At 35.6% G+C, this 72089-nt stretch overlaps 3 protein-coding genes across 3 annotated transcripts; 1 reads left to right on the top strand and 2 right to left on the bottom strand.

The window, feature by feature from the left end:
* Nucleotides 1-42007: 42007 nt before the first annotated feature.
* On the bottom strand, nucleotides 42008-43032 carry LOC113361277 (nicotianamine synthase-like). Its single transcript, XM_026604569.1, has one exon. It carries the CDS (start codon nucleotides 42953-42955, stop codon nucleotides 42350-42352), a length of 606 nt encoding a protein of 201 aa, XP_026460354.1. The 5' UTR covers nucleotides 42956-43032; the 3' UTR covers nucleotides 42008-42349.
* Nucleotides 43033-43827: 795 nt separating this feature from the next.
* LOC113361276 (probable N-succinyldiaminopimelate aminotransferase DapC) lies at nucleotides 43828-45512 on the top strand. The gene is made up of 2 exons (XM_026604568.1): nucleotides 43828-43966; nucleotides 44141-45512. The coding sequence occupies exons 1-2, from the start codon at nucleotides 43898-43900 to the stop codon at nucleotides 45287-45289; spliced, it is 1218 nt and encodes a 405-aa protein (XP_026460353.1). The 5' UTR covers nucleotides 43828-43897; the 3' UTR covers nucleotides 45290-45512.
* Nucleotides 45513-69846: 24334 nt separating this feature from the next.
* On the bottom strand, nucleotides 69847-70829 carry LOC113359469 (nicotianamine synthase-like). Its single transcript, XM_026603094.1, has one exon. The coding sequence runs from the start codon at nucleotides 70750-70752 to the stop codon at nucleotides 69847-69849; it is 906 nt and encodes a 301-aa protein (XP_026458879.1). The 5' UTR covers nucleotides 70753-70829.
* Between the last annotated feature and the right edge of the window lie 1260 nt (nucleotides 70830-72089).

Below are 72089 nucleotides of genomic sequence, written 5' to 3'. Positions count from 1 at the left end.
TCAGATTACCCCTTAACACATTTTTTTAATGGCAAATATGCCATTTACGTATTAGTGTTAGTAATATTGATTAGTGATTAAATATTTTGTTTAGTGATTAAGATAATTTTCAGAATTATAAAGGTTGTTTAGATGATTTTTTGGATCATGGTTCGGCGAAACAGGTTGAGGTTCGGCTCACATCTATGAGCCGAATCTACCAATTGATGAACGGTTCGGCTCACTGAATCTGTTTACTGCGTGCGCCGAACCTATAATTTTCAATTCCAACCCTTTTGCTAGACACTAGTTCGGCTTATATGAAAGTTTCATAGTAAGCCGAACAACATCCTGATAGCTCGGAAAAAAATAATTACTGGTTCGACTTATATTTCGAAAATCGTATGAGCCGAACATCAATTTGTTATTTTTTGGGTTAAAATATTGTTATTGGTTCGGCACATATGAGAATATCGTAATAGCCGAACCTCGTAAATGTGCTAGGTTCAGCACATATTATGATTATCGAATACGCCGAACCCCTATGCATCTCTATCTGTGACTAGGTTCGGCTTGAAATTTCATGCCGAACTGTTCACATACACTTACAGGAAGCTTTTGTGAAGAACAGTTCGGCTAAAAACGCAACTCAATTTTGAGCCGAACCCAACACTGTAACCGTCATTTAATCGATGAAAAACAGCAAATGGGCGATTGGGTTTGTAAAACTTGCTTTCTTATCCTCATTTCCGGAGTTGGAGATGCAGTTGGTTCAATTTCTGGTTCAATTGGTGGTTGATTTTCAGTTTCTACACCTTCATCTTCAATTGATGGATTAGAAGACGATTTGGTTTTCCTAGTCCCTTCTTTTCTTTGTACGAGTCATTATGTGGTTGAGTTTAATCGACGATCAAATTTTTACGAATCGACAATTAATCACGATGATGAATTTTTTTTGCAAGAGGGGGAAGAGTTCGGCTAGAGGAGGAGGAAGAAGAAGAGATGGTAAGGGAAACTGATTTTGATTTTTTAGAAAACTGATTTTAGATTTTTGTATTAAGGGTATATAGGTAATTGAACTACCCATAGGGTACCCCTTATAAGGTCACCCAAGATGGGACTATTGTTTTGTATGCCTACAAAGATTTAGGTATGCCCAAAATTAGGGTTCATACATTAACCTTAATTCCATCCTTAAGTATTTCAGTGTTCTTCAATAATGGTATTATTTCCTCCAAAACAAATGGTTTTGGTAACATTAATCTTCCTTGGACATAATCAACATCACTCCTTTTCAATGACTTAGTAGTTGAAACAAAATATCTATTCTCTGCTTTGTTCGTGATTTCTCTCTTCATTACTTCAAAACGAGTATATGGAACATCTTGTTTTTCCTCTAATGGTATTGACGGTGGCACAACATTATATTTTCCCCAATTCTTGAAACAATTTGGATACGTGAAACTATAAAGAATTGTTGTTGTTGTTATTACATCTTGAGTTGGGTATGATTTGACATGGTTAACTTCATTCACTTCAATGCGCTCTTGTGATTTTCTCTTCATTTTTTTTAGATTTTGAAGAAAAATATAGAATTAAAGAAAAAAATGAAACCCTAAGATGCGTTTATTATTTTGAGTGAGAGGAAGAAAAAGGAAATATATGTTGGTCTAATGAGAAGCAAATTTATTTCGGTAAGATTATATGTAGAGAAGTTTTCATATTTCAGGACTTCCAAATTTATTTTCTTCGATTTTCCCGTTTCTTGATAACCAAGTTACTTTGTTCCGTTAAGGAGAGAAAATCACGAATTGTCATTTTACCCCTGGAATCTTAAACCGTTCAATTGAAATGAGGTTAGTCTAGTTTCACTAATTACAAGGCATTGTGATATGTAGCATACATGTACGATGCAAACAACAGGGTAAAAAGCAAGGTTGTGAAATCATAAATCGCCGAGCAAATCATTTTTCAATTTTAAGAATCGAAGATTCATGACATGTATGCCTATACTCTTAACTAAATAAAAGATTTTAAAATTTTTGATCTTTGATGTATAAGTAGTATACATCAAAGATAATACGTTTGAGTATAAACAACCAAGTAGCAGATGAAGTTGCTAAGACAGTTAGAACTTCTGAACTAGATGTTGAGCTTTATGAGAATTTTGGCGCCAACATTTATAGTCTTCTGGCAAAAGACTTCAATGCAATATCTCAATAATAATATTTTTCTCTTTTTATCAAAAAAAAAAGAGAGTATAAACAACCAAGTTGGTACGAGGGTAGACGACGCACTACTATAATCAGTGTCAAGTTTGAATATCTACAATATAACCCTTAAAATTTCTCATAACATCAATTTCATATTTTCAATAGAAGCTCCTTGGTATGACTTGGTCTAAAAGTCAAGAATCGCAAGTCAAAGTAAGATCTTCCGATTCATGAAGGATGTGTTTCGAATCGATGATTCAAATAGCGAATCGCATAGTTTCAATAATCATGGTGAAAAGGCATCTAGCAAAACTATATATAGTTCATCGGGGGGAAATTTGTGGAGCTAGTGTAGTTACCCCAAAATCAAAGAAGGGAATAAGAGTAAGAGATATTTTTAAAAGGGTCGTATGTTTTTCGCCTAATTAGGGTCTGGGTCGTAGAAGATGCAGTTGATGCGTTAGGGTCGTTGACTGACAGAAGACCGTTAAAAAAATGTTAGTTGACTTTTTATTTACCAAAACACCTTGACCACAAGTTTACTGACGTGGACTGTATAAATATCGTTATAAACTACCTATCTTTGATCCTTTTCCGTCATGTTCCCGCTGTTCATTTGCTTGTTTCTCTGATAACCTCTTCCAAACACAATTGAGATCAAAATCAAACTTTCTCCACTTCTATATTATAAGAAAGACCATCCAAAGCAGATTGAACCTCACTAGAAATAATACAAGAAATAACTCTCTAGATTTAGAAACAAAGAAAGCATTAGCAAAATTATCAGAAAGAGAGAACTCAATCTCAGAGCGTGAATCCATTGCCATTACATCTATCTAAGAACAAAAACAAAATTCATTTCAAAGAGTTATATGAAGGATTATTGATTCAAGTAACAACGGGTATTGAGGATTTTTTGGATACAACAAGGGTTAGTGAAAGTTGGGGTTTCTAATAAGAGATGGTCGTGGAAGTTTGATTCAAGGGATGTTTCCTGATTTGGATGGGAACATTAGTTTGAGAGTTGTTGCAACTACTGTGAAGGAAAGATAAGGTGTTGTCGCTGAAGTTTGGAAGGAGAACCAGCACATCTCTTCTTTTAAATTTATCTTCATAGTGGTGAACAAGCACATTTAGAAACCTCTTTATGTGTATGAACCAACCTACTATCATCATCTTCTTCCAGTTCAATAATCAGATTAAGATCTTTTCTAGCTTTGATACTAATATGAATGGAACTCTGGACTTATGTTTAAGTATTGGTCAAAATTCATATCGAAGTTGATGTCAAAATTGTTCTTCACTCAACTATCCCTTATGCACCGTATGTGTTTGAAAATATTTCCAAACCAACACAGTTAAGTTTTAAAACATGGTTAGGATATAATGTAATTTAACTACTTCATAAGGGTACTTGCATAATTTTATTAGACGGTCAAGCTAGTCGTTGGTCAGTCAACGACCCTAACGCATCAACTGCATCTTTTGCGACACAGACCCTAATTAGGCCAAAAACATACGACCCTTTTACAAATATCTCTAAGAGTAATTATACCCACGAAACTAGCCATTATTGCGCTGAAAGAACATAATGCGCTGAAATTATACGTCATGGTAAAGGATTTGGACCAGTCAATGAGGTTTGGTCAATGGGTCAAACTTCCTTGAGAAACAAGGGATGTTGTTTTTATAATTAGTCATATCTCAAAGACACATGTCAATCATAGTAGAGAGAAAAGATGTAATAAATAGAAGAATCCACTGTACAGAGAAGAGGATCTGAGGCTGGATGTTTTGTGTACTATTTTTTGGAACAGAGATGGTACCTTTTTGATTTATAGGGTTTTATACCTAGCAATAAATAAAGTGGTAGTAAAATTTATGTTTTGTTGGTAGTCGAAAATTTTGAATATTTGATTAGTATAGTTGAATTATTATTATTTTTGCATTGAATGTGGTTTTGAGGTTTGAAATCTTGAATGTGGTTCTAGGATTGAGACTATTGCAAAGAGTTTCTCAAAGTGCGGAATTATTTTCTTAGGAGCTTTGGCGTCAGATGGGATTTTTCTGACAGCGTTGAGGCTAATTTTTTTGAATTCTCCGAAAAGAAAAGCTATAAGATAATCAGTAAAGTTTGTGGTCGCTCACCTTTTATATTTTGGTGGAAAATTTGGACCGAATGAAACGTAAGACTTTATGGTGATTTAAACGGAAACTCGGTTAAACTTATCACAGTGGTCAAAGTATTGTTTATGATATTGATATTTTCACACCAAGATATTTGAGGGGTACTCTCTGAGTACATTGATATGTGATAAGTGTTTAATTATTTACATGATTTTAGTGTCAAATCAATACTAATATGTACTATAACTTTACATGTTATATTGTTATTGTTTTCTTTTATTTGTTTGTTTTTCTCCAATAGAAAAATAAGAAGAAAAAAACGTCACGTGGCAGATAATATGATATAATGACCAAGGTAATTTGGATCAAAATATTATTAGGTCATGGTTAAGTTTGGGTCTCGTGCCGAGTTTTGTCGAAGGATGTATTTATAAGTAAAATGACATAATCAGGGGTCAAGTTTAAAATGTGTGTCGTGTGACAAGTTTATATAATAATTTAGATTTTGGATCACTGGACATATTTTATGTCAGACATCTAGGAACATACAACGAATTTTAATCCAGGGCTTAGATTTTTGGGCATAAAGATGTGATAGAATTTGAGTCATTTTGATAGGTTATTGCACGGATTTGGATTACATGACCCACTATGGGTGGCTAAGAACATCTTGGTCACAAAACCCATTTAGTCACGAGACAATTCCTAGGCTCAAGGGCCATTACTGGTCACTAGGTAAATTTTAGGTCGCATGATAAATTTGAGTATCAGAGTATATTTTGAAATACTAGATAGATAACGGAATTCGTGGTCCATTTAGGCTAATTAGCAAATTTTAAATCATGGGAAAGATTCTAAGTCACGGTTTATTTATTTATTACAAATAAAATGTTGAGATGCGAGACCATTTTGGACGATGAGGAATGCTTTAAGTCTCAAAAAAAAAATGAAGTCACGCAAAATATTTAGGATTATGAGGCAGCTTTTGGGACACTACATTCCGTGGCTATTTTGAATCACAATGTAAATTTTAAGTCACATGATTTTATTTCAGATAAAATTACAGATTGTGGATCAATAGACAAATTTTATGTTACGATGTAGATTTATATCTACCTTATAAGTAAGTGTTAGTGTAATCATCTTATTATAACTTATATGTGTTCTCTTACTAGATAAGATAAAAAGTTGTATGAAATCGAAGTTTTTTCATATTTTATTATTATAGCTCTTTAGGCATCTTTCTGGTGCTTAAAAAATTTCTAAATAATTTTTAGGGAACTAAGAAAATATCGTAATTCTTTAGAAACTTTTCCTACCTTAAGACTCATCCAATTTATTATATCTCTTTTTATCGTCGTCCTCATGTATTTATTCTATTTCAATCAAATGTATATTAGAGGGTGGAAATGTTACGATCATAGTTTGTAGCACCCCATAAACTTAGGTTGGCTTAATTCTTGATATTACATGGTTCCATGTTACCAACTGAACCAATTTTATATATTGAGTTGTTATGTGGCATTTAATCTTTTTCTAAATTCTTCCTCAAGGATTTATGGTGTATCTGATTGTTTTATTATTCTCTAAGATTATCTATTATTGAGTTTATTGATAAGTGTTTAATTCTTTTATTTGTCAGTCATATCCGAGTTACTGAGATCTTTGCATTCCAAGATGTGGGTTGTAATGCATGTAACTAACACATCCTCCTAATCCTATACAAAACATTATCATGATTACCGGTTTTGCTTATACATAGAGTTATAAAGTTAAACATACTCTTCGTAGTTAGTAATTAGGGTTTTGTTGATCTAATTTAATTACTTAATAATAGATTTGTAGTTAATAGTTCTATCATTGTCATTGGTATATAGCCCTATTGTTGTTGTACGAATCACACTCCTCCTATTATTATGCATATAAGGTTATTTAACCTAATTACTTCTTTATTCTCTTCACAATCGTAATCGAGAGTTCATGGAGCTAAGCTGCTTTAACCTAACCGATAATTTTTATGTCTCAATATGGTTGCAAATGTTACTGCTCGCTATGAATTCAAGGTCCTGATCACTACACCTAAAAAGTTTGGGGAAACAACATTAATTAATTCTTTGGATCTCGAAGCGTTTGGATAAGTTAAATTTAGATCTAGTCTTCTTTGGTTAAGTTTTCACTTTCATTTTCATTATTCTATAATTCGTTTCTACTCATCATATGATGATACACTTTGTCTAGATTTTAACGACAACGGTTTTCAGAGCATTTTTGATTGTTGTGAAACCAAACACTTTGATGATGCTACAGATGTGCCTTATGATGCTCTGCATGGTGTAATGTCAGTCGTGGATGGATCTAAGTACAAAAAAAAACGTGCAAACATGGTACCATGAAGCTTCTTTGTTTCTAGAAAGAGCAACATAGAAGACAATTTTCGTAACATATAACAGAAGTGATTTACCACTAGCGACACTATCTCCGGACATATCAAAGCTCAATATTAATGTACCAGAATTTGAAGTATCTGCAACCGTTGACGAAAATACAATGAAACCTTACAAGCAATCGCTTGGAGGGTTACTGGGTACTTATTCCTATATGAATGTAAAAAAAATATGATTATTTTATTTCATTACCGTGGTTGAATATTAGTATAAGATTTCTTTTGCTATTAATACAACCTTCTCCTCATTTAAAACTACATCGACGGAAGAGGTCTTGTACTTTTCAAGTATTACACTTTCTCTCTTTAGAATGAAAAAAGATTTCCCAACTAGTATTAATTATCCATAAAAAACAAAAATAAAATAGGATTCTTATCGAAAATAAAAGTTCTGATGACGAGGTTATTAAATTGTACCGACTTTTCCCTCCAATAAAGCACTTTCCCAAGTTGCATATAATTCGGGTGTGTAACCTACCAAAAAAATCAAAATACTCTCTCCAGCTTTCTCGAACTTATGTCTTTTGAAAATGTTTTTATGTTCTTTTTTTTATTTATTTTTTATTTTATTGTTAGTGCTATAACAAAAATAATCTTAATGTGTTATAATAAAAAACAAAAGTACACGTAGAGGAACATTAATAATGCTTAATTCCAAGTAAAGGATGAAGTGAAAGCTTTGGATAATGTATTCGGACTAGGTTCGCGGACTGAGTTCGCGGACTAAACATGCAAACGAGTTTTTGGAAAATCCCAGCAGAAATTCTCGGCAAGAGAACTTCCGTCAGTTCGCGGACTGAGTTCGCGGACTTGGCAAAACCAATTCCTCCGGTTTCTCTCAATCAATAAAGTTCGAAAACTTCGGATTAAGGAATACATGGTTATGTAATCTAAACTCTCATTCCAATCATTGAGACATTCTCAGAGGACGTTATATAGCCGTTATTCACATACCGTTTCACGTCAGAGCAATTCTCAAAGTAATTGAAACTTTTCATGACATTCGTCACTAGGTGAAGATAAACTTGATCAAAGAGAAACGCTTTACCAACACACAATTTCGAGAAAAAGATAAGTAATGAATACTCAGCTCGAAATGTCAAATGTGTATGATCCAGTCTATATAGCATACGAATTTTTGTCTCATAAGAAGTAGGAGATTGAATAGATAAACTTTTGAGTGATAGATAAGTTCAAGTATCCACATACCTTTTTGTTGATGAAGTTCCATGGTTCCTTGAGTAGATCTTCGTCGTTGTATGATGAATCGCCATGAAGTCTTTGAGCTCAACTACACTTTTCTATCCTAGTCCGAGACTTAGCTATAATAGACTAGAAATCAAGACTCATAGTTTTGATCACTAACATTGACAAACATGCTTGATATAGCAACACATGCGAGGTCGAACGAGCTATGCTCTAACAATATCCCCCTTTGTCAATTTTAGTGACAAAGCTATTAATACATATGGAATACAAAAAAGATAAACTTTAGTGGCTCCTATTCCATAGTCTAATCTTCAACGTTCCTTGAAATCTTCGTCCTTCCAAGTACTCCGATGATCCCAAAGGTTGTAAGTTTAGCACCACCGTTGTTGAAGATCCGTAGCTATAACAATGATAGAAATCGAGATTCTCGATCATTATTATACAATGTCATAGTATCATTATGTAACATCAAAGTCCAATTGCATCATGACTTTAACAACAATAATATGGTGATATGTATCACTCCCCTTAGTCAATACTCCATCTCGATCATGGAAACCACTCCCCCTTACACAATGATCCGAAAACCATATGTATTTGTAGTTCGAACTACATTATTTCTCCCCCTTTCTGTCAATAAAATTGGTAAAGGTAAAAGAACGGGATCATAATGAAATTTCCACAAGAAACATTTCATAGACTAAAAGAAAAATACATACCAAGTTAATTTAAATGCAATCATAAAGCCGAAGCTAAATGCATTCATCAAGGAGTTTTAAGATACAAGATAACCCCTATAAAATTCCACATCCGCACACCCCGCAAGATATTACCATTAAGCACAAGTTCAAAAGAACTCTCCCCCATTTGATGTCATTCCCGAAAGAACAACAAGAGCGACCTTAATTTCGAAAGAAAAGAAGGATTTTTTAATTGGACACAAAAAAACCATGGAAATGATTTTTTATATCCAAAACTCAACCAAATTAATCACAAGTAAACCCATGATTAATTTAATCGGAATATGCAACTAAATCAAACCACAAAAGTGATCAATTTAATTGATTGTGCTCAACATAAGAAAACTCACGGAGCTACGACTAAGATAACCACACGGAGATGACTACCTGAATCATTCAAATACCCAACTTAAGGAAAACCTTACGGAATATACGACTACATCAACCAATAGAACATGATTAGTATAGCCGTTCATATACTCAACACAAGAACTTGTGGAATATATGAAAACCTCAACTAGATTAATTACAAGAGAACCTATAATTAATCTAATTGGAATACATAACCAAACTAATCACCGAAGCAATCAATTTAATTGACAAAAGATTTTTCTCGACAAAAGAAGACTTTCGGAGCAAATAACTAAATAACCAATCAAGATGATTAATTTAGTTCAAAAATGCTCAACATATAGCATCTCATGGAACAACCAACAAGGCCAATATTAATCGACACAGTTGTAAGGTGCTCAACATAAGATACACAATGGATCCTTCACGGTAAAACATAACAAAATGGATCAATGAAGATCAATACCGTGGATAACATACAAGGATCTATTCTATTTTCCATCACTATTTGCATAACAACATAATAGACTTTATCCTTGTCAAACAAAATATTTCATCCTATTTTCCATCAAATAAATGACTTCATAGGCGTAACTTTTGTAATTGTCAAAAGTCCATTCGTCCTTTCATCAATACGAATATCAATTTATGAACGACTTTACTTTTGACACAATATGGGACCTTCAAGTTCACGGACGCAAACAATACATATCCCATAAAAATATTGCAATACTTCAAAACAGATTAATACTGCTATAATATCATCCTCCAAATACTTTTAGAATTTAAAAACAATAAACCTAAAAAATAACATAAGAAGATGAAAACAAAAATAGCTATGTGTAGTCACAATCGTTGCTATTCAAAATGCTAGTTATTCTTCCAACTAATCCAAAAAGAAGACTTACTAGGTATATATAAAACAGAGGACAAACTAAAGGGAAACGGATTTCGGTGTATCCTCAACCGCGAACAGGAACACGGGAGGTTCAGGATCCGTACGAGACAAGAAGTCTTCAATCTTGTGATTGACAGCCTTCTCAGTATCAACGGAGAGATGATTCTCTTTTCGAAGATCCTTGATTTGAGATTTTATGAGACCAAGGTCAGACACAACCTTTTCCAACTCAGTTTTCACCATATCAAGACCTTTAAGAGTATCAACAAGTTGTTGTTTTGCTTCCCCAAAGTACTTGAGAAAGTCATGAACAACTTCAGCAGAAATCATATCATCCTTTTCAGCATCTTCATGAGTATAGGTAAATAAGCATGAGGCATTGGGATGATCTTCATCTACAAGTGTTCTCTTCCTCTTGGAGTCAACCTCAACATCTTTGTTAAGAAATCCTTTTGCAAAACCACCATAACAAGAAGAGGAGGAAGACATTCTTGAAAATCCGAAAAAAACCAGGAGTACACGTACGTGACTTGTAACCCTAAGAAGTTGGATATTTATTCTTGGGGACGACCATTTAGGGTTTTATCAAAAATGTTGACTCGGGTCAGAACAGAATCCGTTCGAGTACAACAATTACCCATTGAAAATAAAGTCCTTAAGGCATTTGAAAACATGACCTAACCACAAATTTTAAGACTCTATGCAACAAAATCTTTTGACTTAACCAATACATGTTCTTGGCGGATCTATCAACATAAGTTTTGCTATGGACGATAAGAAAATAACCTAACTTATCAGATGCAAGCAACAAGTATACCTGTTTTTAACACAAACTTACTCAACAGGGTTTTTTATAAGTAAGCTCTCGAACCTTGTGATTAATTAACACAAGTACGAGCCATAGGCTCATTAAGAGTTTTGTGTTTTTGGTTAAGTTTGTTTTTCCTCTTAGTCTTAGAGAGGGATCCTGTCTGACATGAGAAATTATCATAAGATTTACTGTCATCAAAATAAGAGACATAGTTATAATTCTTACCAGAAGTGTCTTGACATGAGGAAGAAGATAATCTGTTGACAAGATCTTTGTATCTTACAATTATCTCTTTAATGTCTTTTCTCATCTCATCGATTTTCCTTTCTTCTGGGATGACTTTCTCAACAGGAACAAGGTTGCTTTTAGAGACAAGGCGTTGAACCTCCTTAGGACGATGTTTATTAAGACGTATATTCTTCCCTTGAACATTGGAGGAACTCACTATACTGACTTTCCTGGTAGCATATAAAGGATATGTACGAAAGCCAATTGGCTCAATCATACGGATGTCAGTCATACCTTTGAGAATCAAATCTAGGGTGTGTTGCCGTTGAACTATGAGCCTTTATTCAACTTAGAGTTTCTCTTTTGTCTAACAGAACTCTTGGTCTCACAGACCAGACATACCTTTTGATCATAATAAAGATTTGAGGATGTTGTCTTAATATTATCATCAGAAGATTTGTCTCTTTTACAGAATGTCCCAAGGTTGGTGGTAACATTAGGAACACCTATTCTTACTTCCAATATTAAAGCATCAGAAGTTCTTGATATGTCAGATTGCTTTGAACACCCTTGAACAGAGAGTTTTTTCAAACGGCGTTCAATATCCAAAGTATCTTTTTCGAGGAAAGCCTCAAGAGTTAAGCATGAAAATTGATCTTCAACATCGCCATGGATTTTGCAATTTCTTACAATACCAAGGAGAACATTGACATGGTGTTTTAACTGATTCAATCTGACAGCTTGAATTCTAACAAGGTTTAGAATCAAATTACTCTCTTTAGCTGTATCCCATTCATTAGAAGAGAATGTCTCTTTCGAAGGGAGATCAAAAACACACATGCCAATGTTTATCTGTCTCGTCGAACCACAAGGTTTTTATATATTCGAGATTGAATAGATTTTCTCTTTAATAGAATTAGACGAGAGAAAATCTTTATTATTGGTGACGCATTTATCAGAGATAGTACTCTTGTCCATAGAGTCAGATCGCTACAAACAAATACTGATGAGGTCTTTAACGTGTTTGCCTGCTCTGATACCAATTGAAAAAGCGGGGGTCGAGCAACACCACCCAATAATTCGATTAGCAATTTGTATGGACAAACTCTGAAATACTTTGCTAGAGAATCAACTAGACAGTCAGACTCAATCTAGATTAAAGTATCTCAAGGAGTCAATATCTCTCACTTGTTTTGATTTACTCAAGCTAAAACAATAGCGAGTCTTTAATCAAACACAAGGAATAACTTGGACGGTACCAAAGACCAATATCCAAGGATCAATCAATATCAATCAACAACCAAAGGTTGGATTTCCAATTGATGATCTTTAACGCACAACCTGTATTATTTAAATTATACAAAATATAACGCGGAAAAGAAATAATACAGATACCAGAAGTTTTGTTAACGAGGAAACCGCAAATGCAGAAAAACCCCGGGTCCTAGTCCAGATTGAATACACACTGTATTGAGACGCTACAGACACTAGCCTACTCCAAGCTAACTTCGGACTAGACTATAGTTGAACCCCAATCAGTCTCCCACTAATTCAAGGTACAGTTGTACTCCTACGCCTCTGATCCCAGCAGGATACTGCACACTTGATTCCCTTAGCTGATCTCACCCACAACTAAGAGTTGCTGCAACCCAAAATGGCAGACTTGATAATAAACAAATCTGTCTCACACAGAAAAGTCTATCAAAGGATAAATGTGTCTCCCACAGAAAAACCCTAGGTTTTGTTCCGTCTTAAGATATAAAATCAAGGTGAACAAGAACCAATTGATAATCCGGTCTTATATTCCCGAAGAAGATCCTAGATTAATCAATCACCTCTCAACAATCCTTCTTGACTACACAAGCGGTTTGTCGAGGAATCACAAATAGTGAGGCGAAGATGTTTGTGACTTTTTTATCTTGCCTATCGGAGAACTCTCACGATCTCAAGAAAATCAAAGATTGTACTCGTACGATAGAAGATGTAAGATCAGATCACACAACTACGATAAAAGTAGTATCGGTCTGGATTCACAATTCCAATGAAGTCTTTAAGTCGTTAACCTGGTTTTAGAGAAGAAAACCAACGGTTAAAGGAGAATCGACTCTAGCGAGCGCACTAGTATCACACAGACGTGTGGGGATTAGTTTTGCACAATGCTAGATGTCTCCTTTATATAGCCTTCAAATAAGTGTTTTGCCTTAGTTACAAAGCAATCCATATTCACCGTTAGATGAAAACCTGATTTAGATTCAAGCTAATATTTCTCAACCGTTAGATCGAAAACTTAGCTTGTCACACACACTTGGGTAGACGTTTACTGGGTTTGTGAAAACCATGCCCAAACGTGTACGTGTATGTTGGTTCAACATAGTAACCCAAAAGGTTAACCATATGAGCAATTCATATTAACCTATTTCTTCTTCACCATAACTAGTTCAATTGACTCAAATGAACTAGTTAGAGAGTTGTTCAATTGCTATGAGATCTTATGTAACTACACAAGACACAATTGAAACAAAGATGATTCGATTCGATGAATCGTCTCATGAACTTTATAGCCACGGTTTTCATAAAGCATTCCTTAGTAATTTAAGTTTCATGTTCAGAGCACATCTTTAGATCATACACACTTAAGCTCACAAACAAGTTCGCGGACTTAAGGTAACCGGCAGAGTTTTCCAAACTCAGCAGAAAATCTCGGCAAAGAGACTTCCGCCAGTTCGCGGACTAGGTTCGCGGACTAAACACGCAAACGAGTTTTTGGAAAATCCCAGTAGAAATTCTCGGCAAGAGAACTTCCGTTAGTTCGCGGACTCGGCAAAGCCAATTCCTCCGGTTTCTCTCAATCAACAAAGTTCGAAAACTTCTGATTAAGGAATACATGGTTATGTAATCTAAACTCTCATTCCAATCATTGAGACATTCTCAGAGGACGTTATATAAACGTTATTCATAGACCGTTTCACGTCAGAGGAATTCTCAAAGTAATTGAAACTTTTCATGACATTCGTCACTAGGTGAAGATAAACTTGATCAAAGCGAAACGCTTTACCAACACACGATTTCGAGAAAAAGATAAGTAGTGAATACTCAGATCGAAATGTTAAATGTGTATGATCCAGTCTATATAGCATAAGACTTTTTGTCTCATAAGAAGTAGGAGATAGAATATATAGACTTTTGAGTGATAGATAAGTTCAAGTCTCCACATACCTTTTTGTTGATGAAGTTCCACGGTTCCTTGAGTAGATTTTCGTCGTTGTATGATGAATCGCCATGAAGTCGTTGAGCTCAACTACACTTTTCTATCATAGTCCGAGACTTAGCTATAATATACTAGAAATCAAGACTCATAGTTTTGATCACTAACATTGACAAACATGCTTGATATAGCAACGCATGCGAGGTCGACCGAGCTATGATCTAACAGAACCCCAATCAATCTCACACTGATCCAAGGTACAGTTCCGCTCCTTACGTCTCTGATCCTAGCAAGATACTATGCACTTGATTCCCTTAGATGATCTCACCCACAAGTAAGAGTTGCTACGAGCCAAAGTCGAAGACTTTAATAAACAAATCTGTATCACACAGAAAAGTCTCCAGGAATAGATAAATCTGTCTCCCACAGAAATACCTACGAGTTTTGTTTCGTCTTTTGATAAATCAAGGTGAACAAGAACCAATTGATATACCAGACTTATATTTCCGAAGAACATCCTAGAAATATCAATCACCTCATTATAATCTTAATCGACTAGCGAAACAAGATATTGTGGAATCACAAACGATGAGACGAAGATGTTTGTGACTACTTTTCTATCTTGCCTATCGGAGAAATTAATCTCAAGACAATCTCAATCACGATAGAAACAACAAGATCAGATCACGCAACTACAAAGAAAATAGTTGGGTCTGGCTTCACAATCCTAATGAAGTCTTCAAGTCGTTAACATACAGGGTCTCTATAGAAACCTAAGGTTAAAGGAGAATCGACTCCAGCTTATAAAACTAGTATCACACAGGAGGTGTGGGGATTAGGTTTCCCAGTTGCTAGAGTTCTCCTTTATATATTCTCCAAATCAGGGTTTGCAATCTAAGTTACCTTGGTAACAAAGCATTCAATATTCACCGTTATATGAATACCTGATTAGACTCAAGCTAATATCTTTCAACCGTTAGATCGAACTTAGATTGTTATACACAAATGAAATGCACGTTCATTTATGTTTGTGTAACCGTACCTAAACGTGTACACCTGGTTGGTTCAACAGTTTTTAACCAATGGTTAACCATATGAGCACTTTCATATCAACCTTATTCATCTTCATCATAACTAGTTAAAATGACTCAAAAGAACTAGTTAGAGAGTTGTTCAATTGCTTAGTTCTCATAGAAGTATATAAGACACAATCGAAGCAAAAACGATTTTCATTCACTCGAATCGATTCATGAACATTGTAGCCACGGTTTGAAAATTTGCATTCTTTAGTTTATATATGTCCTAGTTCACGAATAAACCGTTTTTAGAAAATAACCCACTCAAGTATGCATACCGGTACACATACTTAAGTATCCAGTTTGAGTTCGTTTTAAGTTCACAAACTCCAACAGAAATTCACGGGATGTGAACTTCCGACAGTACACGTATGGGTACGCGGACTTAGCTTCCGGACATCCTGAACCAGTAAAGTACGTATACTTTAGTTCAAGGATTTTGGACTTACACAAGTATGAGTTCACATACAATTTTTATTCACCTCACAAGGTTATATATTCTAAACTCTCATTTCAAACATTTGAACATTCTTAGAGGATGTTAAATAGAGGTTATTCACACACTATTTTTCATCAAAGTGATTTTCAAAATATTGAAATAATCAACATGACTTTCGTCACTTGTAAAGATGAACTTGGCCAAAATGAAAGCTTACCAACACATATTTTGAGAAATAGATAAACGAGATAAACTCGGCTCCAAATAACAAATGTGTATAATCGAAATCTATATAGTAATAAGACTTTTGTCTCAACACAGGATATAGAGTAGATAGACTTTTGAGTGATAGATAAGTTCAAGTCTCCACATACCTTTTAGTCGATGAAGTTCCACCAGTTCCTTGAGTAGTTCTTCGTATTTGCATGATGAACGTCGTGGAGTCTAGAGCTCAACTACACTTTCTATCGTAGTCCGAGACTTAGCTATAAGTAGACTAGAAATCAAGACTTATAGTTTTAGCCACTAAACTTGACAAACAAGCTTGAGATAGCATCGCTTGCGAGTTCGACCGAGGAGTTCTCTAACAAGTCTAATTAGTTATGCAACATCGTCACATATATAGAAAAATGAATATAACTTGAGATATAGGTGGTTCAATCTTCTCTTGCCTTTTGTTGAAGAAGTTTCCAAAAGATTTGGTTGATCTTCGCCTTCAAACGGTAGAACACAATGATTATTGCGGTGATGTCCGTTTCTCAAATACATCATCTATCCTAATCCGAGACTTAACTAATTGTAGACTAGAAATCAAGATATAGTTTTGTCAATTAAATTTGACAACAAGCATAAGGTAGAAACACTTGTGAGTTCGACCGAGCAATGCTCTAACAATCTCCCCCTTTGTCAATTGTAGTGATAAAACTACCAATACATATGGATAAATAATAAATCTGTAAAACTCCTTGAATCCATCATGCCTTGATTTCTTTGGTTTCTTTAACTCCTTGAACTCTTTGTTACTTCAAGTTGCAATGATTCTGAACGTGTCCAACACAACATCATTGTTGTTGAAGATCCGTATCCATAACGATAACAACTTTGAAAACAAATATTCTCAAATGTTGTTGTAAAGAAACATAGTATTATTATCTTCTCCAAGCTCAATTGTATCACAACTTTGAAGTAATACTGTGTTGATATGTTTCTCCCCCTTAATTAATACTTACATCTTTTGCATGATAGGTTTCACCTATAGATTATTGATTCACTCCCCTTTACATAATGACCCGTAAATCATATGTATGTAGTGCGAAACTACTAATTAATGCTCCCCCTTTTTGCCAATAAAAATTGGCAAAGGTACGAAAATCAAGGGATCGTAATGAACTCAACCAAAAGATACTTCAGGATTTCAAGGTGTTACATATCAATTTTATTTAAATGGTATCAAAAACTAATAAAATACTTAGCGCTCATCTAGAAGATTTAAGATACAAGCATCCCATATAAATTTCACATCCACACACCCCACAAAGATATAACAATTAAGCACAAATTCATCTAAGAACTCTCCCCCATTCGATGTCATTCCCAAGAGAACAACATGAGTGACCTTTCTTTGAAAAAAAAGGATTTTTAGGATATTTACAAATCACATGGATTTGTATCCTGAACATCGACTTAAACTAATCTCAATGCCAATTCCGAACAAAGAGATAATTTTAATCGGTATGACTCAACATAAGAAAATCTTACGAAGTGTATCATGAAGTAATAACACAAAAGTGTGATCACAAGTAGATCGATACTACGAGAAAATTCTCAAAGAGTTTGTTCTATTTCTAGTTTATTGGAAACATAATAGATTTAACTTCTGAGCATATATGAAATATCAGCTCGATTCAAGGAAAACGTAAAGGCATATATATATCATAAGACTTTTGCAATAGTTATACCAATAATGATTACATACTGCAAGTTCATCTTCCAAAAACTCTAAAAACATGCAAGATGAAAAATGTTGGAAATAACTTATGTAATCACAATTTTTTCTATACCAAACCCTAGTTATCTTTCTCAAAAGCAAGAATAAATTCTCAAAAGAAGTTTCCTAGTATTTAAAATATTTGAAAAATTCTTTATCATCTCCAAACTCCTTATCAACGATGCGCATAGGAACATGTGATTCATGAATGAACGAGTTAGTTCCTGCAAACCTGGTAGGTAGTTGATTGACAAGTGCTTCTTGTTGTTTAAGAGATTTCTGTAGAATCTTCTTCAATCCCTGCACCTCCTTCTTGGTTTTCCTAAGTTTCTTAAGAAGAGTTTCAAACCTTTTCTGATTAGAGAGATCCGCTCTAGGTTTCTTCATATTCTTCCTTTTTCTCTTAAGAGATGAGTCAAAAGGATAGGACATCTCTTATTCCTTTCAAGTTGGATGAATATCAACAGCCATTGGAGCATAGATTTTACGAAAAGATGTTGTGCTTGGAGCCTCCATGATTTGTAAGAATAAAATGGATTTGTGAAACACAAATATATTGCTCAACAAGCAAAAATTCTTGTGAAAGAATATGAGTCTTAAAGTTGAAGATTTTATACGATGTAGGGTTTCGTAACGTTAAAAGTTCACGTACTCGAAAAACTACATAAAACCTAAGAAGAATGAAATGTCACTTTTATCCTTCCTTAAGTTTCTACATAGATCAAATTTTTCAATACCATCACTTGAGACATAGATTAAGATGAACAAATAAAGTAGTAATATTAAAATTTCTTCCAAACCCTTATGTGCACAGTTCTTGTCTCTTTTAAGGGAACATAAGACGAGATGCACGTTTGAACACAATTAAATTGTGTTGAGGTGAGCATTAGATTGCTCACAACTATATTCCTGCACGGAATTTGTAACATCCTTCTTTACGAGACATCTAGTCCGGACTCTTCTATTTGTTTGAGATTTTACCTTAACCTTAGAATCAATCAATCTTTTAGAAGAAGAAGAGTTAACTTTGCGTACCTCAGGATTGGACTTTTGAACAATTTTAAGCACATTTGCCAAACGACTAGCCCTCTGTTGCAGTTTGTTGACATGCCTTAGTTTGTGTTTGTACTTGAAACATTATGTGAGTCCGTGACCCTCAATGGTACAATATAAACATATCAGTTTGGGGATTGATTCAGGAACAACATTAGCAGCTAAATACATGGTACCTGAAACATTAATAGAAATTTCATTAGTATATGAAAAATCCATAACATATTCCAATGATTTTGATGAAGATTCATCAATTAAATTATCAATATCGATATGAGTATTGCCACATTCATCAAAATTGATAATTTCTCCCAAGAGTGCTACACTTGATCCATCATCCTCTTCGGAATCATAATAATCAGATGTTTCATCAAGCATTGGAACAAGACTGTTGTTGCCAGTGTATTTCTTACGATTTGGACACTCATTAGCAAAGTGACCGAACCCTTTACACTTGAAGAAATGTGGCATATTCTCATTGTTAGTATCGCTAGAATCTGTATTTTTGACAGAAATACGATTATGTGGCCTAGATGACGTAGGAGGCTTTTCTCTAGTGAATCGTTCATTTTTCTTCCTAAGAAGTTCTCTAAACTGTCTTGTGATCAATGAAACTGAATTATCAAGATCTTCATCTGAGAAATCAGGATCAACAAGATTGTTCACAAAGTTATCAACACTTTCACTTTTAAGAGATTCAGTGTTTTTTAGTGTCTTGAACGCAATAACCTTTACGGATTTGGATTGCAGTTCATGATCAAAGATCTTTAACTTTCTAACTAAAGTATTTATGGAAAAAGTTTGAAGGTTATTTCCTTCTATGATGACATGTTTCTTATACTCGTATCTTTCTGGTAAAGATTGGAGAATTTTCATCACAATATCCTTTTGGGGGATGGTTTTCCTTAATGCAAAACAAACATTAGGATTCCAGGAACTTTTTGATTAAACTCATTGAAAGATTCTTCATCATCTATACGAAAATATTCTCAGTTAGAATTTAGGTTTTAAAGCTTAGCTTCTTTCTCTGAGGTGTCTCCTTCGAATACGGTTTATAAGATATCCTAAGCATCTTTAGACTTAGTGCACGAAGTCACATGGTGCTGAATATCTGGGATTATGGTGTGGATAATGGCATTTAACCCGTCAGAATTATGATTTGTAGCACTTATCTCGGTTTCACTATATTTTCCTAATGGCTTCACAACAGAGGTTCCGTCTCTAACAACTATCGGTGCATCGTATCCAATAATTACAAGTTTCCATATCTCAAAGTCACAGGCTTGTAAAAAGGAACGTATAGAAATTTTTAACCATAAGTAATTTGTGCCATCAAATATTGGCAGTACATTTATCGAGATTGCACTCTTGTCCATATAGTCAGATTGCTTCAAACACAGATCTTGTTAGGTCTTAAACGTGTTTGCCTGCTCTGGTACCAATTGAAAATGCGGGGGTACCAAAACATACCACCAACTTTTTCTTAGGAAACTTGTATGGACGAACTTAAATATAATTCCGAGAGTTCAACTTAATGAATCTCAATCAAGGAATAATATTCAGAGTTATATCTCTTTCTCTCACAATAAGAAAGTTTACAAATACAAGTCCGTGAACTTGATTTACGGGTGAGAGTACTTGGTAATTCCAAAGATAAATTTCCAAGTATCAATAAAGTCATATCCAACAAACAATGATGGATGTATCTACTTTGATTGATTAACGCACAACTTGTGATATTTCAATTATAAAGATAAACAATATAATGTGGAAAAAGAAATAACACAGACACCACAAGTTTTGTTAACGAGGTAACCGAAAATGCATAAAAACCTCGGGACCTAGTCCAGATTGAACACCAAACTGTATTAAGCCGCTACAGACAATAGCCTACTGCCAATTAACTTCGGAGTGGGATGTAGTTGAGATCGAATTAAAATCTCACAATAATTCAGTTACAGTCGTGCTCCCTACGCTATCCCTGCAGGACTTTGCGCAAATGATTCCCTTAGCTAACGTCCTTTACAGCCTAAGATTTGCTTCAACTCAATTGAAGACTTTAAACCAATCTTCCTCCCACAAATAAGCCTATATGTGTGATTTCCTTTTTTATCGTAGATCAAGGTGAGGCCGGAAATCCATAGCAATAGACAAAGTATAGCTAACCTCAAAATCCGGACTTATGCTACCCGAAGTGCAACCTAGATTATTATTCACCTCACAAGTGTTAAACTTGTGTAATCAACAAGGTCTGAGACGAAGATAACTTTGATGATTTCTATCTTGATTGATTTATGGAGAAAGCTCAACAATTAAATCAAGAACAAGATACTCGAGCTATCAAGTTAAACAATAACTGGACCTGGATTCACAAATCCCTATGAATTCTTTGTAGTTGCTAAACCCAAAAAGGGTTTTAGGAAGAGGACGACTCTAGTTTTACAACTAGGACACACCAATAAAGTAGTGTCGGGATTCAAAATCCCAGTTGCTTGAGGTTCCCCTTTTATAGACCTTCGAAGCATAGGTTGCCTTAGGTTTAAGCTAAGATATCTTTGGAAACAAGCAAACAATATCCAGCGTTAGATGAATATTTGAATCTGATTAGCATAACAAGATATATACTCTGGTTAGGATGAATGGTTAGCCGAAAATATCCAACTGAACTATAAACTTGAGCATTTTCATATAACGCTTAAGACTTAACTCGAGCCACAATTATGTGATCAAATATGTCTATGGTGTTTTTAAAGATTATTTAAATGTTAATTATCTCGGAGAAATAATTTATGTGCATATGAATTTGATCGACATGGTAAGTAGATGTACAAGGTACAAATAATTTACCTGTTCGTGAATAGTTATGTTAAAGTACGTGTACCGGTATGTATACTTTAATACATAACCGAGTTCCGGAGTTCACAAAACTTTTTCGGTATGCGTACTGGTATGGATACCATTAAAACATAACCGAGTTCCGGAGTCCAGAGAACTTTTATGGTATGCGTACTGGTATGGGTACCAAACCGGTTCCGGGACCAGCAGTTTAATTCTAGTACGCATACTGGTTTGCGTACCAATCCGGGTTCACGAGTTCATAGACTTTTTAAGGTGTACATACTGATATGCGTACCAAAAAGTTGTCGTCGACATACAACTACTCTGTTACATGTACTGAGTACATGTATTATGGCTTCAGGACTTAACAATTTTCCCATTTTGTAAGACTGATATGTATACTGTAAGAATTTACAGTAGTTCTATATTTTTCTCTAAATCAATTCGAAATATTCCCAAATAACATCAACGACACATATCATTTTTCCAGGTTATTTTTAAATGATAATCTTGAATCACGATTTAGATTATGAACAATAAATTGTTCTTAACCGAAATTGATCAAGTATGCACAAATGTTCATTAATCTTAGTCATATTTCGAGAATTTCCTTAACTTGGTAATTAGTTCTCGACTCGAAATTTTTTATATGCTTACGATGGTCTAATTAGTTGTGCGACATCGTCTCATAGATATAAAGATGAATATAACTTGAGATATAGGTGGTTCAGTCTTCACTAACCTTTTGTTGAAGAAGTTATCCAAAAGCTTCGGTTGATCTTCACCTTCAAATGGTAGAACGCAATGATGAATGTCGTGATGTCCGTTTCTCAACTACATCTTCCATCCTAATCCGAGACTTAACTAATTGTAGACTAGTAATCAAGATATATTTTTGACAACTAAATTTGACAACAAGCTTTAGATAGAAACACCCGTGAGTTCGACCGAGCAATGCCCTAACAATTTAATATTTGAATTTGAGCGAGTTTGACTTGGTCTTTGATCATTCTTCATTTTTACACTTCACTTCCTTAATACTTTCAAAGAATTTCCACTTCTTTTGGTTGATTCTTCCTAATAAAACCTATAAAATAAAAAACATAAATAGTGCAACGCAATTCATAAAGAAAACTATCAAATAAGCATATATATTTGACACTAGAATATGATAGATTATGCACTTATCAGATGGATTTTGGCGTTAAGGTGCTTGAGATTGATCTATTTGACGGATTTAAGTTCTGAAATGACTAGATGCGAATGTGGTGATTTTGGTGGTTGAATTTTTGAATAAAATGATAATTAAGATTTCTGAAATGACTAGAGTATGCACTTTATTATAATTTCCTACATACTCTATAACCGATCTATGCATACTTATCCTGGGTCTTTACATGCCTTTCTTCATCTCTCATTTGTATCCATGAGATCTTGAAACTCTGAGAAGCTTGATTTGTTGTATCATGCATCATCTCACTCTTTTATTTATTACCAACACTTCTAGCTCCATTTATATCCTCAATTGAACTAGTTTATATACATCTTCTTTGCTCATAGTTTCTGGAATCATGCCAGTTGACATCAACCTAAGCTCACCTACTGTTGAATTGGAAATTCTCTCAATCTCCACAATGTATTCAACCTACCATTTTTTGGAGCCCATCTGGTCTTCATCTTTTTTGGACAAGACTTTGAGGCATGCCCCAAAACCATACAAACTTCACACTTTAGAAGGTTTCCACTGATATTTCATTGGAAGTTCAAGACAAATTTTACCATTTATTACTAGAGATATACTAGCAGGGCAAATGAAATTTATATCAATTTCAATATAGACCCTGACATATGCTAATTTGTCTTGGTTTATAATACAATCATTAGCATATAAAGATTTTCTTAAATAGTTAGCGTTCAATCATAGGCCCTCATTATCTGTTTGAGCATTCACATGAATTTTGTCGGTTACAGTATAATCCCTATCAAATAATAGCGTCGGGACCGGTAAAATTTATCAATTTACTGTGATATTAAATAATCGCATAAATTAATAATTATTAAATTGTATATTAATTAGCTTATTAAAATATTGTTGAATTCTAAAAAAAAAAATAATCATCAAAATGAACCAATACACCTTATTCCATTGCAAATTGTTTTTGTCATTGTAAGATTTTTTCAATGGATGACACCGCATCAAAAAATCCAAGTGAAGCGTTAGATAATAAAAGAACTAGCGAATTGCAAAATTTAATCAATGGGTTGAATTATCACAGTGGAATGGATGTTGGATTTCTTTTAAACAGACTTCAAAAGGATACTATTTCAGATTTGTTAACTGACGAAAAAATAATTGAGAATGTCATGGGAAAATATGAAAGTGATGATGGGGAAGTCGAAGTGTGTACAGATCCATCTTCCCGTAAAGAATCTATCAAATCTACAAAGATATTGAATAGGTTTTTATTGCATCAGGAAATGACAACACCAAAAACTGTTCTAATGTTAAGAAAAATCCAAGATAAAATTTAACGTGACATCAAATTTAAGAAAAACCACGTCACAATTGAATCATTCTTTACCAAATTAGCATAAATGTAAAACTAAATAATTTATATAAATTGGAGAGTTATTAATTTATATATATAGAAAGTTAATAAAAAAATTATTATTTTCTAAATTTAGCAAATTATTAATTTAACACATAGGTCCCGACTCGGGACCATCAAAATTTATTAATTTTTGGTGATTATTAATTTATCGCGGGTTAAATTACAGGGGTTGTACTGTACTTCTAAATAAGGATTAAAATTCATACGAGTGATTGAAGAAACAACTCTAGGTTTGAGAAATAAACCTCTCTATTCTTGCTTGTTATTTCTTCCATTTGTTCCTTGAATAGAAGAAAAATGAAGCTTCCCAAAATCTTTATCATTTCCTTCAGTAATAGATAAACAGATCTCAGACTTCATGAAAATTCACAACTATCTTTCTCTCAGTTAGTTGAAAGTTGGATAAGAATTGGTGATAATGAATGCACTGCAGTTCTAAGGATGTCAATTCTTTGGGACATATGGAAAGCTCAGAACACCAAAGTCTTTGAGAACATTACAATGAATGTAGCAGGGACTCTTAAAATAGGGATGTTCTGGTTCAATCTATACTACAACTTTCAGATGGATGATCTGGTTGATAATGCAGATGCTAACTCCAACTGATTAAATAAGATGATCACAACAACTTGGTCTCCACCCACCAATGGCCATATAAAGATAAATTTTTATGCAGCTTGGAAAAATCGCTTGGATATGCTACTAAACTCGGCTTTTCTGATAGTTTTGTCTTCGCTGAGGCCGATGGATATTTCCTAACCACTGAACTTGCAACAGACATGACTCTCAACTCTGTTGTTTTTGAAGGGGATATTGAAATCGTGGTTAAATGTTTGAATGATACTGCCAAGAATATTCCCTAGAGAGTATGGAATCTCAAGGATGATATTAAGAGGCTCACTGGCAATTCCACTGACGTTGCATTTGTTTTCGTTCCACCCCACCCCCCAGCTAACATCACTACTCTCTGGAATGTAGTTAATAGTTAGCTTTCCTTTTCCCTTTTGTATACCAAAAAAAAAAAAAAAACGATTTGATCATAGATATTGAATTCTCCAAAAGTTGAGTCTAGGGTTTCGATATAAATAGTTTGCTTAAGATGTATACAAAACCAGTATCAAGCACAAGCCTTCTACTCTCATCATCATTGGAATCAAAAATGAAAATAGCATTGCTAAAAAAAATTAGTTAACTCTTTCTTAAAATTCCAGAGCTTGCTCGCTACAAGTTGCACTACTTTAAATGAAAGAGGTTTCCCCACATACAAAAAACCACCACCTTGTTTTCACCGTTTTCGTGCCTGCTGAGAGATTATCTGTTTGAGCATTCACATGAATTTTGCAGTTTACTTCTATATAAGGAGTAAAATTCATTGGAGTGATTGAAGAAACAACTCTAGGTTTGGGAAATAAACCTCTCTAGGTTCCCTGAATAGAAGAAATATGAAGCTTCCCCAAATCTTTATCATTTCCTTCAGTATCAGATAAAGAGATCTTAGAGTTGATGTGATTCTGTTGAGATGTATCAACATCTTCCATCTTAATTTCACTTATAGGGTTTGCTCGCTTTCCTTCTTTATCACCATACGATTCCTCGGGAGAGGGAAAATCAATTGAAGCTGGACTTGAAATCCTGTAAGTAGCAGAAGATTTCATCAATTTCTTCCCTAAATCATTAGAAGTATGGATCGAAATAGCCGCCATGGAGGAGAAAAAATTGAGTTTTTTTTTTTAATCTGAAATCACCCTAAAAACACCTACACGTCAGCGCTCATTCTCACTGGATTTATTTTCCGAGTCAATGTGTTGTATATATTCAAGATGTTTTGTTGCCTCATCTATCTTCTGGATGCTAATAAGCACTGCACCATTTCCAGGATTTTGTTACAGGCTGTACCTGTTATTGATAAGATTTGTAACGGTGAAAACACGTTGCAAAAGCACTGTGATTAATAATTGTGATATCCGTTTTGTAACGGTTGTATCTGTGACATTGGCCAGCTACAGTCACCTATAAAAACCGTTACCATAATTAATAACCACGATTGACCTAATTTTATGATTGCGACACGTGTTATATCTTAACGATTTCAATTGTTACTCTCTATTTACAACAATTCGTTGAATGGCACGTGTCACAAACCGACACACATACAACAACAATTATATGTGTTACTCCTCATTTTGTAACGACTCCCTAGAGGACACTTGTCAGCCTTATGCCAACCATTGAGATGATGACACGTGTTGTTTTAACTAACATTTTTTGATACTATTATTTCCGTGACAATTCTTTAAGTTACAATTAAAAGAAAATGGATAACCCAGATCCATTATCACGGACATGGACTTCCAGGTTTACAGGCCTGCGACACAATTTATACTGAAGCACATGCCTACAATACAATAAAATCTGAAACACAGGCCTGCAATACACATTTTAACCAACATTGCGGAAACACAAGTACAAAGGTCCATTCACTATACACGTTTTAACCAACATTGCGGAAACACAAGTACGAAGGTCTATTCATTATGATAACCAAAAACAAAAAATTATTCTAATCATTATGAAATTTAACCAAGCACAATTCAAAGCCAACATTTGTGAGCGGCGACACAATTTATCCTGAAGCACAGGCCTGCAATACATACATTACGGAAACACAAATACAAAGGTCTATTCATTATGATACTTAACCAAAAACAAAAAAAATGCTCTAATTCATTATAAAATTTAACCAAGCATAATTCAAAGCCAACACTTTGTGAGTTGCGACCAAATAAAAACAAGCTTAACTTAATAAACAATGAGGTAAGAAGTTACAAGAGAATAAAAATATACAAATGAATCAATAAGAATTATTATCATACCATTTAACGCGAGCATAGACAAAGTTATCATTTCAAGTAATTCCAGCATTGGCATCAAAAATTCCAGCATCGACATCAAATACGGAAGACCTGTCCAATAATAAAAATTGAACATGTTAATGACAAGTGTTGGAGTTTCATCGATCTCTCTTCACAAACTCCAAATTACAACTTAGATATATAAAGCAAAACATAGAATAAGTGGCGTTCCACTTCACACGACTACCACTTCCTAAGGTGTAGGTAAACAGACTCAACATTAACACCTACAGTTCATCACGTCCTGTAAACAAGAAAGACTAAACCTAATTCAACACTTCAGTTCTATAAATGTATTTATAGCATTACTAACTTGCCAGATTTTTGTACTCACACGAACTACCTCTGTTATATGACTTCATCTCATAACAACTGAAAGTTGGATACTTAATTCAAAAGTTAAACACCATGGATTTGATTAAAAATTCAAGGAAGTAAAATTCAGAAAATGGAGAACATTACAAGAAAAGGAAGGTAAAAGGTCATTAGACATACCTAAAGAGCACAATCAAGATCAAGAACTGATCCACCTAGTTTTTTCTTTGACTGCACCGAAAGAGAGAAAGTAAGGAATCGAAACACCGTATATTTGATTAAAAATTCAAGGAATGATTGAATTTAGAAAAATAGAGAACATTGCAAGAAAGTGAAAGGAAAAGGTTAGTAGACATACTTAAAGAGCACAACCAAGATCAAGAATAAATGCGCCTAGTTTTTTCTTTGGCTGCACCAAAACAGAGCAAGTGAGAAGTTATTTACTTTACTTACATTTTCACAGTCTCCATAATATTTAGTGCACTAATTTCCATTAAAGAGTAATATGGTCATTTTAACTGTCTGTAATATTTCCTTTACTTATTTCCGATAAGGGTAGCCTGGTCATTTTCACAGACTCCATAACATTTATTGCACTTTTTCCAGTAATGGTAAAATGGTCATTTTCACAGTTTGTAATATTTACTTTACTTATTTTCGATAAGGGTAGTCTGATCATTTTCACAGTCTCCATGATATTTGTTACACTAATTTCCATTAAGGGTAATATGGTCATTTTAATTTTTGTAATATTTACTTTACTTATTTTCGATAAGGGTAGTCTGGTCATTTTCACAGTCTGCATAATATTTTGTTGCACTTTTTCCAGTAAGGGTAATATGGTCATTTTAACAGTCTGTAATATTTACTTTACTTATTTCCGATAAGGGTAGTCTGGTCATTTTCACAGTCTCCAGAAGCTTTATTGCACTTGTTTCCAGTAAGGGTAATGTGGTCATTTTCATAGTTTGTAATTACTTATTTCCGAAGAGTAGTCTGGTCATTTTCACAGTCTCCATAATCTTTATTGCACTTATTTCCTGTAAGGGTAATATGGTCATTTTCACAGTCTGTAATATTTACGTACTTATTTTCGATAAGGGTAGTCTGGTCAATTTCACAATCTCCATAATAGTTATTGCACTTATTTTTAGTAAGGGTAATATGGTCATTTTCACCATCTGTAATATTTACTTTACTTATTTCCGATAACGGTAGTCTGACCATTTTCACAGTCTCCAGAATATTCATTGCACTTATTTCCGATAAGGGTATAATCTGTCATTTTTACAATCTTCGGAATTTTTATTATACTTATTCCGATAAGGGTAGTATGGTAATTTCAACGTTTTCGGAGGAAGCAGATATTTCTGTTATGGTTTTGTCGACAAAATCGAGAGAAAAGGTTGGTTTTTGTCAAAGTCAGATTCCCTACAAAGTCATGAATTGTTGACTTGGTCTTGATCCTATTTTCTAAGAAAATTAAAAAGAAAAAGAAAAATGTATTTTGATTTATTGAAATGAAATATAATTGTTAGTTTGTACAAATGTGGGAAAGTAGTGACAAGTAAAATTCAAAGAGTTGTAATTTTGGGGTTATTTTAGATGTGGTGAAATATTTGGGTGGAATCATCATTTTAAATTATAATTGTGATTGTCTGTAAAATTGTTAACAAATATTATTGTTACTAATAAAAAAATTTAATATTCTTAATTATTATCACGAATACGAAATTTATTAACGGTTATAATTGTTGCAGGATTTATTACGTGTATCAGTGACTAAAAAATAAACTCTGACAGATTATACTGTGATAAAATCCTGATTTTGGTATAGTGAAGAAGATAGATGAGGCAACAAAACCACCAGAGGGAGCTACTTGAGTAGCTCAGTTTCAGTGTCATCTGTAATGCAGAATATAGTGAAAGGACTTAAACATAACTCTTTCCTAATGATCAGTAATTTTCCATTCTAATCTAAAAGCCGATTCTCAATAGACAGTTGTACGGTGACAATGTAGAAAATATAAATGTAGTTCAAAACAAGAGCAAGTTTCCTACGAGTGAAACTTCTATTAAGGTGAGTATCAATAAGACCTTAAGCATGTTGAGTAATGAGACTCCCCTTACACTTCAAGCTAAAGAAAGAATTATTATTGAAGATTGTGAGGAGGATAGTGAAGGGTTATTATATGTGACCTGTTAAAGGGGCGTGTGGTTCCATTGGAGGGGCGAAAAACTTAATAAGACAAAAAGGGCATTAGGTGGTAATTCAAGTGTCCCTTATCAAAAAAAATATGGAAATGATCAATTAACCCTTATTATTAATAATCCAGATTAGTGATGATAATCAAGATTAGTGTTGTTAATTAATTTTCACTTATAATAACTCTAAAATCAGATTTTTAGAGTTATAAAAAAAAATTTAGAGGAGAAGAAAAAGAAAACTTATGTGATATTTGTGAAACCCTAAATTTTGATTCCCTCAACCAAAATGAGTGATTCTAGTGGCAAGTTTGAGATGGGTGAATCTCTATACGATAGAGAAAACAAATACTACATACCCCTTGATGGAGATCCTGATATGGAGTATTTCTTAGATGGTAGAGATGTTTTAACCCATAGTGAAGGTCAATCTCAACCAATTGAAGAAATTAGCCAACAAAGTGAAGAACCAGCAACTGAAAATGACCAGGTATACTTCTAAACTAGTTCTCATTAGCTTTTTGTTGCTTAAAATTCTCTAAAGTACGTAAAAAAATCAAATTTTAAAAAAATTCAGAAGAACTTACGGTTGGTAATTAGCTAGTTATCAACCGTAATTGAATGTTACGGTTCGTAAAGTTTCCAATTCCAACAGTAACTGGTTCAATTTGGGGAAAAACTCAATCGTAATACCAGTTACGGTTAGTATAAAATTTTCGAGTCGAACCGTAATTTCAGTACGGTTGGTTACGTGGTAGGTTGGGAAACCTACAATAAAATACTGCAAGTGCACAGCGTCTAACTAGTAGACAATGGCAAGTACAGGTCGTTCCCACGAGGAGTGTGAAATACTCTACCAACTAATACCAAGAATAACTAATTAACAAGATGATGTTTTAAAGAGTTTTCGGAAATTTGGAACAAAATGAAATAATAACAAATCTAACAATGAATAAAATGAAAATGGGTTGTTAGGATTTTCGGTTTCCACCAATTAATTATGCAAGCTCTACTAATCTTTAAAAATATATTTCATGCTTTTTCAAATACTGTTTCTCCGCTGTAATCTTCTTCGCTTCATGGGTAGTGATTCTAAAACATTACCTATCAATCCTAAAGCATATCACGTCAAGGGATTTAACCAAAGTACGAAATATCAATTGAAAAGCATAAATAATCAACAAAATCACATAAACAATTAGATACCAAGCTTTTGTGAAGATAAATTACTAGTCATTCAAATCATTATTTAAGCATATAAATATAGAGTTTTCATAATAAAATTGGGTTCTACCTAAACCCTAACATGGTTCTAGCTAGCCATGGCTTTCTCAAAAGCCATAAAAAGATTAACAAAAGAGGAAGGATTAAACCGATATCGACTTTGTCGCCTCTGGTTCTTGTACTCTAAAAACTTCCAAAGCGGCCGCACTTCTCCCTCTCGTCTGTCACTAACAGAGAAGTACTCTCCTCCGCGCCCTCTGGCCGTTTTTCTTCTTCTCTGTATCGGCCTTTTCACCGCAGCCTCTTCCTCCCCCCTTATTTTGTTTCTTCTCATTCCTTTATAATTAGTGCTGCAAACAAGTCCGACTAAGACCTAGTATAATTACCTAAGCCCAGTCCATCATGGTCCATATAGCCTCAGGTCCAACATCTCCACAGTAACACTCGAAAGTCAGAGACCCCAAATTCCACACGCTGGCGCTGCAATCAATCTTCACCATCATTTAATACCAGCACTGCCATTATTTTCCCAGCAGATTCGATCCACCACCAATAAGATTTGAAGCTCGATTCCATCCCCATACTCCTCTGCAAATCCACTACTGTCATTCATGCCCGAAACACTGCCTATTCAGCCACTGTTCTTCGTTTTAAATCTTCTACAGAACTTCCAATCTGTCGTTTACAGTCATGAGTCAATGACAACAACACCAGTTCGACTGCTCCATTCATGCAAACACGATCCCTTCATCTGTTGCCGTAAACACCACTGCTTCTCTACTTCGCAGGCATCTCGTCGTCACCAGCAGAGACTCAACCAATGAATCCCATGCAAACCCATCTTCTCAGCGTACGTATATACCTTCTATGTACGTTCACTAACTGCTGCAAATGAAACACCACTTCCTGTTCCGAAACAGCATCTTCTCGAACCAACCAAACTGAGCCAGCCATCGACCAACGCCAATCATCACCTTGTTTTGCTGCTGCTAAGTCTGACCCAACACAATCATCTCTTCATTCACATATAGCCTCCATCTGCCAAATCCGGGCACAGTATACCCTTCCAGACCCGACTCCATTCAGATCCAAGATCTCATTGATGTTGTTGTATGCACAGAAAACCAATCTGTTCGGCAGCTGCTTGCTTGAGAAATGCAAATTTCTTCTTCTGTTTCGACCAAAAAGAGATGTGGTAGAAAATACCACAGAATAAGCCACGTCCCCCTTTTCATCTTAGCCATTAGTGGGCCGTGTTTGTGTTAAACAAGTGAAGGCTGCTCTCGTCCCCACTACTCTGGACTGTACATGAACTAAGTGAGTGCAGCAACTTGATAGTTCGCAGGGATGCCAATACCAGTGTAGTCACAAACTCCATTTTAGCTCCAACTTTATCAGTTTATTCTTCGGATGGTCTAATTTTCCTGTACTTTCTACAAAAGCACTAAAATAGTATTATTAGTCAAATATCGAGTCCTATCTAATATAAATATGGGTATAAAATGTATTATTTACGTACTTATCAACACCCCCAAACTTATTATTTGCTAGTCCTCGAGCAAATCAAAACTACAAAATAAAATCCTAACTCACTATCGCAGGCATCGTCGATTGCATTTAGCGTATGCAATAAGCCTTTAAACCCCTAGGTGTCCCTAGTGGCCGAGTTATAGTCTCAGGAGGGCTTACTAGAGATATACCCACAAAACCTTTACTCCAGACTTTAGCTATCTACGCAGAACCTTGGAAGGCACTAAAGAATCTCCTTGGTTGGCATACTTATTGACTACAGGAAGAAGTACCCTGATGCGAAATTCCAATTGTTGTACACGAGTTTGCACTCAAGCATACTAAAATTCATATAAAGTGACAGAGCTCTACTCAGATAGTCGCACTATGGACATCAATATCCGGAGTCAAAACTAATCACATGGATAGATCAAGAAGATGGATATAGAAAAACATAGATGGTTTTGATGTTTACTAAGTGAACGGCGTTTCCCATATCTGTCTGAAGGCCTCCGCCAAAATGAACCTATCCTAATGGATTGAGATACTAGTCTGACTAATATCAACACACTGGCATATACAAGGGAACCAGTGGTCGATAACCTAACTCTAGGTCAACACAACTGGCATATACAAGGGTACCAGTGGTCGACTTTATTGAATTTATTCCTTTTGGTCAAATGGTCTGATCTCAATTTTTTTTTTTTTTTTCTTTTCAACTCTTTGGTAACTACCATTTTTTATCTTTTTTTTTTCTTTTTCTTTTTCAACTTTTTTTTTTCATGGTATCTCAACCACTCTAATTCACCCTAGCATTGGTAACAACTTGAATCGTGGGCCCCACCTATCACTTAGAGAAACATGGTTTAAAAACAAAATAAAATAAAAATAGAAGTGAAAAGGACTCAACGAGATATGGTGAAACTATCATGTTATTTCTAACACCTGAGCTCTGTGCTTTTATGAATAGACTCTTTAGATGTTTCCATCTAATCAGATTGGTTCCTCAACTCCTACAACCAAAATGCTTCCATCCACTTAGATTAGTTAGTGCAATCCTCAATAGGCATAAATTTCTAAGCTCTGGAGTTTATTTATAATGCAACTAAAAAGTTTCTCCCATACCCCCAAACTTAAATCTAACATTGTCCTCAATGTTCTAAAGATAAAATTAAAAGCATGAACAAGGAGAAACTGTTACCATTCGAAGCAAAAGAGTTAAGGAAAGATATTACCGTGTTGCATGAGCATGTGATACCTCCCAAGAAGTAAAATGTATTTTTTCTTGCTGTCAGTAGAATGTCCTCAAACAAGGTGGGGCTGGTACCCAAAAGTAGACATCCAATCATATATATAGAGTCTGAAAAGTTGAGGATCATCCCAACTAGTCCGGTCGGCTGAAAATATGAACCTGCAAACACTATAAAGCTCCAAATGGATGCGTAAGTTCATTCCCAATAGAAATCTGTAAGTAATATTCAAGTCATGCATGGACAGGATAGGTAAATCACTCCCGTAAGAAATAAGTTCAGATTGTTTAACAGTTTCTATTCGCGGGGACCGCTCTAAATCAGGTTCCAAATCAGCGGAAATAACTTCCACGGCTGAAAGTTCAGTCGTGGAACAAGGTCTCAATAGAGCAATAATATCATGACTCATAGACCCACTATCATCTACAACGGTTTCATTATGAATATTATCAAGATGAGAAAAACCATAACTTGATAGTTCAGAAAATGGTTTAAAGGTCAAGGTCGGACCTTTCTCGGCTGATGAAACTAGTCGAGACTCGGCCAATACTAAAGGTTCTATTATGGGCTTCCATTTATTAGTGTCTAGCAGTGGTGTGGAGTCTAATAAGGCATTGACTTCACAAATAACACTATCATCATCAAGATCATACCCAAAATGAGTTAAGCAAACCTCTAGTGGATCTTCCAATTGGTCCTTGCAAAAGCTTTGTGAATCCATAATTTCTTTTCACCCGCAACACTTTCTAAGGTACCTAAAAAAATATCAAATAAACTGCGTAAAAAGGAACTAAAAAAAAAAATTTTTTTAAAGAAAAACAAAATAAATTATATACAAAAATAAAAATAAAATAAAACAATTATGTACAAGAAAATTGATATCAATCAGAGAGTACTATACAGCCACTCCCCGGCAGCGGCGCCAAAAACTTGGTAGGTTGGGAAACCTACAATAAAATACTGCAAGTGCACAGCGTCTAACTAGTAGACAATGACAAGTACAGGTCGTTCCCACGAGGAGTGTGAAATGCTCTACCAACTAATACCAAGAATAACTAATTAACAAGATGATGTTTTAAAGAGTTTTCGGTAATTTGGAAAAAAATGAAATAATAACAAATCTAACAATGAATAAAATGAAAATGGGTTGTTAGGATTTTCGGTTTCCACTAATTAATTATGCAAGCTCTACTGATCTTTAAAAATATATTTCATGCTTTTTCAAATACTGTTTCTCCGCTGTAATCTTCTTCGCTTCGTGGGTAGTGATTCTAAAGCATTACCTATCAATCCTAAAGCATATCACGTTAAGGGATTTAACCAAAGTATGAAATATCAATTGAAAAGCATAAATAATCAACAAAATCACATAAACAATTAGATACCAAGCTTTTGTGAAGATAAATTACTAGTCATTCAAATCATTATTTAAGCATATAAATGTAGAGTTTTCATAATAAAATTGGGTTCTACCTAAACCCTAACATGGTTCTAGATAGCCATGGCTTTCTCAAAAGCCATAAAAAGATTAACAAAAGAGGAAGGATTAAACCGATATCGACTTTGTCTCCTCTGGTTCTTGTACTCTAAAAACTTCCAAAGCGGCCGCACTTCTCCCTCTCGTCTGTCACTAACAGAGAAGTACTCTCCTCCGCGCCCTCTGGCCGTTTTTCTTCTTCTCTGTATCGGCCTTTTCACCGCAGCCTCTTCCTCCCCCCTTATTTTGTTTCTTCTCATTCCTTTATAATTAGTGCTGCAAACAAGTCCGACTAAGACCTAGTATAATTACCTAAGCCCAGTCCATCATGGTCCATATAGCCTCAGGTCCAACATCTCCACAGTAACACTCGAAAGTCAGAGACCCCAAATTCCACACGCTGGCGCTGCAATCAATCTTCACCATCATTTAATACCAGCACTGCCATTATTTTCCCAGCAGATTCGATCCACCACCAATAAGATTTGAAGCTCGATTCCATCCCCATACTCCTCTGCAAATCCACTACTGTCATTCATGCCCGAAACACTGCCTATTCAGCCACTGTTCTTCGTTTTAAATCTTCTACAGAACTTCCAATCTGTCGTTTACAGTCATGAGTCAATGACAGCAACACCAGTTCGACTGCTCCATTCATGCAAACACGATCCCTTCATCTGTTGCCGTAAACACCACTGCTTCTCTACTTCGCAGGCATCTCGTCGTCACCAGCAGAGACTCAACCAATGAATCCCATGCAAACCCATCTTCTCAGCGTACGTATATACCTTCTCTGTACGTTCACTGCCTGCTGCAAATGAAACACCACTTCCTGTTCCGAAACAGCATCTTCTCGAACCAACCAAACTGAGCCATCCATCGACCAACGCCAATCATCACCTTGTTTTGCTGCTTTGACCCAACACAATCATCTCTTCATTCACATATAGCCTCCATCTGCCAAATCCGGGCACAGTATACCCTTCCAGACCCGACTCCATTCAGATCCAAGATCTCATTGATGTTGTTGTATGCACAGAAAACCAATCTGTTCGGCAGCTGCTTGCTTGAGAAATGCAAATTTCTTCTTCTGTTTCGACCAAAAAGAGATGTGGTAGAAAATACCACAGAATAAGCCACGTCCCCCTTTTCATCTTAGCCATTAGTGGGCCGTGCTTGTGTTAAACAAGTGAAGGCTGCTCTCGTCCCCACTACTCTGGACTGTACGTGAACTAAGTGAGTGCAACAACTTGATAGTTCGCAGGGATGCCAATACCAGTGCAGTCACAAACTCCATTTTAGCTCCAACTTTATCAGTTTATTCTTCGGATGGTCTAATTTTCCTGTACTTTCTACAAAAGCACTAAAATAGCATTATTAGTCAAATATCAAGTCCTATCTAATATAAATATGGGTATAAAATGTATTACTTACGTACTTATCATTACGTTCTTCAGTAGTTACCAACCGTAACTCATCATGTGCATGGCAGTATTTACTGCACTTCTTACGATTGGTAATATGTAAATAGCTACCAGCCGTAATTGTGTTGCGGTTTGTGATCTGTGTTTTTTACCAATCGTATAATGATCTGTATGTTTTCATTTTCATTTCACCCTATTTACGGTTTGTTACGGGAGGGTCATTACCAACCGTAGTTGTGTTACGGTTTGTAAGTGATTGTAATTACGAACCGTATCTTTGTTACGGTTTGTATTTCCTTGTCGTGTCCAACCGTAACTTTATATATATTTTTGTTTTGTTCTTATTTAGACTAATGTGGGTGTATTGTTGTCCAGATCGTGAGTGTACCTCCCCTAATGGATGAACAACCTTTAGCAAATCAACTTCTCACCCAAGATTCTAGCTCTCACTATTTAACCGAGGAGACATGGGAGGAAAAAGATGATGCAAAGCATTGGGATAGAGAACGAGGCAAGTTGATTATGTGTATCATAGTTTGTAATGGTACCACTAGTGAAAGTGCCTTTCAAATGGTTTGCGAGTGTAGTGGACAACATAGAAGTCATGCAAAAAAGGGTACCGTGCAAGTAGCAAAGGCAAAGAGGAAGCAAACTACGTTCACTAAGAAGACCCGATGCCCCTTCAAGCTTCAATTTAAAAGGAATGCGACAAATATTTACCAACCGTAATTGACTCTGTAACTCAAAATTTCAGACAAAAACTGTCACAAACAAACATACATAAGTTTAAATCCATAACTAACACAAATAACTTCAAATTCATAGATAATATCCATAAGTTTAAATCCATAACTAACACAAATAACTTTAAATTCATAATTAATATCCATATGATAAATTTCATAAGCTAAAATCCATAACTAACCACACACAACTAACATAAATCCATAACTAAGCATGGCGGCCACCACGACCTCTTTTGTTGGTGCTACCACCACCACGAGTTTTAGGACCACCACCACGAGTTTTAGGACCATCAAGACGACCACCGCGACTACCGCGACCACGACCACCTCTTTGGCTAGTACCCACACCGTGCACCACCTCTTCATCATTTGTCTCTTCGCTGCTAGATGAAGGTTGATGACGGCTACTACCCTCACATCCACGAGAGTTTCTACTCCTCTTTAAGCCTCTTTCGTCCGTGACCAACCCCTCATACATTTCTTCCATGTTTGGATTATGCATGTTCCTTATTTGGTCTTGCAAGATCTTTTGTTCACGAGCTTTAAGCACACCATTACGACGGATACATGAAGTCATGCTATTTTCCAAAGCTTGTCCTCGCTCTTTCTATTCACATATCAAAAAGAGTGTTAAGAGATTATTTCATAATAATCATTAATCTTAAAATCCAAAGTCATGAGGATAACAAAATTACGTACCGACATGAAATATAGCTTCTTCCAAGTCAAACCAAATAGACCTTTTTTCTCTTTAGTCTCGTCGACCGCCTTCCTTTGAGCTATAGCCTCTTGAATATATGGTTGGGCCTCCAGATCACTATTGATCACATATGGATGACCAAAATGAGAATACCAACCCATGTAATCAGCAGTGGCTTCTTTCGTGTTGTTACAAGGAATTGCCTCTCCCGCTGCGAGTTGGTATCTTTCTTCATGGCGGTTGTTCCAAGCATCAACCGTTGGAGTTGTCCTGTAGTTGAGCACAATGGTGGGGCCTTTTGTCTCGGATCCTTGCTTGGATAATTTGAAGTTTTCCTCTACAACCCTTTGTTGAATATGAGCAATTTCGCGTAGAGTTCGACGAGGATTGGTCATAACCTAACCTGTGGGATGATACAATGGTCCATTGTAACCTGCAGTCTCTGTGAACCTACGAACATCAAATCCATTTTCAATCCTCAAATAAGGGTCAAAGATAACATCTTCAACAGTGAAAGCATCTATTTTCTCCCTCATTTGAATGAGCTTCTCTTCTTTGTTCCTTAGTTGTCTGCCAGTGAACTTGAACTTCTTTCCCGTAGGTCCATAACCATGTTCTTCCCACTCAGTAGGAGGTCTCAGGCTCGGAAAGTGGTTATAAACCCATGCCTAAAAAATAAATTAAGTATAAACAATTGACACATGACAAAAAATATAACAAACAAAGAAAAATGTAACCAAACTTACCATTAGAAGCGCAACATTCCCGACAATTTCAGTAGATCCAACCCTAGAGGCCTTTCTTAGGCTGTCAAGTAAATATGCAAGGGTTGCAGTGGCCCACGAATAGTTTTTGATGTTGTCCAAATTCTTCAACAGTTGTAGGTAATGAACACTGACCCTATTTCCCGAGTTATCGGGAAAGAATACGGTCCCAAGAGAATACAACAAATACGCTGTGACTGTACGCCTAACTGTTGTTTCATCCATCACATGACCTTCCCTTTCCTTTACTGTTGTTCCTTCAAACTTGGTCCTCAGATTCTTCAACAATAGCTTTTTGATGATTTTTGGTTTATGTGGTTCAGCAGGGTCATAACCACCAGCCAACTGAAACTCCATCTCAGTTTCATCTTTCTCCCACCCAAGTATTTCTTGAACAAGGATATAAAGGTCAGTCCAAGACATGTTGTTGTCGAAACCTTCAAACACAGATTGTCCTTCAACTTCAAGGTCAATAATTTGCTTCACATCGTCCGGTGTTATTTTCATCTCTCCAAATGGAAGATGAAACGTATCGGTTTCAAGCCAATATCGTTCCCTGAAGGTAGAGACCACAACACTATCATACTCCGATTGAAGGTGAAGAATTCCAGGCCCTAGTCCTGTAGTAGTCACTAGATTGCGAACCGAAGCACATTCTTGACTTAATGGACAATGTTTACCCCTTTGACGCTTGAGCAATTTAATGCATCTTGCGTGGTCCTAAGAAAACAAATATACAAAAATATAAGCATATTATGGTGAACTGAAATAAACAAACAAAATGTATCAAAATAATGAATGTTTTAAGAAAAGTAACAAAATACATACCCTTGTCTGACAGACTTTTGCGGACCAGGAACCGGTATAACCAAATAAGATTGAAGACTTATCTGGGGCCTCGCTCCAAGGTCTTTTATTCTTCTTCGGTGGCAACAACAAATCTTTTCCTTTAGGAATATGCATCCCTTTCGGTGCGGGCTCCTTTCTCGGCTTTTTTCTTTCTTTTGCCTTGGAGGTGCAGCTACAACTACCTCTTTTCCCTTGGTATTTTCTACCTCTTCATCATTTTCTACCTCTTCATCATTTTCTTCATCTTCCTTTTCTTCATCATTTTCTTCATCGGCCTCCTCTTCATCATTTTCTTCATCTTCCTCCTCTTCATCATTTGCTTCCTCTTCCTCCCCTCCCCTCCATCATCATCGGTTCCTTTAAATTCTTCTTCATCTTCGTCATTATTAGTTTCTTCCTCCACAATTTCATTTTCGTTGCCTTCACGATTAGTTTCGACTCCGACCTCTTCTTGATCATTATGTTCCACTCCTTCTAGCTCAACTCCAGATTCAGCCACAGGTTGTTCCCTCAACTTAATTTCAAACTTATTCTTTATCTTCTTCTCATTCTTGTGGATACCTCTATTATTAACCCCTAAATGCTTGTCACCGCGAGCGGTGGGTGTATGATCAATCGGGGTTAAGTCATTTCCTCTATTTTTCTTCCTACACAAGCATTACAATTGATTGATTTACTAAGGGTAAAACAAATAATATAGACAACAAAAAACAAAACAAAATGGTGAGCCTGCATAGTTACGGTTTGTAACTAATGAACAGAGACCAACCGTACCACTCACACGGTTGGTAAATAGTGAATCGAGACCAACCGTATCAACGATACGGTTGGTAACTGATGTATCGAGATCAACCGTAACTAAACTACGGTTGGTATGTTATCTTAGTTTTTAACCGTAAGTTTTATTTGGCCAAATACTAACATACATGATGTTCTACGGTTGGTAATGGATGTTGAGTTACAAGTCGTAACTCAAATACGATTGATAACATTGATGGAATTACAAACCGTAGAAACCAAATGAAAGTTACAGAACAATGTACGCTTCGTAACTCAACACACGACACCAACCGTAAGCTACTTACGGTTGCAAAAAAAAAAAACGTAACTGAACAATTTCTCATAAATTCAAGAACTTACGGTTGGTATTTCAGTTATTACGAACCGTATCATCAACAAAAACCATAGTTACGGTTGAAATTGGAGTAATTATCAACCGTAACTCACATGCAACACACAAATTTCAGTTTCAATTTCGATCCAAAACCCTAATTTTTTATACAAAACTAACTTAAATCAAACAATAGACTAAACCCTAACTGGGTTTTCGAAACATACCTCAAATAAGTCATTGTGCTTGATTTTGACGGTTGAGGAGTTTCAAATTGATGTTCTTGACCTAATGGAGGATTTGGTTCATTAGAACGGCTACAATCTTCGTCAACCTTCTTCTTCGGCATCTCTAATATAGTTTCCAATCAACGATTATCAATTTTTCAAATCGCCGATTAATCGAAGAGGACGATGAAAAATCAGTTTTAATGGTGGAGAGGAGGAGAAGAGAAGAAGTAAAGTGGAAAAAAAAAACTGTTTTGATTTCCAGATTCAATTGGGTTAATAATGGGGAAGGATAATTCAGTCTTTTCAACCAAAAAAGTAAGAATAAATTAGTCCATTTGAGGTGAAAAGGGTAATCTAGTCAATTAGCAACCCCTATAGGACACCCCCTAACCAATAATAGGGATATTGCTATCACCCTTGCCTCCCCCTTTAACGGGATTGTATTAGATGTAGATTCAGATAAGACTTCTCATTTCATGACATATGAGGACAAAGCTTGCAGAAAACTGGGAAAGAACTTTCAAGGCGCATATGGAATGGCAAAATTCCTAACAAATGAAGTAAGAAAGAGTTTGAGAAAAGGCCAAAGATTTGTTGCTAGGAAGTATTAGTAGGTTCTTATTTTTTTTTTTTTGTGTCTGCAGCAAATTGTTTTGCTTTGGATTTCTGTTGTGTTCTGGTTCTGGTTTCGGAGTTGGTTTTTACCCGAATAATAAAACCTTTTAGACCCATATTGCCATTGGGTTTAAGGTATGTTCGGTCGGGGTTTTACCCTCCCTTTGATTTTCTTTTTAGTTTTTGGTGTTTATTTTAGCCGAGCCCTGGACACACTAACGTATTTTTTTCTTGATTTTTTTTCTTCTATTTTCATATCAATTAAGTTTAACCTTTTCCCTCATTAATTAAAAAAAAAAAAGAGAGAGAAACCAATCTATGCATTCTCATTACGTAATTTTATCCCAAAGTTGAAATATGACTTACAACTGAACTCACACGATAAAATACTCCACATACATATTACAGGAGTTTTATTTAAGTGGACTTCTCCACTTTCAAACTTTAAACTTTAAATTCAGCTAAAAGAAAGGACGAAAAATAAACAACAAAATCACAAATCAGAATGCTCACACCAAGTCGCCCAAGCCTTGGTTATCAATAACAGTATGAACTATTACCGGTTTACTCTTGTTTTTACGCGCAACGATCACCGAATTTATAACTTCGTCCATGGGATGAAAAACTGCGAGAACCTCGAAACCTGGTAGATCACTAGGCTCAACAATTGGGTACAGAAAACCACGAGCGCCAAAAGCACTCCTCAACATTAGTAAGGATCCTGGCGCCATGTGCATAGCCAAATGATCAATAACTTTCCGTTTCTCTTCTTTGTTCATACCAACTAAAGCAGCTAAGAAAACAACGTCTTAGTCGCTTAAGCCATTTGTGACATCCATAATATCAGTATCATGGAATATCATACGCTTCGATAAGTCATCATCCGCAGCTACCAAGTTACGAGCCAACGCATTGGCCAATGGGTTGATATCATAGTTGTGAAAGGTAGTGGTCCTCAGGTGATTTGAAGCCAACACGACGGATGTGAGCGGTAGGGGACCAGAACCGATGAACGCGATATGATTGGGATTTGGGTTCGCGATGTAATTGCTGAGTATAGTATATTCAAGACGGCCAAGCTTGATGTAATTTGTGTAGTATGGGAAGATGTTGATATGATCAAGTGGGATTTCATAAGAACCTAATAAGGTTGAGAAATGAGATTCTAAATGACCTTCAGCTTCTCCACAGAGACGGATGAGTTTGGAACGGATTTCTTGTACCTTGGCTGATAATTTGGTAACATCTATAGGAGATGGTGGTATACAAGAATGGACTAGTTGAGTGAAAAGAGTGTCAACATCTTTTGAAGGTTTGAGGCTTTCTAAGGTTGATAAGCTGTTATAAATCTCACAGACATTTTTGATCAACAATTCTTGATCCTGATCTTGATTAAGGGAACCCAATGAACCCATGTGATTGATAGTATGAATGTTACTTAGGTGAATGAAGATAACTCAGTCTATTGATCACTCCAAAGTTACTGATGAAACAAAATGCTTAATCAGTTTGATTCTCCAACCTCCATATGCAGTGGCTATTTATGGACATCATTTGTGGAACCACTATATGAGTGAGTGACCCTCACTGTCTAATTATTAATATGTCAACGAGCTAGTGTCATTTGTGTGGAGAAGGGCCGGAGCAAAAGCTCCTAGCTTGTTCTATTTCGGATGACACAACATAATTGATACTCGTTGACAAAAGTGATACAGTGTCTCCCAATTTAGAATGACACTGTGTAGACTATAGTTGATAGTACTTTATGTGAACATTTTTGATGGGAAATTATCAGTTTCACAACTTCCACTGATCATTATTGATGTAAATATTGTCTTTGTATGCACGAGTAGAACATGCTCCTTTGGTCTGTCATGCTGAATGGGAGTTTGGACGACACACTCTTTTGGTTTGCTCTTATTAAAAATACTGTATAATTCTTCTATCCCGAGTATTAGTTCTTGATATGTCCTATGACAACATCGTGTTGATGATTAGTTCTTTATGCGAACAATGTTGTTTATAAAACTGAAGAAGTGCTAATATACCAAGGCACACCTAACACCAGCAGGTCCAGCACCAAAAAACAAATACTAGATGTCGACACTATTTAGTAACGAACGGTTCAATGATCTTGTGTTGAAATATGAAACCATTTCAAATTCAAAAAATAGATTGTTATTTTTAAATTTAGTGATGTTTGCGATGTGTTCTAAATTCCCTCCCCTTCCTTTAAATTGTGATGCTGAGTTTCGTCAAACTCTCACCAAATTTTTAGACATGGAAGTGAAATATTAAGACTGATAACAAGAGAGCTTTAAAACAGTTTCAGAAAACACAGATTCCTAATTTGTTTCATGGCTCCAACAATGTCAACAACTCCGGAAGAACCCACTACCAAGAATGTCGTTCAGCATCCTGTACAGGTAGTAGTGCAAGTTGCTTTTAAGAATTGGGTTTTTCTTGTTTTGTTGTTTGATTTGTTGTTCATCTGGTGGTAGAGCTGATCTTGGATTATTTTTTACCGTTCTGAGTAGTCATTGAAGCTAATGAATAAATACTTCATCTTATGACACTCTCTGTTTTTGCCTTCTTAAAAGGTTGCAAAGCGCTTGGAGAAGCTAAAGGCTACAATCTTCACCCAAATGAGCATGCTTGCGATCAAACACGGAGCAATAAACCTCGGCCAAGGATTTCCAAACTTTGATGGCCCTGAATTCGTGAAAGACGCAGCAATTCAGGCTATTAAAGAGGGGAAAAACCAATATGCCCGGGGATGTGGTGTTCCAGACCTCAACTCTGCAGTGGCTGCCAGGTTCAAGAAAGATTCTGGACTGGTGGTGGATCCTGAAACAGAAGTCACTATCACTACAGGATGCACTGAAGCCATTGCTGCCACCATGTTAGGTTTGATAAACCCCGGCGACGAGGTCATCCTTTTTGCCCCCTTTTATGATTCTTATGAAGCTACACTTTACATGGCTGGAGCCGATATGAAAATCATTACCCTCCGCCCGCCAAATTTCTCAGTTCCAATTGATGAGCTCAAGTCTATTATCTCAAAGAATACTCGAGCAATACTTGTAAACACTCCACACAACCCAACGGGGAAGATGTTCAGCCGAGAGGAATTGGGAACTATTGCATCTCTCTGTATAGAAAATGATGTGTTGGTTTTCTCAGATGAAGTTTATGATAAGTTGGCATTTGAGGAAGATCACATTTCCATAGCTTCACTTCCTGGCATGTATGAGAGGACTGTCACCATGAATTCCCTCGGTAAGACTTTTTCTTTAACAGGTTGGAAGATAGGTTGGACTATAGCTCCACCGCATTTGACATGGGGAATAAGGCAGGCACATTCTTACCTCACTTTCGCAACATCAACTCCAATGCAATTTGGCGCTGCGGAAGCTCTTAGAACCTCGGACACTTATTATGAGGAACTAAAGAAAGATTACCTGCATAAGAAGCGAATATTGGTAGAAGGACTTAAAGCTGCAGGTTTTGTGGTGCACCCTTCTAGTGGTACTTACTTTGTTATGGTCGATCATACTTCTTTCGGGTTTGAAAATGATGTTGCCTTCTGCGAGCATTTGATTAAGGAAGTGGGTGTTGCTGCAATTCCAACAAGTGCTTTCTATCTTAATCCAGAGGATGGTAAGAATTTGGTGAGGTTTACATTCTGCAAGGATGAGAATACTCTTAGGGCAGCAGTCGAAAGGATGAAAGGGAAGTTAAAAAAATGAGTTTACTTGTAATATTCAGTCAAAGCAAAGTCAAAAAATGTGTTAATTCATGGAGGAGTTGCACACAGTAATAATATCGTTTTAGGGTGTAAATCACGTCGTTTGATTTCTGCTTTTTTATGATCTTATCAAACTTCTCCTACTAGTGATTATGATTCTGATGTTTCATGTTAAAAAAGGCCCAAGTTTAAGCTTTGATTACTGTTTTGCTACTTTGCTATCAACAACATGCAAGGATGAGAATAAAATTTGTGTTGTGAAGTTACTAGATCTTCTGGTAGTCTTTTCTTTCTCAAGCAAATTATTCAGTATACGATTATTCTTTTAGGCTTTCTCAACCTTTGTTGCGAACATATTCTGCAAAACTCTCGTGCCATTAATTTGGGGAGGCACTCTCAGAGAGTATATCTATTTAGTCTAACCAAATTAGTCAGAACCTCGCCGCTTGTAACGTGTCATCCCCAAATTTTTAGGAGTGTTCTATTGTATTAGCAGAGAACACTTTTTCATTTTAAGTTCCTCGGGTAAACATTGTTATCAGTCTGGTGAAAACTGGAATACAGGTGAAATTTCCATCAAAGAATTTTCCGAAACCTCATTTATAGGCGAATGGTGCGACGACATAAACTCAGTCGATCCTAATCAACCTCAGGTTTTATGTCTTGTTTGAAGAGAATCGCTGTGTTTTAGTATTAAAGTCCCTCAAGTGGTTCAAGTACGACCGAGTAATATTCAGGTGTGCACTGCGCATGCCTTTGGAATAATGTTAAAAATCTAGGACGTCTTCATCATATCTAAAGATGCTACATGCTAACATGGTTGGCAAATAAAATTGTACGTATTGTGCTTCTCAGTTATGCTAGTCATCTCATCTAAAGACCCAATTCATATTTTGGATACGGAATATACAAGTCATTTTGAGCTTTTTTAGTGAGCCCGCTCGAACTCACCTTGCTCCTACTATAATACATCACCGAGCAGTGGCAGAACTAGAAAATGAATGTGGGGTGGCTTGAAAACTAATTGGCTAGTACTTTGGGGTGGCTTGAAAACTATTTTCTAGACTTGAATTTTTAACCAAACTTCACAAGCCCTTGTAAAATCTAAGTTTTTCTGCATAGTTCCGCCCTTGTCACCAAGTGGTATTACTCATTACCAAGACAATTTGTGAATTATGATCTCAACAAGGATGGAGATTGACAGATTTAGTCATGGCATGTAAATTCTGGTAAAGAAATCGTATTCATTCGTATATTGAAAAGAGTTTACAACAGGTTCTTATACAGTGGAGATAGCAAAATAAAAGGAAATAAGATAAAGGAAAATACACACTAATTAAACCAGAACATACATACAAGCTAACAGATTAATATCGAATAATATCAAATATATGGCACAAATACGCCATATCCCCCCCTCCCCCTCAAGATGGTGCTGAACACATCTTGAGGTTGCTTATCAGAAATTGTAGTCGAGGAGAAGGTAGGGACTTAGTGAAGAGATCTGCAACTTGAAATTCTCATCGAACATAAGGCAGTGTAATGGTATTTTTCCCGAAGTGATGTCGTACAAAGTGACAATCTATTTCTATATGCTTTGTACGTTCATGAAAAACATCATCATGAGCGATGTGAATAGCAGCCTTGTTATCACAATATAGAGGAGTCGACCCTGTTAAGTGAATTCCCATGTCACCAAGAAGCCATCTTAACCAAACTATTTCAGCAGTAGTGTGTGCCATAGCTCTATACTCAGCTTCAGCACTAGACCGAGAAATCACTGACCGTTTCTTACTACGCCATGAGATTAAAGAGTTTCCTAGAAACATACAATATCCGGTGGTAGAGCGTCTATCTGTAACATCCCCTGCCCAATCTGAGTCGGTGTACGCTCGAAGACGAAGGTCTGATGTAGAAGACAAATGTAAACCCTGATGTAAGGTGCCCTTAATATACCGTATGATTCGAAGAACTGTAGCAAAATGTGAGGTACGAGGAGCAGACATGAATTGACTGAAAATATGAACTGCATAGCTAATATCTGGTCTTGTAATAGTCAGATAATTAAGACTAAAGCTGGCAGTACAAAGTTGGATTGGGAAGAACTTTTCCATCAGTGTGATTGAGTTTGACATTCAGTTCAAGAGGTGTTTCTACAACTTTGCTATCGGTTAAACCAGCACGAAGAATGATTTCAGATGCATACTTAACTTGAGATATGAAGTACCCATCAGGTGATCTATCAACTTCTATACCAAGAAAGTATCTTAAAGAACCAAGATCTTTCATTTCAAAGCATGAATGTAAGTGAGATTTTAGAGCAATAATACCTTCTGTATCACTACCTGTTATTACCATGTCATCAACATATAAGAGAAGAAGTATGAGTCCCTTCTTCGTTTTTTCTGAAAAACATTGCCGAGTCATATGGACTTTGAGTGAAACCATACTGAAGAATAGTTGTGGAGAATTTTTCAAACCAAGCACGCAGTGCTTGTTTAAGACCATATAGAGCTTTACGAAGTTTACAAACTTGATTAGGTAAGTGATTTAAACCTGGAGGTGGTCGCATATAGACTTCTTCTTGAAGTTCTCCATGGAGAAATGCATTCTTAACATCCATCTGATGAAGATCCCACTTATGTGCTGAAGCAACAGCTAAAAGAGTACGTACCGTAGTCATACGAGCAACAGGAGCGAAGGTTTCTTCGTAATCTATTCCATATTCTTGAGTTATCCTTAAGCAACAAGACGAGACTTACGTCGATCTAATGTACCATCTGATTTTTTTTTAACCTTATAAACCATTTAATTCCGACAACAGGTTTTCCTGGAAGTAAATCAACCATATCCCATGTACCAGCTTCCTTGTGTGCAGTTAACTCATCCTTCATTGAGTCTTGCTAATCTGGAATTAGTGAAGCTTCCCTATAATTCTTTGGTTCATGAATAGATAAAATAGTTGTTAAGCAACATTGATAATCAGACAACTTAGCTGGTGGTCTTCGATTACGAACAGACAATGTTCTAACTTCTGTCTCAGGATTCCCACTTGGAGTTGCATTGTCGGAATGGTCCATAGAGTGATCTGTATCATTTTCAACATCTTCAATAGGAAGGATGGGAGGAGTAATGGTGGAAGGATCAACTGAGGAAGGAGGATTTGATGTAGAATTATTATCAAAAGGATCAATATATGTGAAACTCTCTAGAACAGATGGCTTAGTACTAGGTAGAGACCAGAAAGGTATTTTATCCCAAAAGGTAACATGACGAGAGATGCGCAATCTTCTACTCTCGGATCATAACATCTATACCCTTTATGTTCTATGCCATAACCTAAAAACACATACATGGAATTCTTTTTACTGAGTTTACTACGTTCTCTTTCTGAGAGAAGAACAAAACATGTTGATCCGAAGACATGCAGTTAAGAGTAATCTGGTTTCTTAGCATACAGTTTTTCATATGGTGATATACCTCCTATAACAATAGTTGGAACTCGATTTATAGTATAAACAACAGTGAGAACAGATTCACCCCAGAAGTTAGAGGGAACATAATATGAGAGAAGTTGAGTTTTAGCAGTCTCAATGATATGACGATGTTTTCGTTCAGCAACACCATTTTTCTCTGGTGTTTCTGTGCATGATAGTTGAAGAAGAGTACCTTCTGATTTGAGGAATTCTTTGAAAGGATTAGAGATATATTCACCTCCTTGATCATCTCTAAAAACTCTAATGACTTTTCCATACTGGGTTTTGATCATCTTAAAGAATTCAGTATATATTCTGTTAGAGCATAGCTCGGTTGAACCCACCAAGCATTGGTATGTCAAGTTTGGTTGTCATATTTTAGTGAATCAAAACTCATTTAAGAGTTGCTTGATTAAATGTACTAGAGTCAACTTCGTATAGGTTAGCTTGAAAGTATTAGGATATGAGACATTACAGGTATTGCGAAGACTTGAAGAAGTGAAAAAGTGAAGAAGTACAACCACAACATCATCCTTCCACTTGAGGTTAGTGATATTTGACTTGAAATGTTTCATTCCCTAACGTATCTTTCAAGTCGTGCATATTTAAAACAAAACTGTGAAGCATGAACACTCTAGATAAACATAGTATTAAGAAATACAATACGAGGTTTATTGCTTAACCATTAAACTTTATAGATAAGACATCGACATAATCGTTTGAATGCTATTGTGATTATGTATGGGTATGAGGTGAGGATTTCATCCTAGGAAATAATGTTTTACATGTGCTTTAAAGAATTAAGTTCATGAACTTGGTTTGTAAATCGAAAAGGAAATCGCCAGGAGTTATTGGGATTGTTATTCATTGCATATCTTATGAACAACTAATATGTGTGTTTAGTACAACTGCTCATGACTTGTTTGTGTTCTTGGTAAAACTATTCACACAAGGCCTGACTTATGTATTGGCATGACTTTTATTAGTGAAACCAATCTTAAGTAATCACCTGATGGTATGATCGAGTTTGTGTAGTTTGTAAGACCTAACTCTAGGTAAAGGGGAACCGATCCTAGTAAGAGGTGCAACACATCACAAAAGAGAATCGATCCTTGTATGAGGTGCAAGTAGTAGAAAGGGGAACCGATCCTATGAACATGTGCAACAGGTTTTTAGGCAAAAGGGACCCGATCCTATGGAAATGTGCAACACATATAAGTTAGATACCGTATATATATGGGGAATCGATCCTAGTACCTAGTCAACCGAATTTTTGGAAGCTAGTGGGACTATGCACAGTACTCACATGGAGGTAGAACCGAAACTTGTTTTGGTATAACCGTTAAACCCATGATTTGTGATTGAGTGTTCTTGATCAATCACATTGCTCTTGAAAGTCAGATGAACCAATTCTAAACTTGTTTGGAAGCGTGGTAAATCGGTTTCAAGTGTGTTAGTATGGAAGAGGACTTACAAAGTAAGGATGTCGACACACTTTGAACACGTGCATTAATGCGTATCTTTTATTATTCAAAGATATTCCTTAACAGCTAAAAGGAAGAAAATCCCAGGATCAAAATTAAATAAGTTAAGAATCTTTAATTAAGGTTTTTAATTATATATATGGAAAATAAGAATTAGTAATGTGCATTTACTAGTTAAAGATTTTCCAAGGAGATTTTCGATCAATATTTTGGACAGAGCATTCTCAGGAATTATGAAAACCGAATTTGGAAATTATTATTGAATATCTTGAGAATATTTTCGGTTTTGGAAATTCCTTGGTGTCCAAACTTCCTTTTATATAAATACTTGAAGTTTGCATTTCTAGCAAACTAATCCTTCGTGACATTAAATTTTTCTATGTTTTATTGTTACTGGTGAAACCGCCTATTCCGAGAGGATAGTAACCTAATTAGGAAAAATCTCTTACGGCCGCTCAGTTTAAAGTCTTCTTTGGGATTGTGAAACTCTATTAGTATCATTGGTGGGAAACTAGATAATTACGGTTTATCTTTTGTTTTCGATTGATTTGATTGACTAACGGTGGTTGAACTTTGATTGCACCTAGTTTTTTTATGCTTGAGAATCTTCTCTTCTGATCTAAGATTCACTCAAACTAGTTCAAAGTTTCGACAGGGATCTTTAGACTGTTGTTAGTTCTAAAGACGATCTTGTGATAATCCATTGTTAACAGACTCCGTTCTGTGTCTGATTGATCACAAGAGATTCAAGTAGTTGTGTGCAGGTGTTTATTGAAGATATAAGAAGATTTGAAGACAGAGAAGAGATAAAAGATTTTTTACTTGGGTATATAAACCTTTGGTGTGCACAATACATGTTTCGATAAAAAGAGGATCCAACTATAATCAGTTTATCCTTGTGGTAGATTGGATTGATTGGTTGAGTAGATCGGCATCAATACTGTTCTTTGTGATTAAAAGTATTGATTGAAAAATCTTATGATTACCTTGGGTAATTGAACATAAGATAGATCTAAGGACCTGACGAAGGAGTTTATCGAGATAAACAGAAGAGTTTTTGTCCGACTCATATCACTTGGTTGAAGAGAGTTGATACCAAAGATATTTGTTGTTCTTTTACTGGTTGGAATACGAACCAAAGGAATTGTTCTAAGTACGTGACTTATTCATAAGTTGGAGGCGTGGGAATACAGAGGGAACTAGGTGAACTATAACTATACGAAGTTGGTTTATTTTGTATAGTGGCTTAATCCTGAGAGTATTCAATTCTGGACAAGGTCCCGAGTATTTTTCTGCATTTGCGGTTTTCCTCGTTAACAAAATCTTATTGTGTCATTTACTTTACATTACAGAAACGTTAATTCCTATTTACTTGATACGCAACCCTATTGTGTTTGGTTAAGTCTGAACCTTTGTATCAAGTAAACATACTTCGTTGTTGTATTTTCTCGATCTCCTATCCATAGACGATCACACGAAGTGTGAACCGATTAGTTGTATTGTATCGACTCAGTCCATAGACAATCACTTTCGTAGAAAGGACTTATAGGAAGAAAAAGTTCTAGCTTAAGGTATATTTGGGTACCCTCGCCTTTTCAATTGGTATCAGAGCAGGCAAACACGAAAAGATCTAACAATCTGTGTTTGGTGCGATCCATCCTATAAGAAAATGAATCTTATGAATGATTCAATTAACGTAATGGCAGGATTTGACTACTTTAAAAGATCGTGGTGGAAAACACGTATGAAGTATGTAATACTCTTATTCCTAAACCTGTTAGGAATTATGCATATGTATGTCTTGAGTGACTTACACGATCCTTTAACTATTATAAGATTGTACATCATTATGTTATGTAACAATGGTACAATGGCCTATGAGACAGTCTGTATCTTGAAAATGCATAAGATTCTACTTAAGATTTCTATGAACATTGGCTATTGTGTTCTGACAAAATCAGGAATCTTAAATATATTTTGGATACCCGATCAAAGTATATACATGTACATTTTCAGATCTAGGACTGTGAATGTTTCGCTTTCTAGGATGCGGGTTTGGAACATATGTGATCCTACAAGGAATATGTTTCAGTTAATAATTCTATTAACAATGGTTTGCTTCATACACCTCACAATTGAGTGATCTTTTGAAACAATATAGGAATTATGATTCTGATGATATTTTTAACAAGTATCATATTTTGTTCAAAGTTATTTCTGTATAATTTAATAGAAAAGTCTTGAATAAACTTCAAGTAATATTATCAAATTCCGGTAATAAAAGAGTAAACAGACTTTTGGAAAAAAACTTGGAATCAATCCGAAATAAAGATCCAGTCCATGAAAAACTAGTATTCCAAAAGAAAGACCTATATACAAAATCGACATTGTTTCCCCACAAGTCTTGGTTTCCGATTTTGTTAGTATTTCCTAAAACTAGTTATTTCTGATCTTTGATCTCAAGTATTCCTATAAAAGATAACCTCTTACTATGTGTTCGAACTTATTGGGGAAGATTGATCAAAACCGCAACTAGGGTTTTTCATATTTTCGCAAGTATGATAAAAAGGAAATCAAGAATCAAAACTACTGATGTTTGGGTCAGAGTTAATAATATTGACAGGATCAGATTTCCTAACAGTATTGATAATAAGCATGAATTTGCACGTTTCGTTGACATCTCTTGCTTTAGAAAATACGAAACACTCAAGGCAATGGAATTTAGGACTGAAAAGAAGTTTGATCCTGATGTCCAAAATAAGGATTATGTGAAGTTTGTTCAAGATCGGAACTGGGGAAATCTTTTTGATCTTGAAAAATATTCACCTGATATGGTAAGAGTGTTCTATGCCAATATACACAATGTTCACCACGAAAAACTCAGCTTTGTGACTCTTATTGGTCGAGGAATCTATTATGTTAATCGTAAGACAATTTCTAATGCTATAAAGTACAATGTGGAATGTAATCACTTGGTTACTGGATTTGAAATTGAACAAGATACCATTTCAACATGTATCATTGGAAAGAAGGCTAGCTGGGAAATGGTAGATTACCAACAAGGTATATACCCTTCCATCTGAGGGTTTTCGGTAAACTTGCCTTAGCAACCATATTTGCAAGTACAAGAGATAAATCAATTTGGGACAAGACGTTTGCTGAATTCGTCTATTTTCTATTAAAAGAAGATTCTCAAATAGATCTCTGTGGAATTATTGTCAACCAAATGATCAAGATATCCGATTCTCTCTCATCCTCTGGTATCAAGAGACTCCTCGGTTTTCCGTGAATAATTACCAAAGTATGTGAATCTATTGCAGGAGATGACTTTGTTGATATGAAAAGCATCAGTGCTGTAACTGATAATACTATAAGTCAAATGATGGGAGGACAAGCCTCCAACAAAGTGATTGAAAGAATTTCGCCAAAATCTTTCAAGAAGTCTTTAGGTATTCATCTTGAAAAGATTGGTAAGCAACTTGACTATTTTCAAAAACAGATAGCATTTACTGCAAGAAAAGATTCAGAAACCCATAAAGGGGTTCTAAGCTTCGAATCAGAGTTTTGGAACCGTGAAGCTGAAATTGAAGAAGATCGTCAAAAGACTTTTTGTGAGCAAGTAATTGAATATTGAATTTTCTTCAAGAATTAAGATAAAATAGACATCAATTTTTGATTTCCTTCATTGATTGTAATAAGTCTATTATGAATAAAGTTATTTGATTTATAAGTTTTCTTGTGTTAGTTTTTTTTTATTTACATAGCCTGTGCTTGAATGCTTTATTTGTTGCTATGTATGTTTATGAGATGTTTGATTTTGGTTATATTACCTTGATATTCGATCTCATAATATGATGTGAACCCTTATGGTTTGGGTAACTTTTTGATTTAGCATGATTAAGTTCTATCCCATTTTGGTAGGCTTTATCAAAGAATCATAAGGGGTTCTGATAAAAACAATATGTGAAAAAGTCACAATATGTTGAATCGGTTTTGGGTTAGCATAAAAGCATATGTGTTTCGTGGGTTTTCAACTTTTGCTTGCAATAGTTAAAAACCGGTTTTCAACCTTTCTATGGTAAAGGTTGGTTGTTGTTATTTTTTGTTTTGCATAAGAATTACAACATAATGGTATTTCGATATCAATTCTTCTTGGAAGAAGAAGACGCGATCATATTGGAGAAGTAGATGCGAAATTGAGGTAACAATCTTGTTAGTTAATTGTTTTCCTGTTTAAGAAAAGCCTAATTTTATTGCTTATATCTTTTTGCTTTTGCTTAACAAAATTTCGGTACAATTGATGTTTTATTCCATTATGTGTGTGTGATTCAATTGGTTCTGGTTAAGAAAAACTATTGTTATCTTGCTTTGTTGTGTGGTATCAATTGTTTAGGCTTACAAAATTTTCGGTGCAATTTCAGTGCTTTAATGTTTATGTTGTTTCAATTGCTTCCGGTTGAGGTGAATAATTATGCAAGTTGATTTATTTTGGTTTGTATGAATTATTTATGGCTTGACAAAAGAATATGTTTAAGGGATGAATTGTTTAGTCCAATTCGATTCCGGATAAGAGAAACTAAATTAATTCTGATCTTAGTTAGACTTATCAAAGTGGAGGTTTCGGTTATTCAAGTCTAATCGAATGCCTTAACAAGAAATGCTAGTTAACTAACCTAGTATTTGGCTTGTTTAAAACTTAAAGGTCTAAGTTATATGGATAATTAGAACCTGGTGAGAAAAATAGAGTTATATTTATTTTGATCTTATCGAGTGAAGCGATTGTATTTGCACAATCGGTTTAGCAAAGGAACTAATGTGATTAGTTGATTTTTGGTTTGCTAAACTAGTTGGGAAAATTGCTTCGGGCAATTATTTCCATAATAATATATCAAAACATAATTACTTTGTAGTTTCGGTTTTGATATTGGTTATCAAAAATGATGTGTGGAACCCTCATGCTTGACTCAACAGGTTGCAAGTCTATTTTGAGATTTGTATGATCCTTTTCGTGTTGTCCTTTTTTTTTCGTTTCTTTGTCATTTTGTGACAAAAAGGGGGAGAAATATATGGAGTAAACAAGTGATGCTGGTGTCAATTTTATATTGATTGGTGTCACTAGGGAAGAAGGACATTGGTGCTTGAACGTTTATCCAACGAAAGAGGAAAGCATAGACTAAGGGAGAGTAACATATCATATGATTTGGTATAACAAAGACGTGAGGATTGAAAATCTACCTATCTCACCTTTAGGGGGAGTATGAGCTTTGTTATTATAATGCCGCTATTGCATTTTTAAGGATTGAATGTATACAGGTTATGTGCTGTTGAATTCGGGAATCAAGCGTATGTGTAATGAATTCTTGTAATTTGTTTATCCATATGATGTAAGAGTTTTGTCACTAAAATTGACAAGTAGGGCGATTATTAGAGCATAGCTCGGTTGAACCCACCAAGCGTTGGTATATCAAGTTTGATTGTCATATTTTAGTGAATCAAAACTCATTTAAGAGTCGCTTGATTAAATGTACTAGAGTCAACTTTGTATAGGTTAGCTTGAAAGTATTAGGGTATGAGACATTACAAGTATTGCGAAGACTTGAAAAAGTGAAGAAGTAAGGAGCTACAACCACAACATCATCCTTCCACTTGAGGTTAGTGATATTTGACTTGAACTGTTTCATTCCCTAACGTATCTTTCAAGTCGTGCATATTGAAAACAAAACTGTGAAGCATCAATACTCTAGATAGACATAGTATTAAGGAATACAATACGAGGTTTATTGCTTAACCATTAAACTTTGTAGATAAGACATCGACATAATCGTTTGAATGCTATTGTGATTATGTATGGGTATGAGGTGAGGATTTCATCCTAGGAAACAATGTTTTACATGTGTTTTAAGGAAGTAAGTTCATGAACTTGCTTTGTGAATCGAAAAGGAAATCGCCAGGCGTTATTGGGATTGTTATTCATTGCATATCTTATGAAAAACCAATATGTGTGATTAGTACAACCGCTCATGACTTGTTTGTGTTCTTGGTAAAACTATTCACATAAGGCCTTACTTATGTATTGATATGACTTTTCTTAGTGAAACCGATCTTAAGTAATCACCTGATGGTATATGATCGAGTTTGTGTAGTTTCTAAGACCTAACTCTGGGTAAAGGGGAACCGATCCTAGTAAAGAGGTGCAACACATCACATAGGGGGATCGATCCTTGTATGAGTTGCAGCAAGGTTTATAGCAGAAAGGGGAACCGATCCTATGAACATGTGCAACATGTTTTTAGGCAAAGGGGAACCGATCCTATGGACATGTGCAACACATATAAGTTAGATACCATATATATGGGGAACCGATCCTAGTACCTAGTTAACCGAATTTTTGGAAGCTAGTGTGACTATGCACAATACTCACATGGAGGTAGAACCGAAACTTGTTTTGGTAGAACCGTTAAACCCATGATTTGTGATTGAGTGTTCTTGATCAATCACATAGCTCTTGAAAGTCACATGAACCAATTCTAAGCTTCTTTGGAAGCGTGGTAAATCGGTTTCAAGTGTGTAAGTATGAAAGAGGACTTACAAAGTAAGGATGTCGACACACTTTGAACACGTTCATTAATGCGTATCTTTTATTGTTCAAAGATATTCCTTAACAGCTAAAAGGAAGAAAATCCCAAGATCGAAATTAAATAAGTTAAAATCTTTTAATTAAGGTTTTTAATTATATATATGGAAAATAAGAATTAGTAATGTGCATTTACAAGTTAAAGATTTTCCACGGAGATTTTCGATCAATATTTTGAACAGAGCATTCTCAGGAATTACGAAAACCGAATTTGGAAATTATTATTGAATATCTTGAGAATATTTTCAGTTTTGAAAAAAATTCCTTGGTGTCCAAACTTCCTTGTCTATAAATAATTGAAGTTTGCATTTCTAGCAAACTAATCCTTCGTGACAGTAAACTTCCTTTGTTGTACTGTTACTGTTGAAGCCGCCTATTCGGAGAGGAGAGTAACCTAATTAGGCGAAATCTCTTACGGCCGCTCAGTTTAAAGTCTTCTTTGGGATTGAGAAGCTCTATTAGTACCGTTGGTGGGAAACTAGATAACTGTGGTTTATCTTTTGTTTTCGATTGATTTGATTGACTAACGGTGGTTGAACTTTGATTGCACCTAGTTTGTTTATGCTTGAGAATCTTCTATTCTGATATAAGATTCACTGAAACTAGTTCAAAGTTTCGACAGGGATCTTTAGACTGTTGTTTGTTCTAAAGACGATCTTGTAATAATTCATTGTAACAGACTCCATTCTGTGTGTGATTGATCACAAGAGATTCAAGTAGTTGTGTGCAGGTGTTTATTGAAGATCTAAGAAGATTTGAATACAACAAAGAGATAGAAGATTTCTGACTTGGTTATATAAATCTTTGGTGTGCACAATAATTGTTTCGGTAAAAAGAGGATCCAACTATAATCAGTTTATCCTTGTGGTAGATTGGATTGATTGGTTGAGTAGATTTGCATCAATACGGTTCTTTGTGATTAAAAGTATTGATTGCAAAATCTTAGGATTACCTTGGGTAATTGAACATAAGATAGATCTAAGGACCTGACGAAGGAGTTTATTGAGATAAACAGAAGAGCCTTTGTTCGACTCATATCACTTGGTTGAAGAGAGTTGATACCAAAAAGATTTGTTGTTCCTTTACTGTTTGGAATACGAACTAAAGGAATTGTTCCAAGTACGTGACTTATTCATAAGTTGGAGGCGTAGGAATACAGACGGAACTAGGTGAACTATAGGTTTAGTTGCTTTGTCTGAACTATACGAAGTTGGTTTATTTTGTATAGCGGCTTAATCCTGAGAGTATTCAATTCTGTACAAGGTCCCGGGGTTTTTCTGCAATTGCGATTTTCCTCGTTAACAAAATCTTGCTGTGTCATTTACTTTATATTTCCGCATTATAATTGTTTTATTATAATTAAAGTAAATTACACAAACGTTAATTCCTATTTTCTTGATAAGCAATCCTATTGTGTTTGGATAAGTACGAACTTTTGTATCAAGTAAACATACTTAGTTGTTGTATTGTCTCGATCTCGTATCCATAGACGATCACACGAAGTGTGAACGGATTAGTTGTATTGTCTCGACTCAGTCCATAGACAATCACTTTCGGAGAAAGGACTTATTGGAAGGAAAAGTTTTAGCTTGAGGTATATTTGGGTACCCTCGCCTTTTCATATTCTAAGAAAATATTCTATAGAACTGAATAGATAGATCCATGTGTAATGAATATAATCATCAATGAATAAAACATAATATAATGACCCTCCCTTAGTAGCAATGGGAGATTTTCCCCAAAAATCAGTGTGAATGAGATCAAAAGGTGCAATGGGACAAGTAGTACTTTTATTAAAGGGAAGAGAAGGTTGTTTACCAAGCTTACAAGCAATGCAATATGGTTCTTTGTCTAGAGGAATATTTCCTAACAGACCTTTATTAATCATGTAAGTAAGACAAGAAAATGAAACATGACCTAACTTAGAGTGCCAAGAGATAAATGGAGAAGTGGTATATGATAAGGTGGATGTAGCAGCAACCATTGGATTCTTGAGTTGATGAGGAATGATAAGAGACTCAAGTAGATACGGTCGACCAACTCTACGGCCTATCCCAACAAGCCTCTCTGTCTTGGGATCCTGTATAAAGCAACCAGATGAAGTAAACTAAATGTTAAATCCTTGATTACATAGCCGAACAATAGATATTATATTCATCTTGATGTGAGGAACAAGTAGCACATCAGGAACATATATCTTGTTCAAAACATTAATCTGACCAATATGACTAGCTGACAATTTTGATCATTCTGTTGTATGGATCTTAGGTGTCATAATGGGATGTATTTTCTCAAATAAGGTTGAATGGTATGTCATATGATTTGACGCTTCTGAATCAAGAAACCATTCAGTTGAGAAAATACCTGTAGGAACTGAAAAAGAAGTAGTTGTTGTTGGATTGTTACCAATTGATAGGGCATGTTTGTGAATTTCTTGCATATCAGCTAGATTGCTTTGTGTTGCTAAACCATTTGATGCAGAAGTCATTTGTTCATGTGCCTGTTCTGAACCACATACTGACATTGCTAGGGCTGCAGTGTAGTGTGTTGATGCACCATTGAATCTTCTCTTTTCTCTCATGTTCCTAGATGATGGAGAAGTACAGTTTCCAACTGTATGTCCAAAAGTTTTACAATATCTGCAATGTGGTATCCCTGGTGGTGGAGGTTGAGTACTTTGCATTGTCGAACCTTGAGAGAAATTTGATGTAGATGCACTAGATGGCATTGTGCAGTTCTTAGCTTGATGTCCATTTTTCTTACAATTATGACATTGTACCTGTGACAAATCACCATAGGTAGAAAAGTTTCTTTGTGAGTTAAAAGAAGTACTGGAATTTGAAGGTACTGCAAACACAGCTGGTATATCAGGTTTGATTCTTTTGCGAATCTCTTCCGCAATGAGTTCAGAAAGGGAAGCTTCTACAGTTGGAAGTGGAGATCGATGGAGAATAGATGCTATTATTGATTCAAATTCTTCTTTCAAAGCCATTAGGATTTGAACCAATCTGGATTCTTCTTGTAGGATCAGAATCTCGCAGCAATAATATTTCAGCGAAATTATCAATAACACAACACAACAGCGTCACAGAATAATTTCAGAAATAATATAATAAATGACATCAGCTAAAATCATGAGAAAGATGTGATGATCCTGCGAAAATTAGAGAGTTTGCGAGATTAACATTTGTAAGGTTGCGAGAATGTCGCAAGCTATATCCGAAAATAAAGGACAGATTAGTTGTCATCCACTATGTATTTCCTATAAATAGTCGTTCAACTGAGAAGAAGAGGAGAGATCTTTTCTTTGAGGAAGAAACAAGTAAATAGGAAAGAGAAAGTCTAAAGCAGAGGTTATTCTTGATTCCTTTATCTTTTCTTGTAAGAATATTCAAAGATTTCATCAATAAAATTAAGATTGTAAATCTAAAAATGAGTTGAGTATTAATGAAATCATATTAGGGGTGTAGTGTAGGATTTCCTGCAACTACATAATGACGCTAGAAACAGGGACGTATTGAAGATTATTCTAGAAGAAATTGAAGATTAATATTGAGATTTGTGAAGATTTAGAGTGATTGGTTAAGAATTTTACATAATTTCTTGCAATTTGTCAACATTGAAGAAATGGCTAGAAGAAGAAATACATCCAAACAACCGATTACTGTTAGAAGAAGCAAGAGAATTGCTGGGAGAGAAAGAAGTGAAATGATAGAATCTAATAGAATGAGAAGTAATATAGAAAATAAAATTCAACCACCAATTCAACAAACACTAGTACAAGGGAGGAACACAGATTATGATAGGGTGAATATACACACTTGGCAATCAAATTCAGCATAAGAAGTAGAAGAAGGGCAACAAACCAGAAACCATAGACAAGTAGAGATAAATCAAGAAGCAGATGAAGGAATAATTCATGGAGATGAGGAAATTGGAGCGTTAGAAACGTTGAGACGAAGAATACATGAAGAAAGAAGATCTGAGGCAGAAGACCGTGCAAATCTAACAAGGAAAAATCACGAATTGAGGATGGAAAATACAAGACTACAGAGTAGAAGATCGAGAAGTATTACAAAATCATATTCAAGATCGAAGAGAAATGAGGTGAAACTCACCCACAATTAATGCTGGAAACAATATTCAAGAAGAAATATCAAATCCTAATGAAGAATATCCCGAAAATAGAGAAAGAGCTGATGATCGTTACGTTCCACAAAATGAAACTTTTGATGATGGGAAAAATGGTGGAAATCAAGAGAACGGACAACGTCAGGTACGAAATGACCAAGATGGCGAAGGAAATCGAGAGGAAGGAAGAAGAATTTTACATGAAAGAGAAACTCAAAGAAATCAACAGATGATTGAAGAAGAAATTGAAAGACATTATGCTGAAAAAGCACGTTTAATTTGCGAACGTGAAATATTGAGAGAGGAAATAGAAGAACAAGAGCTTCAGGAGACAATTCGCCAGAACAATCACGACAATCGAGAAAGAAGGCGTACACAGAACCGGAATAACGGTAATATCAATGAAGAGTACGATAGAATAAAGAGGATGGCTGAAAGGCAGCGAATGGAATTAATAAGAAATGAACAAAATCATGAAGGGAAAAACGAGAGACATAATCATTTGCGAATTCAAGATAGAGATGAAGAAGAAACTCGCAGAAGAAGACGAGATGAGGATAATGAAGAAGAAATGAAAAATTTCGCGAGAGAAGAAAGACATGAACACAGAAGAAGAGAGGCGAAATTAAAAAGACCAATGGATCAAAATTCAGGTGTAATTAAAAAAATCTTGAAAGAATTAGAAGAAATGAGAGGAATGCTAAATAATAGAGGAGAAGTAGGCAGAAGACAATTGGATGAAGCTATAGAAGAAGCTGCAAAAACTCCATTTACAAGGGAAGTACAATTAGGAGGAATACCACCGAAATGCAATTTACCCGCATTAACCAGCATTTTTGATGGAACAACTTGTGCAATTCAACACATTAAAGCCTACGTGAGGTGCATGTTGCAATGGGAAAATCATGATGTTGTATTATGCAAATATTTCACATCCAGCTTAACAGGGGAGGCGTTAAAATGGTTCGAAGGTCTACCAAAGAATACAATAACATCCTTCAATCATTTGCAGACTACATTCCTAGGGGCATATATAAGTAATAATTCTTCGCGACCTGGTATAGAAGATGTGTTTGGATTAAAACAGAGGATTGGCGAAAGTTTGAAGCACCTGACTAAAAGATGGAGAACTATGTGTAGCGAAATGGCTGGCCGTGTAGATGAGAGATATCTTATATTATCATTTATCAATGCTATGTTTGCAACAAACCTATTGTATGTCCAAATTTTCAGAGTCAAGAATACGATCACAATGACTGAATTGCGAGAACTTCAAGAAGAATACATTGCTCTAGAGGAAAGGCAAAATGAAATGGAATCATATCCAGTTGCGAACACCAGCTCACAAACAGCGAATGCAAGCTTATTACCCAAGCTAAACACAGTAGCGAATACTTCGCAAGTACAACAAGAGAAGGTGACGGGTAACAATCAACAGAAACTGGTGGCTATGGGAAGCCGAGATCAAGAGGAGTATGAAAGAGAAAGAAATTTCTACAATCGTGGTGGAAATAACAAGATTCAAAGACTCGATCAACCACAAGAAACTTATGGAGGTCAAAGACAAAACTATAATAGAGGACAAGGAGGTCACAAGGTAGTATGGGAAGAAATCAAGATGCCACCTCTAAATGCAAGTGTGGAGAAAATATGGGAAGCTATAATTTTGATGGAGAATATACCAACACCATGGAACATGGGAACGGAACCACCTCCAAACCACAGAAGCCATGAGTTTTGTTCTTATCATCATTTTCATGGACATACAACAAATGATTGCAGAAATGTAAAAAGAATTATTGAGAATGATAGATCAAGGAAAACTAAACCACTTTTTGGTAGGGCACCCACAATCTCAACCATTGCCACCACCACCAGAGCATCACAAAGTAAACACGATGAAAAAGAAGGAAACATTCTTCATAGAAGTTGGTGCAAAAGCAAAGAATCTATTCTGTCACTCTATCGTACATTCATATAAGACAATGAAGATTTTCATGACAATGTTTTGAGTAGAGTGTTCGCAAGAGATAACGATGGAAAGAAATTATGAATATTGCGAAAATCTCGCCACTAGAGGAATGGCAGAAACAGATCATTTCTTTTACCGCAGAAGAAATTCCCGAAGGTGAAGAGGTGCATGATAATCCATTGGTAGTAAAATTAGAAATTAATCCAAAACCGAAAGAAGATGAGGATGATGAAGCTGAAGATTCATGGGCAATTAATAGAATTCTAATCGATACTGGAAGCTCTGTGAACATCTTATTTTATCATACTTAAAACTATGGGAGGAAGAGATGATGATCTTATACCATCAACATATAAGATATATGGTTTTAATGGTACTGCTAACAAGCCTAAAGGGGAGGTTACTATGCGAATTCCATTGAAGGGAATATCTTTGAAATCTTATTCTGTGTCGTTGATGTAGAATCACCCTACAATGTTAATTGGTCGACCTTGGCTACATGGGATTCTAGGTGTAGCTTCAACTTTCCACCAGTGCATCAAATTCCCTCACCCCAGGTGTAGGAATCATAAAGGGAGATTGGGTTGAAGGAAAGAGGTGTTACGAAACTGAGATAGAATCTTGCGAAGGAAGAGCAAACAAGAAGGAAAATTGGCGACACAAAATCAAAGAGACACAAGAAGTGAGAGGTTGATGGTGGATGCAATCGAAAAAAAAAAAGAGATGTTGCGAAACTAATGCTAGCTCAGAAAAAAATGATGAACATACCACTACCAAGGAAGCAGTAGCAGAAAATAATAAAGAAGCAGAGGATGGCAAAGGTAATAAAAACAAGAAATGTATGAATGATTAAGTTGTTGCGACACTCTCGCAATAAGTAAAATTCTCAAAATACATTTTATTGAATGACAAAATTGAGATTGCGAAATGCAAATACAATATGATGATATGCGAGACTCTCGCAGAGATAATGAATTTTACAGAAGACAACCAGAGAAAAATGACAAAAGAGAAAGGGGCGAACCTTTATGGCGTACACCCTAGTTCGCGAATACAATTTCGCAAGAGGAAAATGTAAGACCTAAAGTACGTCATATAAGGGGGTACCTATTGTATGACTCAGGGAAAGGCTACACCGCCACCGGAACCTGAGTCATGGAGATTTGGGGTCAATAAAGCCCATCCGGGAGAGGCACCTTGGATTCTCAGCTTAAGCGTATGACTTAGGTTGGGCGACTAAGGTAATAAGGACTCTCCAAAGGAGTGCATATTTGACCAAGGCGCCGAGGTAGACGGTTGAGTCAAGAGTGCCAGGGATGTTTGAAGCGTACTTTGCCATTCTGGACAAGTCTTGGCTTATACTGCACTCGGCCTGAAGAAAACCCCACTTAGGGTGCAGTCTCGTAACCATAAACCCCACAGGTAAAATGGATAAGAGGCTGCGAAAACAACTGGTTTTTGTTAAGACTGGATGGGAGGAGCTAACCTTGTATGGTATAAGTACGCCTCCTTGAAGGGGAAACCAGGAGGGAGATAAGGGCGGCACCCTCCATTAGGGAGCTGATAAGTGTCTTAAGACGCAAATGTCATGAGGCTTTTTATTCACAAGGGTATTAAGGCTTGTCATATTTGTGCAACAATCCTGAAGAGGCAATAATACAAAAAAAAAAGATAAGACGAGATCAATGGGTTTTCGCATGAAAGTGCGAAGAAGTCCTGCGATTTCGTCGCAAGACGACAATGTCATGGGGCTTTATTTTCTCAAGAATATTTAGGCCTGTCATATTGTCGCAACATTCCTGAAGAGGCTACAATACAAAAGAAAAGGTTAAGGAAAGATCAATGGGTTTTTTCATGAAAGTGCAAGGACGTCCTGCGATTTTGTCGCAATGACAAGAGGTGGCATAATAAACCTTTAATTAGGAAGGCAAAATAAGACCACACATGAACGAGATTTTGAAAAGAATCAAAATTCATTTCGCATAAGATTGCGAAATTATACATAATTAACTGCGAAATTGAGGCATAAAATAAGAGAAATTTATAAAATCTCTCATTTGGATACAAATAACAGAGGCAAGTATGGGAATGAATGAAATTAGAAAATGTTATTTGTCTCCATATGATAGATTTACACAAAAATTCAAAAATTCATGATTATATTGATTAACTATATTGCAAGGAAGAATTGTTTTAATGAATGCATGTCAAAATGAAAGAAACACAAATATACAGAAAGAAGGAATAAATCTACAAGTATTACAAAGAATCAAAGAAAGAAACAAATACTACTTCTTAGGTGATCCTTCATTATCTTCATCAAACTTGTTCCCTTATTCGTTTGCGTCAGAATCTTCATCACCATCAAAACCTTCATCACCATCAGACTCTTCATCATCAGCTTCGCTATCAGAACTAATCAGACTGGGAGTATTCTGTGGGATCTCTTCCAAGAGACAAGGATAATCAGAGTGAGGGATACTATGATCGTCACAAACTATTTGGATAGTTTGATTGCGAAAATGCATAGCATCATTCTTAAAATTCGCAACAGTGATCTTGATTTGATTCTTTAATCTAAAATACTTGTCGTTGCGAGAAGAAAGAGTCTTTGCGAGTTCCTCCTTTTCAGTTTCAAGTTCCTCAATCTTTTCACGATATCTACTTTCAGAATCTGCGAGCAAAAGACAATCAATTATTAATTTGATTAAAATTCATAAAAAAACAAAAGATTAGTAAAGAAGAGCAGTTAATAACCTTCTCTGTCAGAAATCATATCTCTAATCAAGGTTGTTTGCTCATCTTGGAGACTAACATTTACACCTAAATATTTTCTGGCATTATCTAAGATTTTCGCAGCCCAAACAAATTCATCCTCATTACTTATAAGAAGACGATAACGAATTTGGTTTTCCCTTTCGCAGAGCTCGATGTTCTTGCGGTTAGCCTCATCTCGTTCAAGTTGAACTTCAAGAAGAGTCTCTTGGAATTTCGCCAAAGACTTAGCACCTTGATCAGAGATACGATCCTTATCATCTATAATACCGCTAATTTTGGTTCTCAACTCATTGATTTTCTCTTTAGAATTAAGGAGGAGACGTTTAAATCGGTTGGCCAAGCCTAAACTAGATCTATGGTCAATTTCTAAGAGGCGAAATTTGGATCTAAGTTCATCTAGAGAAAGAGATGAAATTCTATCATTTGAGAAACTATTTAAAGAATTATTAAGACGCTCAAGCAGGGTATCATTATCCAAGGCATTAGGAGATGAACGAAGAAGGGTAGCTTCATCAGAAAGACCATAAATGTCTGCAAAAAGGATCATTTAAATAAGATAAAACAACAGGATGAATGAATGAAGGGAAAAGAGAAAATTAACATACCATAAAGTTGATTATTAGCTTGCTGAAGATTAGAGATTTTGTTCTTATATGAAGAAGAATCAATTTCTAGTTGTCTATTTTTCTCGCGAAGACATTTGACTTCAGCTTCCAATTCTTCATTTTTTGTGTGAAATTGAAGATTCTTCTTTTCAAGATTTTCGCGTCTCCTCTCTAGATCTGAGGCAACAGCGAAAGAAGCTTTTCCATCCTTCGAGAAAATACAAAAAATATTAATGCAGAAAAAGATTTTGAGTTACAACAATGAAGAAGTAAAAGGATGAAAGTATACCAGAGTATTAAGAGAATGCAAGAAGTCGGGAGTCACTGATCTAGAAACTCCGCGAAGAGAACTATCACCATCCAGTAAAGGGACATCGCAAATTGTAGCGAGAGATTTGCAGGTATTAACGAAATGGCTATCTCTCATTCCTTGCAAAGAATCAGAAAAGAGGCCAGAGAGCTTAGCCATAGAAGATTCAGGTGGAGAATCTTCATTTGCGGCAAGGTCATTATTATCCTCATCATCCTTGTCACTTTCGGAATTTTCATGAGAAGGAATATTTGAAGGAGAAGAAGAACGAACTTTTCTTTTCTTTGAAGGAGTGGCAGTTTATTTTTCCCTGCGAAGAGTACCTTTGCATTTATCACCAGCCTTCGCAACATCGGCAGGTTCTTCTATTTCAGCAATAATCTTCACACACAGATAGAAATAAGAAATGGAAGCAACAGTATACTGTTTAAAATCATAAGAGAAAATTTCTTACCTCATCTGTGTATGAGCGAAGAGCTAACAAGGTACTAGTCCTCCCAGTCCTGTTATAACTATCTTTCAGTTTTTGGATCTGTAGAATATCGCAAGGGTCAGCGAACAAAAGAATAAAGACAAATAAAGAAATATAAAGTGAGCAAAACTGGAAGAAACATACCTCTTTCTCCTTCTCGGGCCAAGAGAATACCCAAGGTTGATAGGTAACGAGATTCTCAGGAACAATATTTGATCCAGCAATATAAGGCCCTCTTAGCATTAAGGGAAAAACACACCATTTATCATCTATGGATTGGCGAGGAGTTGTGTTCTTACCAGAATGCCAATCAATGTCTTGCATAAGTATTTTCGCTTCATCAATGTTATCTTTCCTTTTCAAACGAATACCCCAGCGAGTATTCTCTTTGTTCATGAAGATCAATTCATAATTTTCAAAGAAGCTCGCTACTGTATATTTCTCAGCAATTATTTCTAAGTCTGCGAATTTAGGATCCCTAAGTTCTTTGGAGTACAGAGATCCTTTACCAGCACCACGATTAGCGAACTCTAGCATCAGACGGATGCAATCCCCACTCAACTGGAAGATAGCTCGCGAAAACCCCGAATGAGCAAGAATTTCATAGAACAGAGGGATATTTGGGTCGTAAAGAGGAATGGGGAGACCTGCGAGAATTTGACCTAGAGAAATTATGATTGATTGATCATCACAATATTGATCAGAAAAAATTTTGATAGAAAGAATTGATTTGGCACTTTCACTAGGAATGGTAGAAAGTGTGAAACCTTTCTCTGCAAGATCTTTTTGGACGTCTTTTAAGTTTTTCTCATGTTTATGGCCACTTGGAGGCATATTTGAATATAGAGTATGGGAGTGAATAAAAAGTACGAAGATTGAAGAAGGAAGAACTACAATAGCGGAATTTACGGAAGAACAATAGAGTTGCAGAGATGAGAGAATTAAAAGAGAAGAGAAAGTAAAAAGAAAGTGAAAAGAAGAGTAAGAAGAATATATAAGGAAGATTTTTTATTCGAAGAAATAAACACCATTAAGACGAAAAAACATGAGCGGTTGAAAAGCAGCGGTTACAGAAGACGTGTCAAGAAACAGATGGAAGAAAGAATACGTGTGATAAATGCAGAATATGAAGAGAGGAACAACTGCGGAATTTCTCACATCATTCTCTACTTTGCAGAGAAGATATGAGAATAGGCAAGATGTAGGATCAGAATCTCGCAGCAATAATATTTCAGCGAAATAATCAATAACACAACACAACAGCGTCGCAGAATAATTTCAGAAATGATATAATAAACGACATCAACTAAAATCATGAGAAAGATGTGATGATCCTGCGAAAATTAGAGAGTTTACGAGATTAACATTTGTAAGGTTGCGAGAATGTCGCAAGCTATATCCGAAAATAAAGGACAGATTAGCTGTCATCCACTATGTATTTCCCTATAAATAGTCGTTCAACTGAGAAGAAGAGAATAGATCTTTTCTTTGAGGAAGAAACAAGTAAATAGGAAAGAGAAAGTCTAAAGCAGAGGTTATTCTTGATTCCTTTATCTTTTCTTGTAAGAATATTCAAAGATTCATCAATAAAATTAAGATTGTAAATCTAAAAATGAGTTGAGTATTATTGAAATCATATTAGGGGTGTAGTGTAGGATTTCCTGCAACTACACTTCTCTAAACTTCTCCCATATTTGTGCATCTGCTGTCCACTTTGGTTCCATGAGAGCTAACTGTTCCATATGATTGACATCTCAGAATGAAAGTCGGGAATCAATTGATCTGGTTGTTGTTTCAACAATCGAATATCTTGTTCTAGCTTGTACCTTTGAGCAAAGTTGACCTGTGTGTACCTCTTTGCAAGAAAATCCCAGTCTTCTTTGGCTTCTTCAAAGCTGGTAAGTTGCATGCTTATCGAAGTGATCACTGTGTTGCCAATCCATGTAAGAATCTTGTGGTTGTTGATCTCCCATTCTTCAGTACCATCTTTTTCAACATCTTTGTCTTTACTACTAGTACTGACTGGTTTTGGACGTGTTTGTTTTCCATCAATGTATTTCCACATACTTTTGCTTTTGAGAAAACTTCTCATAAGAAATGATCGAACTTAACAGTGATAGGTGAGGATTCTTCTCTTGTCATGATTAAAAGGATTTCTGGTTCTTAAGTTTAATGATATGAAAAAGGGATAAACGAGTCTGAAAGGGATTGCAGCGGAGATGGATTTTAGATCTTCTCTGACTCTATGCCATGACAGATTCAATCATGGCATGTATATTCTGGTAAAGAAATTGTATTCATTTGTATATTGAAAAGAGTTTACAACAAGTTCTTATGCAGTGGAGATAGCAAAATAAAAGGAAATAAGATAAAGGAAAATACACACTAATTGAACATGCAAGCTAACAAAATAATATCGAAAAATATCAAATATATGGCAGAGATACGCCATATATGGCAGAGATACGCCATATCTTCCAATAGAGATTTCTCACATATAACAACTTATCGCATTGAAGTGATGAAGCTTAATTTTATTTATAAAAGTTGAAATGGACAGACAACTGAACTCACACGATACAATACGGAACTCCACATACAGAGTTTTAACTGAAGTGGACTTCTCCACTTTCAAACTTTGAACTTTACGAAAAGAAACAACGAAAAATAAACAACAAAATCACAAATCAGAATGCTCACACCAAGTCGCCCAAGCCTTGGTTACCAATAACAGTATGAACTATTACCGGTTTATTCTTGCTTTTACGCGCAACGATCACCGAATTTATAACTTCGTCCATGGGATGAAAAACTGCGAGAACCTCGAAACCCGGTAGGTCACTAGGCTCAACAATTGGGTACAGAAAACCACGAGCGCCAAAAGCACTCCTCAACATTAGTAAGGATCCTGGCGCCATGTGCATAGCCAAATGATCAATAACTTTCCGTTTCTCTTCTTTGTTCATACCAACTAAAGCAGCTAAGAAAACAATGTCATAGTCGCTTAAGCCATTTGTGACATCCATAATATCAGTATCATGGAATATCATACGCTTCGATAAGTCATCATCCGCAGCTACCAAGTTACGAGCCAACGCATTGGCCAATGGGTTGATATCATAGTTGTGAAAGGTAGTGGTCCTCAGGTGATTTGAAGCCAACACGACGGATGTGAGCGGTAGGGGACCAGAACCGATGAACGCGATATGATTGGGATTTGGGTTCGCGATGTAATTGCTGAGTATAGTATATTCAAGACGGCCAAGCTTGATGTAATTTGTGTAGTATGGGAAGATGTTGATATGATCAAGTGGGATTTCATAAGAACCTAATAAGGTTGAGAAATGAGATTCTAAATGACCTTCAGCTTCTCCACAGAGACGGATGAGTTTGGAACGGATTTCTTGTACCTTGGCTGATAATTTGGTAACATCTATAGGAGATGGTGGTATACAAGAATGGACTAGTTGAGTGAAAAGAGTGTCAACATCTTTTGAAGGTTTGAGGCTTTCTAAGGTTGATAAGCTGTTATAAATCTCACAGACATTTTTGATCAACAATTCTTGATCCTGATCTTGATTAAGGGAACCCAATGAACCCATGTGATTGATAGTATGAATGTTACTTAGGTGAATGAAGATAACTCAGTCTATTGATCACTCCAAAGTTACTGATGAAACAAAATGCTTAATCAGTTTGATTCTCCAACCTCCATATGCAGTGGCTATTTATGGACATCATTTGTGGAACCACTATATGAGTGAGTGACCCTCACTGTCTAATTATTAATATGTCAACGAGCTAGTGTCATTTGTGTGGAGAAGGGTCGGAGCAAAAGCTCCTAATGTTCTCTTTCGGATGACAAAAGTGATACAGTGTCCCAATTTTGGATGATACTATATTGACTATAGATGATACTTTATGAGAACAATTTTGCATGAACAATTGCCGAATATTCATTTGAAAGAATTGGCACCTTAGGAAATATCAGCTTCACTGATCACATATTGATACTTTAGCGTCATTACTGATGCACATATCGTCTATGTGTGGACACTATGAGCCATGAGGGGATAATTATAAAACTCGAAATAAATGAGAACTTTCTGATAGAAAGAAAGATATAAATGAAACTCAGTATTGGTGTTTGTGTTAACGAGCAGGACATGCTCCTTTGGTTTGTGGTACTTAATGGAAGTTTGGACGACACACTCTTTTGGTTAGCCCTTGTTAATATATATAGTTCCTTTAACTTGCCCAGACCAGATGGAATATCCGATCTATGATTAATGATTCCCCGTATAATTAATTTTGAACGTGCGATTGCAATTGGGGATATTTTTACTAATTGGGATGTAAATTACTATTCTCATCCAATAATTTCTGTTAAGGGGTGTATTTGGCGGTGACTCTGATTTATTATTTAAATCCCGTTTTTATCTTTTTTCTATATCCCTCAATCAATAAAAATATCCCCTGGTTATGTGTTTATAATTTTATGGAATCACAATATACCAAGGTAATGTAGCTAATTTAATTATTGATGAATCTTGTTATGCAGTACGACAACATTGTGTTTGATGACTTTGTGAACAATTTTGTCCATGAAACCGAAGGAAGTGCTATCACCTATATATATAGCACAAGGCACACCTGACGCCTGACACCTGCACCAAAAACCAAGTACAAACAAGTACATTAGTAGTCTTGGGTGGCTTTGATGTCGACACTGTTTGGTAGCCAATGATTCAATGATTTTATATATGAAACCGTTTCAATCCAAGAAATTTATTGTTATTATTGGGGCTTTAAACGGTTGGTTTTTTTGGGCTTTATAGGATATGACATAGTAATCCATAGAACCTCTTATACTGGTTTTTATGTAATACCTAATCTATCCTTAATTTGATTAGTGTTAATTAAATTGATTAAGCTAACT

The sequence above is a fragment of the Papaver somniferum genome, chromosome 3 (assembly GCF_003573695.1).
Source record: "Papaver somniferum cultivar HN1 chromosome 3, ASM357369v1, whole genome shotgun sequence".
Classification (NCBI taxonomy): domain Eukaryota; kingdom Viridiplantae; phylum Streptophyta; class Magnoliopsida; order Ranunculales; family Papaveraceae; genus Papaver; species Papaver somniferum.
This window is presented reverse-complemented; position numbering and strand designations above follow the sequence as displayed.

Bases quoted from the DNA above. Each gene is read 5' to 3' on its own strand.
- LOC113359469 (XM_026603094.1), bottom strand. From the start codon at position 70,752: ATGGGTTCATTGGGTTCCCTTAATCAAGATCAGGATCAAGAATTGTTG.
- LOC113361277 (XM_026604569.1), bottom strand. From the start codon at position 42,955: ATGGGTTCATTGGGTTCCCTTAATCAAGATCAGGATCAAGAATTGTTG.
- LOC113361276 (XM_026604568.1), top strand. From the start codon at position 43,898: ATGGCTCCAACAATGTCAACAACTCCGGAAGAACCCACTACCAAGAAT. The intron at 43,967-44,140 runs GTAGTAGTGCAA...CCTTCTTAAAAG, and splicing joins TCGTTCAGCATCCTGTACAG to GTTGCAAAGCGCTTGGAGAA.